At 47.2% G+C, this 70,253-nt stretch overlaps 3 protein-coding genes across 7 annotated transcripts; all 3 read right to left on the bottom strand.

Annotated features, from left to right (window-relative positions):
- Positions 1-8,928: 8,928 nt before the first annotated feature.
- Positions 8,929-16,608, bottom strand: MXRA8 (matrix remodeling associated 8). Its single transcript, XM_031963056.1, has 10 exons — positions 16,198-16,608; positions 14,914-14,937; positions 14,279-14,578; positions 13,984-14,085; positions 12,538-13,026; positions 10,493-10,654; positions 10,156-10,186; positions 9,945-10,021; positions 9,658-9,735; positions 8,929-9,087 (listed from the first exon to the last, which is right to left on the bottom strand). Exons 1-10 carry the CDS (start codon positions 16,247-16,249, stop codon positions 9,062-9,064), a joined length of 1,341 nt encoding a protein of 446 aa, XP_031818916.1. The 5' UTR covers positions 16,250-16,608; the 3' UTR covers positions 8,929-9,061.
- A 22,568-nt stretch (positions 16,609-39,176) lies between these two features.
- AURKAIP1 (aurora kinase A interacting protein 1) lies at positions 39,177-41,972 on the bottom strand. Of its 5 annotated transcripts, none has more exons than XM_031963051.1 (4): positions 41,728-41,972; positions 40,418-40,509; positions 39,563-40,026; positions 39,177-39,336 (listed from the first exon to the last, which is right to left on the bottom strand). In XM_031963051.1, the coding sequence occupies exons 2-4, from the start codon at positions 40,467-40,469 to the stop codon at positions 39,235-39,237; spliced, it is 618 nt and encodes a 205-aa protein (XP_031818911.1). In that variant the 5' UTR covers positions 40,470-40,509; positions 41,728-41,972; the 3' UTR covers positions 39,177-39,234. The 5 variants fall into 5 exon arrangements, with proteins under 5 accessions (XP_031818911.1, XP_031818910.1, XP_031818914.1 ...); XM_031963050.1 differs by having other exon boundaries at positions 41,665-41,850; XM_031963054.1 differs by lacking the exon at positions 41,728-41,972 and adding an exon at positions 41,380-41,540.
- A 1,309-nt stretch (positions 41,973-43,281) lies between these two features.
- Positions 43,282-60,967, bottom strand: LOC100933127 (C-factor). Its single transcript, XM_031963055.1, has 6 exons — positions 60,782-60,967; positions 50,820-50,871; positions 50,276-50,463; positions 47,838-47,993; positions 46,529-46,639; positions 43,282-43,475 (listed from the first exon to the last, which is right to left on the bottom strand). Exons 1-6 carry the CDS (start codon positions 60,920-60,922, stop codon positions 43,362-43,364), a joined length of 762 nt encoding a protein of 253 aa, XP_031818915.1. The 5' UTR covers positions 60,923-60,967; the 3' UTR covers positions 43,282-43,361.
- Positions 60,968-70,253: the final 9,286 nt, after the last annotated feature.

The following is a 70,253-nucleotide window of genomic DNA, read 5'->3' as shown; positions in this document are numbered from 1 at the left end:
GGTTGGGGTTCAGTAAGTATCACTGCTGGGGGACCCCATTTTACAAACTGAGTCTCAGTAAGTTGAAGGGACTGTAGTAAACGACAGGGCTGGGATTTTAACTCAGGTCTTCTGCTTCCATTTGTGGAACTCAGGAACACCCACCAGGAATACACCTGTACAGGAAGAACCCAGCTTCATCCTTGTTATGGTTCAGTCATGAATGGTTTTTTCTTGGCAGAGATAATGGAGTGGTTTGCCACTTCCTTCTCTAGCTCATTTGCAGATGAGGAAACTGAGGCAGACGGGGTGAAGTGACTCGCCCAGGCTCACACAGGCAGTAAGTGTCTGAGGCCAGATTTGAACTCAGGAAGATGAATCTTCCTGTTAACAGGCCCAGCACTCTATATATTATGGCCCTTAGCTGTGCAGTTTCAGGCTCTGTCTAGCAGGCTCCGATGGAGGTGTAGGCAAGCCCTTCACCAGTCCCCGTTCAGTTCATCCTTTTCCGCTCAAGTTTTCCCTATAAGATGTCATGATCTCTCAGCAGCCTGGGGACTCCTGAGGGCCAGGGGTGGGATGGGATGTGGGTGGTGACTGCAGGGTTTAGCTCTGTTTAAGGAGATCTCTATTCCCACTTGAAGGGCAGCTAAGTGGTAGGACCTAGAGTAAGGAAAATCTGTATTCAATCCAGCCTCAGGCATTTACCAACTATGGGACCCTAGGGAAATCACTTAGACTTTTTTCTGCCTCAGTTTTCTCATCTGTAAAATGGAGATTAAAAAAAAATCTGCCAAGGTTTTCATAAAAATAAAATGAAAATTATTTTAAAGTGCTTTATAATGCTTGAAGCTCTACATAATGTAAATGCTACTTGTTATTACTACAAACTTCCTATTATCCACAACCTCTGGTTGACAACAAGGCATCCGTATCTGACTGCTGTTAAAACTCTTGTGGTCCACAAATAAAATAGAATATCACTAAGCTAAGAAATAACGAATGGGAAGAATACAGAGAAACATGAGGAGATTTCTATTGCACGAATTGATGCAGATTTAAGAATGGAAAACCTGGAAAAGAAAAGAGGGGGAGGGTACCCTATAGACTCTTCCTGAGGATGGACCTGTGTCCTAGCCCTTCCAGGACACACGATGACTACAACAAGGTAGGTAGAACCAACCAAAAACAAAAGAAACTCCATTTAATCACAGAAACTAGACTCCAGCGAGTCTAAGTGAAAATGAGTAGAACCAAGAGATCACGGTACACAGCAACAAGAAGATTATACAATGATCAAGTCTGATGGACGTGGCTCTCTTCAACAATGAGAGGATTCAGACCAGTTCCAATTGTTCAGTGATGAAGAGAGCCATCTACACCCAGAGAGAAGACTGTGGGCACGGACTGTGGACCACAACATAGTATTCTTACTTTTTGTTGTTGTTTGTTTGCATTTTATTTTGCTTCACTCTTTTTTTTTTATTGGTTTGATTTGATTTTTCTTGTGCAGCACAATAATTGTATAAATTTGTACGCATATATTGGATTTTACATATATATCTACCATGTTTAACATATATTGGATTACTTGCCATCTAGGGTTGGGCGTGGGGGAAGGGGAGGGAAATTGGAACACAAGGTTTTGCAAGGGCTAATGTTCAAGAATTGGCCACGAATATGTTTTGAAAAATAAAAAGCTTTAATTTACAAAAAAAGAAAGAAAGAATAGACTCCACCAATCAATCAATAATCATTTATTAAGCACATACAGTATGCCAGACACTGAGACTGACTTAGGCTCTGAGAATCTAAGTACAAAGAATGAAACAATGAGACAATAAGGAAATATAGAAGTACATAAATACAAAATGAATAAATACAAATAAATATGAAAAAAAATATCTTCCTCTATTGAGGAAGTGGGGTCCTATGGTTGTGGAACAGTGAATATGGTCAGACTCAACTAGTAGATTGGTTAATTTCAAAGAGTTGCCTTTCCTTTTTTCTTTTCTTTTTTACTTGTTAGAAAGCATGGTCCCTAGACTAGGGAAAGGGGAAGTGGGGATATATTTGAAAATGAAGATGCCATAAAAAGAAAAGATATTAACGTTTTAAAAGTCGGAATCCCTTAGCCCAAGGCCTTGCTCCGAAGTCCCTTAGACTAAACCCGCAGAGACAGCCTGCTGGCTCTGGCCAGTGAGTGTCCCCCACTTTAAGCCCCAGCTCCAGAAAATGTAAAGCTCTGGCCACTAGGGGGAGATAGGAGAGTTGGAAATGGAGTTTCAGAGGAGGGCCAGGGGATGGTAGGGAAGGAAAAGGATCCTGTTCTCTTGGCTGGATCCAAGCTGCCCCGAGTGGCAGGCAAAAGAGCCTAGATGTGAGCCGGCAACCAGGATCTAGAGGGCCTCTGAGCTGGGCAAGGACCACCAGTCCTTAGGAAAGGTCAGGTCATAGATCAAAGAAGCCCAGAAAGTAGAGCAGAGAGATCCCTTCAATAGCCAAGAATAGCCCCGAGGGTGAAAGTGACAGCTATGATCACACAGGATCTGAACCCAGATCCTTTGACTCTAGATATATTGTCTATTCACTCAAAAAAACAATCAACAAGCACATAAGCAATTATTATGTGCCACGTCCCCTGTCTGGCACTAGAGGTACAGAGAAAAAAGGGAGAAAGTGAAACAAAAAGCTCCCAGCCTCCCTCTTGCTTGCCCTGCTTTTGCCCCACATGCTCCTCCCCGTACACACTCAGCACTCCTTGGTCCTGGGGTCCATCCAACCCTGGGAACTCTGCTGTCTGAAGGAAAAAACTACTGTAAACAGCAAAACCTCAGAAACTCCTGCTGCCCACGTCACCAGTCTGTGCTCCAAGGTTGACAGCCCAGAAATTCGGGAGGATGGAAATGAAGAGGCTTAGCAACCTCAAAACCTCAGGAGTCCAAAGGCCTGGAGAAGCAGAGACCCGGCACCCCGGGACCCAGACATCTGAGAGCCACAGACCTGATCTCCAACTCCAGAGGCCCAAAATCTCATTGGTAAGCCAGAGAGCCGGAATCAACATCATAACTTGGGATCCCTGAGGCCCCGGAGCTCAGAAACCCGGGAATCCAGAAACCCAGGATCTAGAGGCCTGAGGACCAGGGGTCCAGAAGCTAAAGGAAACTTGTTTGGTCTCATGCATGTGGGGGAGGCTGGGATTACAGCACCTTTGTCCCCAACTCTAGTTGTTGGATTTGGGAAAAACTGCTGCCAGGTCATGGACTAAGAACTTTCTGTCTCTCTCAAGGCCTAGTCCTGTGGCTTCTCCCACAAACTAGCCAGATACGTTTCTAAGCAGCTAGATCTAGGAGCTAATTTGGGGGTGAGGATGGGGGTTCAAGTTGCATTTGCTACCCCCAAAGGCCCATAGGATGGGAGTGGGGAAAGATCATATAATCCAATCCAAAAAGCAATTAGGAAGCGTAGCCCCTGGGAACACAAACAGAAACATGATTTCTGTCCCCAGTGGTCCATCAAAACTTACTGTCCTTACCAGTCCTCCAGCAATGACCCTTTCTCAGTTTTCCCTTCTGTTGCCAAGTCTTTCTCCTGTTGACTGTGGATCAGTATATCCAGCTTTGTCTGGAGGCGCAAAATACTTAACCTGGCATTTGAGAACTTCCTGGCTCCAACTTACGCTATATAAACCTTGGTCATTCCTGCAAATGCCGTCTCATCTTGCCCTCCTCCTCAACATTCTTCTCCATCCATGCAGCTCTTTCTCCTACAATTAATCTCCCTGCTATAAAAATTGCACTCCCCTTCAAAGAACAGTCCCACTAACTCCTTCCAGAAGGCCCCCTACTACCATAGAACTGATGGATGATCTCCCTCCCTTTCATCTTGTATCTGAGAGTACACATGGAAGGCAGACCAGAAAGAACTTCCCAAAAGGGAAGGGGGTTAAAATCTAGACGTGGACCTAGAAAGAAAAGGGAGCTTGGTCTTGTTCTGCCAAGACCTTTGAAATGCTAAGAAAATCGATAGGGATGATAATGGAATCCATTAAAAAGTCACTGACTTTCAACGGCAACTCTGAGGGAGAGGCCGATACCACAGATGCCCATGGTCTTGATTGTCTCCATTGTTGTGATATGGATGAAAAATATATAGGAGAATGTATTGAAAGGACAGGTAAATAATTATGGGGTCAATGGAGTCCATTTCAAGAAGTGTAAAATATTAATAGCAATATATCACAAGGATCATACACTATGACTGGGTAGAATGTGGGGCTGGTTCAATATAAGGAAAACGCTCAGCATAATGGACCATATCAATAATAAAACCAACAGAAATTAAGTGATTATCTCAATAGATGCAGAAAAAGCCTTTGACAAAATAAAGCACTAGAAAGACTAAGAAAAAATGAAGCTTACCTTAAGTTGATAAGTAATATTTATCTAAAACCATGAGCAAGCATTGTTCTATATTTATATCTTATACATGTAAGAGGGATAAGCTAGAAACTTTCCTAATGCAATCAGGGTTAAAGCAAGGATGCTCATCGTCACCTCTATTATTTAACACTGTACTTGAAATATTAGCTATAGCAATAAGATAAGAAATATAAATTAAAAGAATTAGAACGGGTAATTATAAAACAAAACTATCATTCTTTACAGATATAATGTTATATTTAGAAAAGCCTAGAGGATCAGCTAAAAAACTACCTGAAATTAGTAACAATTTTAACAAAGTTGCAGGATACAAAAGAAGTCTACATAAATCATCAAAATCTCTATATATCACTAAAAAAAATTCAGCAGCAAAAGATTAGAGAAATTCCATTTAAAATAATTGTAGACAATATAAAATACTTGGGAATATCACTGCCAAGACAAACCCAGAGACTATATAAACATAACTATAAAACTTTTCACATAAATAAAGTCAGATCTAAACAATGGGGAGAAAAATATTAATTACTCATGGGTAGCCTGAGCCAATATAATAAAAATGACAATTCTATTAATTAACCTATTTATTCAGTGCCATGCCAATCAAACTATCAAAAATATTTTCTAGAACTGGAACTAGAAAAAATAATGACAAAATTCATCCGAGAGAACAAAAGGTCAAGGATATTAAGGGAATCTATGGAAAAAATGAGAAAGAAGATGATCTAATCATAATAGATCTCAATCTGTATTATAAAGTGGTAATTATCAAAAACAATTTGGTACTGGCTAAGAAATAAAGTATTGCATCAGTTGAATAGATTAGGTACAAATTACTTTATAATAAATGATCATAGTAATCTAAGTATATTATATACCCAGAGAGCCAAGCTTTTGGAACAAAAACTTATTATTTGACAAAAATTGATGGGAAAACTGGAAAATAGTATGGCAGAAATTGGATAATACCTCATATACCTTATACCTTATACCAAGATTATAATACCAATACCTCATACCTTATACCAAGATTAGATCAAAATGGGTACGTGATTTACACCTAAAGCATGTTTAGAGAGTAAAGTAGAAAAACATGGAATAAATTATCTGTCAGATTTACAGATAAAGAAAGAATTTAGGATCAAAGAAGATATAGAGAGCATCATAAAAAGTAAAACAAATCATTTTGATTATATAAAATCCAAAAGCTTTTGCACAAACAAAACAAATGCAACCAAAATTATAAAGAAAGCAGAAAAACTGGGAGGGGGATATCTCTGATAAAGGCCTTATTTTTCAAATATATAGAGAACTGAGCCAAATTTATAAAAATATAAGTCATTCCCCAATTGATAAATGATCAAAGGATATGAATAGTTTTCAGCCAGAGAAATCAAAGTTATCTACAATCATATGAAAAAATGCTCTAAATCACTATTCATAGGAGGGATGCAAATTGAAACAACTTGGAGTTACCACCTCAAGCCTATCATATGGCAAAAATGGAAATTGTCAGGTGTTGGAAAAGATATGGGAAAACTGGGATGCTAATGCATTATTGGTGGAGTTGTGAATTGATCTAACCATTTTGGAGAATAATTTGAATTCCCAAAGGGCTATAAAAGTGTACATAGCCTTTGACTCAGCAATACCATTGCTAGGGCTATACTCCAAAAGACATCCAGAAATTTTGTACCAAAATATTTATAGCAGCTCTTTTTTGTGGTGACTAAGAACTGGAAATCAAAGAGATGCCTATCAATTTGGGGAATGGCTAAACAACCTGTGTATATGAGTATAAAGGAATATTGCGATACTATATATAAGTAATGACAAGCAGGATGATTTCAGGAAAACTTGGAAAGACTTACGTGAACTGATAGCATAGCGAAGCGAACATAACTAGAATACTGTGCACAATAATAGTGATATTGTTCAATGAAGAACCGTGAATGACTGACTTGGCCGTTCTCAGCAATACAATGATTCAAGACAATCCCAAAGAACTAATGATAAAACATACTATCCACCGCTAGAGAAAGAAAGAGCTAATATTGACTGAATACAGGCCAAAGCATGCATTTTTCACTTTCTTTCTTTTTTTATTCAAGTTTCTTGTACAAAATGACTAATATGGAAATGTTTTACATAATTGCACATGTATAACCTATATCTGACTGCTTACTGTCTAAAGAGGGTGGAATAGAATTTGCAACTCAAAACTTTAAATAAAAATGTTTTTAAAATTTTTGAAAAAAAATGTAAAGTGAGCTGATGGGCCAGGGGAAATCCATCCCTACATCAACTGCCCTGAGTGTGGTCAGGACTGGAAGTCAATTTCAACATCCCATCCCATTCCCCCATGCCATCTGGCAGGAATTCTGATTGGGAGCTAAAGATAGTGAATGGTGGGGGAGAGGGGAGAAGGGGGTGTAGACGACAGAGATGGGGGTAGCAAATTTCTGGTTTCTTTCAAGACTCAGCCTAAGCAGCCTGTTCTGCTGGAGGCCTTTCCCTGGTCCCAGTGGGCTGCTAGTACCTTCTTTCCAAGGTTACCATGTCTCTGATTTGTATATGTCCTATATTTACCTACATATGTTCACGTATCTTCCCTTAGAATGTAAGCTCCTTGAGAGCAGTCAATCAATAAGCATTTATTAAGCACCAATGTGTACCAGGTAGTGCAAAATTGACAGTTCCTGAGCTCAAGGAATTTGCAATCTAATGGAGAGGCTTTTGTACATTATCCCCAGACCTGAGCGTGGTATCTGGCATATAATAGGTATTATTATAATAGGTCATAAAAGGGGAGAGTCCAAATCATCTCCAATTCACTTTGGAATCCCAGGGACAATTCCACAGCTTTGCATGCCGGACAAGCAGAGCTAAAGATATTGGGGCCAATTTTGAGATCTTTTTCAGCTTCCCTTATCTCCCTTTTCCAGGCCTCCCCCCTACCCCCCAGAAAAGTATGCTCCCTCCTCTCCCAGCCATCAGTGAGCAGGACTTTGGAGAAAAAGAGAAGTCTATGACTAACCATCCCAAATAGAGAAAACTCCAAGACATCAGTTAATAACAGAAAAATCCAGATAACCCAGAGAGAATGTAGCTAGCCTGACCTCAGTGATCATATCTACCTCTGTGGAATAAATAACGGTGTACGTCTCCTGACAGGCACAGGCTGGCCCAACAGGGAAAGGGCTAGTCCTTAGCCCCCCGCTGACTGATACTGGGCTTGGGGAAAGAGATAGTCTGAGGTTCATTTTGTTACCAGTAGCCCACAAAATGTATATAGCACAGATAATTGAGAATTGTCTCTATTGGGTTGTTGAGGGATTTGGGGGCTAGGAAGAGGGTAATTAGGGAAGAGGATGCCCCGCTCCCCAGGATCTGTTGATAGCCTGACCATTTCATTCCCCTCTAGATCACAAGATATGGCATCTACAATGAGGGATGGGAGAGAAAGTTCCACTAGCCCATTACCCAAATTTGCCCAAAGCCCGACCGTCCCTCCCTGCCTTAAATTGTGAGGTCCCCATTCAGCCATTCCCCTCTCCTGTCATCCTCTCCCATCCATCCACCAGCGGCAAGTCCCCTAAGGGACACCTTCCCAACAAACAGTTTCTGAAACACAAATTTCCAAGCCAGGAAAATCAGAATTGTGAATTTCTCCCCGTATCACTTTCTTCCCTCCCTCCCTATGATATTCCGAGTCCGTTTAGCTTCTTCCTTCTTTCCTCTCCCCTAATTTCCTTGTTAAGTCAACTCCCTAGGAGTTTTGTCAATGAAAAGTTTTCCCAGAAGTTCCCCACGGAGCTCGGTTCCACTTGGCAGGGCAGCCATATCTTCATCTCTACCCCCATGGGGCCATCCCTGCAGGGCGGCCCCAGCTGAAGCCACAGAAAGGAGGGCTCGTGCACAGCCCTGGGACAGGGCCAGCTTGGGGGGCAGGCCGAGGGGGTTCTGGGGCGTGAGGAGGGGAACTGGAAGTAGAGAGATTCTGGGGCCAGAGAGCGAGCACCACGTCCTGTTCCAGTAACCGGTGCCAAGGCCAGAGGCAAAGGAGAGAGCTCAAAGAATACCGAGCTGGCACGATACAGCTGGGCATGGGCTCCTGGCAGGGGGAGAGGAAGTAGTTTAAAATGTTCAGGGAGTGGTTCAGCAGGCCGGCCCTCGCCTGGGCCCCGGAATTGAATTTTCAGCTTGTAGAGAGTGGAGGGACAGAAGGAGCCCCCCCAGCCCCTCCTGATTTATAAGGCACCCGCCAGGGCGTGTCCCGTGTGCCTTTGGTCCATGGTTGGAAGGCAAAGCCGAGTACAGGGACGGGGTACCCCAGAGGAGACACGGCCCTGAAAGATCCCAGGGAGCACAGAGGGAGGGTCCAGCCCTGGCCCTCTGGCCTAGAGGAAGGTGGGATGTGCATGGTCCAGCACACGTGGGGCTTCTCACCCCCAAACTCACCCCATCCTGGTGGCCAACATCCAGTCAAACCCCAAGGAGAGCGGGACCTGCCGCAGGGGCCGGCCAGACCAGGTGGAAGTCCTGGGTGAGGGGGAGGGGTTCACAATGGGGAAGAGGGCAACGGGGGGCAGAGCTGGGGAAGGGAGGGTCTCTGAGGAGGGGTCTGAGGCCGGGAGTCTTCATTTACAATATTCCTTCTGCAACTCTAAACGCCAAAGGGGAAAAAAATAAAGGCGACGGATTAGTTCCGGGCAGGACCTGGGGGCCAGAGGCAGGGGGGGTCTCTCTCTCTGTCTTCTCCAGACACAGGGCAATTATACATGTGGATGTCTGTATAGATGTATATGTGTATATGTGCATATACAGATGTAGATGTGTATATGTATTTATGTACATTGATGTAGATGTGTATGTGTATTCTTCCCAGACCTGGTACTCTAACCACTGCTCCCTCCCATCTGCTACTTTCTGCCTCTGTGACTGACTTAGTCACCGCTTTCTGGTCCTCGGTGTCCTCCCCTGTAAGCGAGGAGTCAGGACCATGTCCTGCCCCTTCCTCGGGCTCTGAGAGCCAGAGCCGGACCCTCCCTCCTTGCCCGGGTCCCCCGTGCTCGGGGCAGCGCCTCCCGGGGGGGTCCTTTGCCCCACACTGACGCCCTTTGCACCGGGGACCAGGCGCCCGAGATCTGCCCCAGCTGGCTCCTCGTGGGTCAGGACAGGGGGTCCCCTTCTCTGCTCTCCCTCCCCCTCACGCAGACACCCCAGGGTCTCTCACCTCTGTCTAAGTCGCTGTTTTTGCCTAGGACGCCCAGGGCCAGCTCCACTCTCTCCTTGAGGATGTTGTTTTTATAATCTAGGAGGGAAGAGGAAAAGAGCTGTAAGTGACAGCATCCCATCTCCCTTGCTGCAGAAACGATGGGGGACGGCCCCGTCCAGGCACAGTGATTGGCTGGAGCACTTAAGCTCCAGGCAGAGTTGTAGATGCTCCTCCCCAGGACCAAGCCAGGGTTTGTGCCTCAGTTTCCCTCTCCCTCCAGGGTAGCACGCTCCCCCTTCCCTTACCCAGCCTGATATCCTCGCTCCTAATCTGAGATAAATCAGCAGGATCCACTGCAAATTCCTTCAGATTAACATCTTTCCTGAAAAGGGGAGAAGCAAAAATGGGTTAGAAAGCGGGACAGCAGGGAAGGGAGGGGATGCAGGGAGGGAGAAAGAGGGCAAGAGGACCCAGAGTCACCAAGGGGAGGTGGAAGAGGAGGGCTGGGGCACTCACCCGCCTGACTTCTTCACATCATAAGCATAGCCTGGGGGTATAAAACATGGGGGAAGGATTAGATTATTCCCCGCTCCAGCCCTGAAATCCCACCCCAATGTTCCAGACCCAGGGCCCAGGGAAGGAGAATTCGAATTCTGGGATCTCTGTGCCCTGGGAAGCAAGCTCTTGACCTCCTCTGTCCAGGAAGGTCTTCCTCTTGTCTAACACGCCTCCCTCTGCTCCAGCTTGGGCCTGTGTCGGCCCGTGTCCTGCCCTTTCCTGACTTGGTCCAGGGGGACACTCTGAAGGGAGGATGAGGCAGGCAGGGGAACCTTGGAGACCCCGGGGGGCTCACCTTTCTGCCGCCGCCAACGGCGGGTGGCGAGAACCACGATGATGAGGAGGAGGATGAAGAGGAGCGGGGTGGCAAGGACATAGCCCAGCTGCTGGAAGAAGTGGGTGCGGCTTTCAGGGATGATGACGTTGATGACATTGTGGCCTTGGACCACTGGGGGATCTGCAAGGCAAGCCCGGGGATTCAGGGATCCCCGTCCAGAACTCAGAGAACAGAAGCCGGAAGCCTGAACTCATCTGTGAGGTCTGGAAGTCAGAGCTCAGACCTCAAAAGCCAGAACTTGCTTCCAGAACTCAGCTTAAACTTGAACCCAGAACTTGGAACTTAGAACTCAGAACCTAGAACCCAGCTTAAAATTGAATTCAGAACTTGGAACTCAAAACTTAGAATTCAGAACTCAGTACTTAGAACGCAGCATTCAGCCTAAAATTGAATACAGAATTGGGAACCCAGAACTCAGAATTTAGAGCTCAGAACTTAAGAGTCCAGAACTCCTAACTCAACCTAAAATTGACCCCAGAACTTGGAACCTCAAACTTGCAACTCAGAATTTACAATCTAGACACTGAAACCCAGAAGTCAGCCCAAAATTGAATCTAGAACTTGGAACTCAGAATTCACAATCTAGAACTTGGAACCCAGAACTCAGCCTAAAATTGAATCCAGAACTTAACTGAGGACTTAGAATTCACAATCTAGAACTTGGAGCCCAGAACTCAGAACTCAGCCTAAGACTGAGTCCCAAACTTGTAACCCAGAACTTGTAAGCTAGAACATAGAATCATATTATAGAATCACTTCTTTAGAGCCAACAGGGGCCTTAAAGGCGGGCCAGTTCAAGGCTCCTCAATTTGCAGAAGAGGAAACTGAGAGCGGGTCTCTCCGTGGCTCTGTGGCTCTCTCCTTCCCTCACCCTGGGCTCAATCTGGCTGCCTCAGAAAGTGTCGGGGCCACACCATAGCCCTCCCTGCCCCCCATCCCCACCACCCCCAGGCCTGGTTCTTGAAGGGACAATACCAGGCACTATACTCCTGCCCATAAAAGCTGCCATGGGCCACAGCCCCACCCCTCGGAGCAGGCCCTGGGGTGGGGGGAAGGGACTCTCCCCCTCGTTTCTCTACTTCTCTGTTTTGCTCTGATTTCAGAATGACCTTTATGTGAGAAGAAAATATGGGGTGAATGCCAAATGTCATTGGCTGGGGATGTGGGAAGGAGGCAGAGCGGGAGATGGGAGGAGGGAGGGGGGAGCAGCGGGGGAAGCAGGGGGAGGAGGGAGGAGCTGGCCTTGTTTTTTCTGGGCCGCACACCTGGAGCCAGCCAGGCCAGGTTCTTGCCAATGGAAAAACCGGGCTGCTCCCCAGACCTGCTGGGCCACTCCCCAGCACCCGCCTGCCAAGAGACGGGCTCCTTGCGCCAGCAAAGCTCGGGAGCCAGGATTCAGAGCGAGGAGGAAGCTGAGGGATGGCCTAGCCCAACCCCCTCCTTTTATAGGGGAAGGAACCAGCCTGGAAGAGGGCGCTGACTTGCCCAACCCCCCTAAAGAGCTGAGTGTCAGAGCCGGGATTCGAACCCTGATCTCCCGCCTCTAGATTTGGGGCTCTCTCTAGTGCCCTAAGTGTCAGAGCCGGGATTCGAACCCTGATCTCCCGCCTCTAGATTTGGGGCTCTCTCTAGAGCCCTAAGTGTCAGAGCCAGGATTCGAACCCTGATCTCCCGCCTCCAGATTCGGGGCTTTCTCCTGTGCTGTGCTGCCCCCTTTGGGCTCCGCCCTGCCTTGGGCACACGCCCTCCCAGGAGGCACCCGTTGGTGCTGGAGGCCGGGCCATAACAGAACAGGGCCTGTGTATGACACTTTAATGTTTATAAAGCCCTTTGTAGGCGCTGCCTCATTTAGAACTTGCACTCTCATTACCCCAATTTATAGGTGAGGAAACACATCTTGGAGACAGTGAGCGGCCTGGTCAGGCTGGGAGGGGAGGGCTGAGCCAGGTCAGAGAGCTGTGCCCTCTCTCAGGGCCAGGCCCTTCTCACTGGGCCACACGTACCGGCGGGGGAGGGGCTTCGGCTCTGGCTGGTCCGGTTGCCCAGGGTGTCCTCGGGCAGGGGGGGCGGGCCGCGGGGTCCGGGCGAGGGCTCCGACACGGCCAGGTGGAAGATGCGCCTCTCGTGGAGGCCGCAGTAGTGATGGTGCAGGTGGCAGGAATAGGTGCCCTCGTCGGCCAGCTCCAAGGGGTCGATGCTCAGGGAGAAGTCCCCGCGGGCAAAGGCGTCCGGGCTGACTTCCATTCGCCCGTGCAGAAAGGGAGGCCCGTAGGCCCGGCGCTCGCCCGAGGCGTACAGGTCCAGCAGGCGGTCGGCGCGGTCGTGGGGGACCCCGGGGGGCTGGCGGTCCCAGTGCACCACCTGCTGCTCCTCCTCCAGGTGCCGCTCGGTCCACACCTGGGCTCTGTTCACACAGGTCAGCAGGGCCGGGAAGCCCCTTTCTACCACCAGGACCTCCTTCTCCCCATCCCAGTGGGCACCAGCTTCCAGGGCTGGGGGTGCAGAAGAAAGCAAATGGATCAGTGCCTGAGGTTCTGGGGGCCCTGACCCTCTATTAACCACTAATTGTAGGCACTGATCCATTTGCTAGAGCATCATTTGGACCATGAGAATCATGAGGGTCACTGGGATCATGGAGGCCCTGGGGGTCACTGGGATCTTAGAGACTGTGGGGATCATTGAGATTACTGAGATCATGGAAGCCATGGGGTCTTGGGGATCATGAAGGTCATGGGGATCACTGGGATCATAGAGGCCATGGGGATCTTTGGAATCATGGAGACTGTGGGGATCATGAGATTACTGGGATCATGGAGGCCCTGGGAATCACTGGGATCATGGAGACCATGAGGATCACTGGGATCATGGAGAAGTGGGGATCATGACATTACTGGGATCATGGAGGCCATGGGGATTCAAGGATGCCATGGAGGCCAAGAAGAGGTCTTTGGGATTATGGAAGCCTTGGGGATCATGAGATCATGGAGGCCATGGGGATCATTGAGGACCTGGAATCATGGATATCATGAGGGTCTTGGGATCATAGAGGCCAGGAGCGTCATTAGGATCATAGGGATCATGGCTCTGGGAGTCATTGGGATCATGGAGGCCAGGGGTGATCATGGAGGTCATTGGAATCATGGAAGCCATGGGGATCATTGGGATCATGGAGACTATGGGGGCCATTGAGGTCACTGGGATCGTGGACACCCTGGGGATCACTGGGAGCATGGAGACCATGGGGTTATTGAGGTCACGAGATCATGGGGGCATTGAAGAGTGGGAATGAGGAAACCATGGGGGGATAAGGACCGGGGGTCACTCTGGCCTCTGAGTTAGGGAGGTCCCATGCACTTTCTGGCTATGGCCAAGAGCCCAGGGGTGGGAGCCACAGAGGGCAGGGGCTGGAAGAAAGGGGCAGGAGGTGAGGGCGGGGGAGGGGGACTCACGGTCATCGGTGACCCGCAGGAGAATGGCCAGGCTCTCGTACAGGTGGCAGTAGTGATGATGAAGGTTGCAGGTGTACAGGCCTTCATCCTGCTCCTCCACAGCTGCAGAGACCAGACACAAGAGAAGCCATGGAGGGAGAGCCGGGCAGAGGCGGATTGGAACGGGACCCGGCCCTCAGCAGCCTCAGCTCGCTGCCCCCACCCCCAGCCCTGCAGGGCCCTGGCCCTGCTGGAGGGGTTCCTTCCCACCCCCCCAGATCCCTTTCCTAGAGCCGCCCCCACCCAGCTCTCTTACAGCGGATGATCAGAGAGAAGTTGCCATCCTGGAAGGCTGCGGGAGCCAGGAGGAGGCGGCCCCGGTCCCTGGCCCCATAGACGCGCTGCTCCCCCGCGGAATACATGTCCAGGAGTCTGCGCGCGGGGCCGCCGGGGCCGCCACTGAGGTCCCAGTGGACCACCCGCTGCCGGTCGTGTAGCCGGTCCTGAGTCCACACCATCCGCGGGCTTTGACAGCGAAGCAGAGCTCGGGCCCCCGCAGGCTGGCTCAGGGTGGCTTCTGACACCACGGTGCTGGCCCCGGACCCTGGGGACCCCGCTGGGGGCAGAGGAGGAGAGAGTCAGGGTGAGGAGGAGGGAGCCTGAGTGGGGAATACTCTGGGAGACCCAGGGTTCATGAGAGGCTGTGAGGGGGGCGTTAGGGGAGCAGGGGTACCCCTGGAAGGGATCCTGGGGGCAGGAGGCTGGCAGGAAGTTAAGAGTCCCCCAGAAAGAAACTGACAGGGTATATGCAGGATACATCCTTGCAAGACTTGGGGACTGAGGAAGCTCTAGGGATATCAGGGTGCAGAAACCCAAGGGCTGAGGAAGCTCTAGGGGGGCATCAGGGTGCAGAAACCCATGCACCCATGGGAGGGGAGGTCACTCGCTCACCTGAGAACAAGTCAACGCTGCAGCCTAGAAGGAAAGAAGGGGAGAATGGTGGCCTGAGGGGGAGGGCCGGGGCAAGGCAGACACCCCCTCCCCTCAGCCTCGGCCTGCTTGCTGGGAGCCTCTGGGGTCACAGGGTCCCACATTCTCTCCCTTCAGTGGCCTCGGGCCCAGACCAGAGGAGGAGAAAAATGTGCCGTATCAGCAGGATAGGATGTAGCCGTTGGCCAGACTTCCTCTGCTCTTCTAGAGGCGAAGCGCTCCCCGATTGTCTTTTCCCCAAATTTGCCCCGGGATGGGATCCACCCTCCGACCCTTCTCCCCCCTCCAGAGCCATTTTCCCGAGCTGCCCTCTCTCCCAACCCCCCCTTTCTCAGCCCTTTCCCCAAACCAATCCCATCTCCCGACCCCCCCCCCCAAATTTGCCTCCTTCTTTCCAAAACCTTCCCTTTTCCCAAAACCCTGGAAACCTCCTCCTCAAAACCGAGCGCTTCTAGCCGCTCCTTCCCCCAGACCTGCTCCCCACTCTTCATCCTTCCTCCTCCCCTTCTAGCCATCCCCTAAAAGCGGCCCTTCCCTCCAAACCACCCCCTCTGCAGATTTCTCCCATTCCCTCAACTCTTCCTCTTTTCCATCCCCCAAATCCATCTTTTCTCCAAATCCACAGCGCCCCAACCTTGCCTCCTCCAAGACCTTTCCTCTTCCCAAACTTGCCCGTTCTCCCCAAAACCTCTCCTTCCCCCGGACTTCCCCGTGCCCCCCACACACGCCCACGATCTCCCAAACTCCCCCTTTCCCTGTTGCGCCCCCCTACTCCCGGTCTGGCTTTGGAGGTTTGACTCCCCCAAACACAGGCACGCAGGGGGAAGCGAGCAGTGGGAGCGTCAGGGTCTCCTCTTCATGTTTGAGGCACTCGGAGGGCTCATTCCTGATCCTTCCCAGCTCAAGAAGGGTGGGGGGGGGGGGGCTGCCCGGTCTCCTACCCGCCCACCCCTCCCCCAGCCCCTTCAGTGACCGAGAAACCGTCGCTAAATAAGCTTTTGTATCCTGACATGCCCTCTTCCGCGGGGTGCAGTCCTGTGCCCTGCAGCCCCCAGGCACTTGTGGGAGGGGAACAAACGGGAGCGGTCCCTGTCTGGGACTTGGGGGGGGGGGAATTCGCCCCCAGCCTTCGGGACCCTCTTCCCCCCCCCAGAGACCCTCTCAGCTCCCCCCCTCCCCATTCCCCAGTTCAGCACCAGCTCCCTCCCCCAGCACCAGGTCCCGGCTTCGCTGGCCAGCACTTACTCTGCAGAAGCAGGAGGCAGCAGAGCAGAGCCCTGCTGGGTAACTGCTCCATGTCGCTCAGCCCCCTGCCCGGCCTGGCTGGCTCGCTAACCTCCCAGCTGCCTCTGCCCGTCTCTGGCCCCGGTGCCCTCTCGGGGCTCTGCTAGTCCCCCCGTCTCCCGGAGTCTCTCCGTCCCCCTGTCTCTCGGAGTCTCTCCGTCTCTCCGTCTCCCGGAGTCTCTCCGTCTCTTTGTCTCTCTCCCCTTGAAAAACAACTTAAGACACAGTTGTTCTCTGCCCCCACCCCTGGCCCGGCTATGACATCATTGAGCCCGCCTGGAGCTGGGCCTGGGCCGGACAGACGGACCTGGCCCCGGGCTGCTCCTCCTCGAACTCCTGGCTGCCCCCGCCCCACGGGCCGCTGGGCTCCTCAGGCTCCCCCTCCCAATTCACAGGAGGGAGGAGGTGGGAGAGGGCGGGGGCTCGGAGATTTTTTTCCCCCAGCTCCTCCCCCCTCCCCTCAGCCCAGCTCCACCCCCGCCTCCTCCTTCAGCTGCAGCTGGAAGCCGGGGAACCCAGGCAGGATCCAGCAGGATTCTTACCCCACATCCAACCCAGCCTGGAGAACCTCCCCCTCTTCTCCCTCCCCCTCCTCCCCTTTGATGGAACCTGGAGACCCATCCAAGGGACCCCAACTCTGAGCTTGAAGCAGCAGTTCTTCCACCCGAGGGTCCCCCACTCTGATCTCTAAGCCCCTGAATCTAAACAGGCCTAACTGAATCCTGGGCAACAGGTTCCCCATCAGAGGGAACCCTAAACTCTGAGCTCTAAGCGCCTCCACCAGAACAGACCTGAGCCGTGAGCAACAGGTTCCCATCAGAGGGTCCCCAACTCTGGCCTCTAAACCCCTGCATCAGAACAGACCTAACTGAATCCTGGGAAACAAATTCCCCATCAGAGGAGACCCCCAACTCTGAGCTCTAAGCCCCTCCATCAGGACCAATCTAACTGAATCCTGGGAAACAGGTTCTCTATCAGAGGGTCCCCAACTCTGATCTCTAAGCCCCTCCACAGAATAGACCTAACTGAATCCTGGGCAGCGGCTCCCCATCAGAGGGGACCCACCTCTGACTGCAAACCAGTAGCTTCTCCATGCCCGGGAGTCCCAGCTCTGGTCCCTGAGAGCCAGCCAGCCTTCCAACCAAGGGCTCGGATCTCTCTAGTTAAAAAGCCCTTCACTCGCTCACACGCAAACTCTCTTCTGTGTCTTTAGGGACTGTAGCTCTCCCAGGCAGAGCCTGCCAAGGCGCTTCATAGGCCCACAACTGAGATCCCGAGCACAGGGACTTCCTCATCTCTCATGGATCCATGTCCATGTCTGGGTCCCTAAGGAGGGATCCATTAAAGGGCAAGTTTGGGAAGTGATCATGACCCCCCCCGGAGCCCCCCCAAATGGCCCACCTCTGGTCCAGGAGCAGGAATCAGCCTCAGCATTGAGCAGGTGTCCCCCCACCCCCACCAAACACCTGATCAGAGCAAACCCTTCCTATTGCTACCATTAACCCCAGCACTTGACAGCATTCAGGCTGGGGAAGGGGATCCTCACATCCACCCACAATCCCTCTTGCTGCCACAAGCTTCCCATAAGCTTTTCCTTCAGCGCCCGCTCCCAAGTGAAGTATCTGAGCTTCCTGAACCTCTCCGTGGACACCTCAAAACCCCTACCTACGAGAGCCTGGGGGTTACCGGAGGAAGTGCCAACCAGAGCGAAATGGGGAGGGGGCTGCTCAGCTGGGAGCTGTACATCCAGCCCAAAGGGATGGAAACTTCTTGCCCTTCGCCCCTGACACAGCCCAGATTTTTCTCTGACTTGGAACTTAAAGCGAAAGCCCCCGGAAAAGAGCCAGAAAATTCAAAGCCAGTTCTTCTCCCTCAAGACCTTGTCTCCCAACCCCAATTCTGGGGTGGAGGGCTATAGGGAGACAGGGAAAAGGCTAGTCCAGGAGTCCCAAATCTCACATAGCCTTGCTCTTATGGTCTCAGTCAGAGAGAAAAAGCTGTTCCCTCAAGGAATCCTCACATTAGGGAAGAGACAGCTCTCCAAGAGCACCAGCCTGAAGAATACAATCTTTTCCTCAGAGTACCCCCAAATTGGGAGGAAGACACAGTCTTATTGTTCTAAAATGAGACCGATCCTGATCCTATGGAGCCCCAAATTTAAGAGGACACAGTTCCTGACCCCAGGGAACCCTCAGTTTCAGGGGAGACAGTTCCTGAAATCAGGGAACCCCCAATTTAAGGGGAGGCAATCCTTGACCTCAGGGAGTTCAAGCCTGAGGGGAAGACCCTTTGGAAACCCCATTCTGAAAGGGAGACACCCCTGCCCTTAAGGACACCCCCAGTCTAAGAGGGAAAACATGGTCCCAGCCTTCTTGGAGCCCCAGGTTTGAGGGAAAGGCAAGACACACACATCTGAAGCTCTGGGAAACCTTACCGAGAGCTGTGTAAACAAATGGGAAATCACAGAGCCCAGCTGGTTCCCTTCTAGTTAAACTAAACCTCAAAAAAACCCCACCCCCTAAACAACCACAAAAAATCCTCCATGCATTTTTTAGGTTACCCATTTGGGTTGAATTAACTCTGCGACGCCCGTGGCGGTGGCTGGTCCTGGCCCGCTGGGGATGGGTGGTATCTCATGCCCTGGCTGGCCAGTCCTGGCCCACCCCTCCAAGCTCATCACCACAGCGAGCCTGGCCCAGAACTGGAAATGGGGGGAGGAGGGGAGCAACTGTTTGGGGTTTCCTCCGTAAGCTCTGGCTCCAGGTTTCCTTTGGCTACAGCAATAACAGGAGTGACTTGGGGCAGATTGGAGAAGGAACTTCCCAGCTGCTAAGGGCATGGAAGAAGCCCCACTTCTGGCGCCACAATATTTCTAGGGCATGGAAGAAGCCCCACTTCTGATGCCACGGTATTTCTTTCTGCCAAGCTTTCTCTGATGACTCCGCCTGACCCATGAAGGTCACAGGGGTTAGGATGAATCTTAGAGGGTATCTGGGACAACCCTTTACATTTTCCAGGTGGTGAAACAGGCCCAGAAACCAACTGAGGTAGATTTGTGATTCAAATCCAAGCCTTTTGGGTACAAATCCTGCTGCTTTCCAATGACTCAGGGGATTGATTGCCCATAGTGGGTAGATAGGGTAGGCTGGCAGGTCGGAGGAAGTCAGACACAGAGCCCCCTCACCCAAAATGGGCTGTGACTCAGTGACCCCATTCTCTCTCTCTCCCCTCACCCCCACCTCCTTCTTTCCCTTCCTCTTCCCCTTCTCCTCGGAAAAACAATCCAGAGTCTGGATTGCCACCTCCCCCCTTCCTGCATGGCTTCTTGTTTTTATAGCTGGTTACATTAACAGTAGTTTCTCTCTGTGTCTCCCCTTTTCTCCCTTAATGGGTACCAAGTGTGGAAGGGAGGACCCTCAGTCCATTTCAGTCTTTCCCTTTGTTGGTAATTTCCCCCCCTCTCTTTCTGATTGTCATTCTCTGTCCATAGCCTTGACTCACTTTGAATCTCCATCAATTTCTGTCTCTGTCTTTCCATTTTCTTCTATTTCCTTATCCCTTTCCCTGTCTCTCTCCCCTTCAATCCCTATGCTCAAAACCTCTGTCCATCTTTAGTGTTTGTGACTCCTTTCATCTGTCTGTTTTTCTTGGTGTCCCTATCTCTCCATGTCTCTATTTCTTGGCCTCTGTCTCTCTCTGTCTCTCTGTGTCTGTCTGTCTGTCTCTGTGTGTGTGTCTGTCTGTCTGTCTCTGTGTCTCTCTGTCTCTGTCTCTCCCTCTGGTTATTTCTCCAAGTCTCTGTGTATTTCTCTCCATGTCTCTATCTCTTGGCCTCTGTCTCTCTCCACCTTTCTATTTCCTTGTCCATGTCTCTGTGTAGCTTCAGATCTCTCTCTCTCTTGACCTCTGTCTCTCTCTCTGCACTTTTCCATTTCTCTCTCTTTCCTTTTCCATGTCTCTGTGTGTCTTTTTCCATATCTTTGTCTCTCTCTCTCCATTTCTCTGTCTCTCCCTCTCTTTTTTCCCCAATATCTCTCTCTACATCTTTGTGTGTCTCTTCCATGTCTCTTTAGGTCTTTTTCCATCTCTCTCTCTTTCCTTCTCTATTTCTCTGTTTCTCTCTATCTTTGTGTGTCTCTTCCATGTCTCTGTCTGTCTCTCTCCATCTCTCCCTCTATCTCCTCTATTTCTCTGTCTCTGTCTTTGTGTGTCTCTTCCAAGTCTCTGTGGGTCTCTCTCCATCTCTCCCTCTATCTCTCTATTTCTTTGTCTCTGTCTTTGTGTGTCTCTTCCATGTCTCTGTGGGTCTCTCTTCATCTCTCCCTCTCTTTCCCTCTTTTTCTCTCTGTCTTTTTGTGTCTCTTCCATGTCTCTGTCTGTCTCTCACCATCTCTTCCTCTCTTTCCTTCTCTTTGTCTTTGTCTCTCTCATGTCTTTGTGTGTCTCTTCCATGTCTCTGTGAGTCTCTCTCCAGCTCTCCCTCTCTCTCCTTCTCTATGTCTCTGTCTCTCTCTGTCTTTGTGTCTCTTCCATGTCTCTGTGGGTCTCTCTCCATCTCTCTCTCTTTCCTTCTCTATGTCTCTGTCTTTTTGTGTCTCTTCAATGTCTCTATGGGTCTCTCTCCATCTCTCCCTCTCTCTCCTTCTCTATGTCCCTGTGGCTTCCTCCCGCCTCCCTCCTTCTCTGGATGTTTTGAAGGGAAAGATGAATTCCAGATTTGGGCTGGGACATGGGCCAGAAGAGAGGAGGAGAGTGACCTGGGGCAGCTGGGGAGCCGATCTCAGGCCCAAGAAATGTCCTTAAACAGGGATTAGGGGCTGTTTCCTAGATCCTGGGTGCCAGACTGCCAGCAATAGTGGAGGAGGGAAAGCCAGCCTCCTCAGGTCCACCAGCAGGGCCCGTCTGTGTCCCCCGGTGGCCAGGATGAGGAAGGAGATCATCTGGGAGGGAGAAGGAGATCAAAGGGCTGGACAGAAGCCACTGAGGGGCCGGACCCGGGGCCTGGGGCTCTCTCCACGTCTCTGGCTATCTCTTGGCTTCTGTCTCAGGGGAACTGGGTTGGGAAGAAGCTGGCCCCCAGGCTCCCGCATCCTGAGTTGTAAGGAACCCCTTGGCTCTATTCCTAGCTAATATCGCTCAACGTTTCCTGAAGTCTCGCTTGAAATCCCTACTGTTGCAAAGCCAACTGGGATTTTTCCCTCCCACTGCCTGATGGGGATGGCAGCTAATGGTCAGTTCCCTGCCCGGTTGCCCTTCGGGGACGGGGACCAGATCTCAGAGGAGGGCATGCTTCCAGGCCCACAGAGGGACGTGGCTGGGGGGCTCACCCCCCGCATGCCCCCTCTGGCCTCTGCCTCCCTTCCTCCTCCTTCCCTCCCTCCCTCTTAGGCTGTGGCCAGGCTGTGCTCCCTCCAGCAGGAAATAGCCGGCAGATGACAACAGCGGCCACAGGGGCGGGAAGAAGAGAGGAATGGAGAAAGGGAGGGAAGGAGGGATGGAAAGAGGGCAGCCAGATGATGGGCAAATGAGGTGGTTGGCTGGCCAGCTTGCTCTTTTTGCTTCCAGGTTATGCTCCTACCACAACTCCTCCAAGATGCCCCTTCAGCTTCATTCTGCTCTCTATGAAGGGGGGGCCTTTACTGTGACCGGGGCTCCCCAAGACTGGAACTGTGGGTTCTGCTGAGATCAGAGGCTCTGGGCTGGCAGAGTAACCTCTCCCCTCAATATGAGGGCTCTGAGAGGGGGGAAGCTGCCTCCCATCTGAAGCTGGGGCTCTCTGAGCCCCTGTGTCTCCCCTTCAGATTATGGGTACCCTTGGGCCAATGAATCTCTAAAAGCAGCCCCCCAGAATAGATACTCTGATTCCTCATATCCCAGAGGGCCCAAAGGGGAGGCAAGACCCTCAGAGCAGCCTCAGCCCCTCTCCTCAGAGTCCAAGAAATTCTGACCCTTGTTTCTAGAGTCTCAGACAGTCCAGGATGAACAGAGGAGGAGCAGTGAGGGGTGGAGGTGGGGTAAGGGATGGGGCTGGTCATCCACAGAAAATATATTCACAAAAACAACCAGACTATGGACACATGGACCCCTGGTCACACTCATAGACACATACACGACGAGACAGATTCACATATAATCACTTGGACTCATACACAGATACAGGAACCTTGGAGTCTTTCCTTGTACCAATGAGAGAGGGGGCAGATGGTGACCCCTGTGCCCCCCAGCCTGGTGTGTGTGTGTATGTGTGTGTGTGTTTGTGTGTGCAGGAGATAGACAAACTTCTTATCTGCAGCAAGAGGGACTTCAGGGACCTCTTGGAAGAACTTCAGGATCCAGGAGCTGAAGCCCCATTGCAGAGTTCTCAGAAAAAACTTCCTCATCCAGCAGACATTTACCAAAGTTTGTCCCACTAGTTTTGAGGATGACACAAAGAGCCGTGAGTGCACACGCTTGGACACACATGCATGTTCTCATGTAAGCGCTCCCACAAAGGAACACCCGTTCATGTGTCCCTGTGACTGTATAAAGGGGAAAGTGTGTCTGTGAATGAGCGTGTCTCTGGGAGAATCAGGACAGTCAAGGTGTATTTGGAACTAATTGAAAGACTAGAACCAAAGGGAATCCATTAATGAGTCCACATGGCCTTGGAAGGAGGCTTCTGCTGGAGACATATTCATTGTTGGTAGAATTGCAGATTTATTACATTTATGGAACCTTTATGAACAGTCTGCCAGTGATATCAGCGTGGTACAGTGGAGAGAGAGCTGGTCGTTCAAATATTCTCTCTGTCATGGATACCGGTTATACAACTGAGGCCAAGTCACTAAACATCTCAAAGCTTGAGGCAATTCTCTAAGGCCCTCAGATGCAAAGAAGGTGCCGCCTTGGTCTGGCAGAGAGAGCCTCCTCATCTGAGAGCTCCCTCTACCCAAAGCCCCAGGCCCAGTGCCTACCCTATTGCCAAAAGTTACAAGAATCATATCCTTTGATCCAATGATTCCATTGTTGGGAATATCCCCAGGAGGCATCAGAAAGCAAAGCCACCTGATCAGAATCTGGGAAAAATTCATGCCCTCAAACCCAAAGACCCCAGTTTTGGGGATAAGAACGCATTATTTGACAAAAATTGCTGGGAAAATTGGAAATTAGTATGGCAGAAACTAGGCATTGACCCACACTTAACACCGTACTCCAAGATAAGGTCAAAATGGGTTCATGACCTAGGCATAAAGAATGAGATTATAAATAAATTGGAAGAGCATAGGATAGTTTATCTCTCAGACCTGTGGAAGACCAAAAAAGAACTAGAGATCATTATTGACTACAAAATAGAAAATTTTGATTTTACCAAAAATTCATGCCCAATTATTGGAGAGATAGAGCAAATTATTATACGTAAATATATACACATAATTAAGCATTTCTGCACATAAAGAATGGTGAATGTGAAAAATTCAGAGGAACATGGGAAGAGTATATGAATAAAAGAAGGTATTAAAGATCAGTCAATTTCTTTGGACTTCTATTTCCTTTTCCATAAAAAGAGGGAGTTGGACTAAATGTTTAACAAGCAGCTCTTGCAGGAAGGGGAGGAAATACCCCCAACACATTTTTAAGTTTTTTATATTTATTTCATTTGGATTTCTTCCAATTATATGTAAAACAACTTTTAACATCAAAAAAAATTATTTTGAGCTCTAAATTCTCCCTTTCCTCCCCTTATTTGTTCCTAAGATGGCAAGAAATTTGATATAGGCAATAGGTGTGCAATCATGTAAAACATATTTCCACATTGATCATGTTGATACACTTTAAAAATAATTTTATTGATTTTTTCTTTTCTTTTTAATTAAAGCTTTTTATTTACAAAACATATGCATGGGTAATGGTGTTTTGTTTCTTCCAACACCATAGTATCCCATATATTTCTTCTCCTCCCTCCTCAGAACCATTTCATATGATAAATAGTATTTTTTAGAAAGGAAAAAAATTCAATGCAACCGATTGATATATTGAAAAAAATCCAAAAATATGCAATGGTAACACCCATGAGCTTTCCCACAAAGGGTAGACAAAATGTACTTTTAAACTTAATTTGCATTGATAATATTTCCTCTGTCACTTTTTAAAGGCTAGATAATCAACAAACAATAAATCGAGTCTTGATTTGTAGCATTTGTTGACTTTGAGGCAGAAGTGTGAACACTAAAAATTTAACAGTTGGATCCTGTGAGCCAGTTCAAGTTGGATGCAGCACAACCTTATTTTGGCTTCCAAGCTCTAAATCTAGGAGACTTTATGATTATTGATGTGACATTGACAACAATATAAATAGATCAACATGGGGAGGAGTCAAAACTCCAGTCAATTTGGCCCAGCACTTACTGACCCAGTTATGGAAGTTCTTACTTTCTAGGAACTACCAAGGAACCTGGGACTGTCCTTAATAAAGGGATTCTGTGAGGTGTTTATTTGGGAAGTGTCCATTGTGCTGAAACAAAATGTATGGATGGATTTTTTTTTTTAAATCATGATTCAAAGATTTTGGAAGCATCTCCATTTTCAGCAGGAAGGGGATAAAAAAATCATGGTCCATGAAAGAAATGAGATACTATGAACCACTACATAGAATTCCCAAGCCCTCTATTTTTGTCCACCTGCATTTTTGATTTCTTTCATAGGTTAATTGTTACTATTTCAAAGTCCGATTCTTTTTGTACAGCAAATAACTGTTTGGACATGTATACATATAGTGTATTTAATTTATACTTTAACATATTTAACATGTATTGGTCAACCTGCCATCTGGGGGAGGGGGTGGGGGGAAGGAGGGGAAAAATTGGAATAGAAGGTTTTGCAATTGTCAACGCTAAAAAAATTAGCCATGCACATAACTTGTAAACAAAAGGTTATAATTAAAAAAAAAGAAATGGGATACTATAATGCAATTAGGACTGATCAGTATAAGTTCTACAGAGAAATCTCTGAAATAGGGCAGAGTAGAAAAGAGCAAAATCCAAGCATATGTATCAAGTTCAATTATATAAGAAAAGTAATAGGGGAAACAAGAGGTTAAAATTTGATGGGGATATACTTAGTTGGTTGTTTGTTGTCCTTCATTCTTTTTTTTTTTAATAATAGCTTTTTATTTTCAATTGTCTCTTCATATCCTTTGACCATTTATCAGTTGGGGAATAGTTGTCTTTCATTCTTGAAGAGAACCAAAATAACATCAAGGAGTCAAGGTAGAGTATGTCTGACTGTGGTTGATCAGACCCATAGGACTTGGAAGGTTTTCCCAGAGGCCACATGAATATTTGGAGTAGAGATGTCTCTAAATTTGTGCATCTCACATTTCTTTTGAAAAACGGGTGGTAGACGAAGAGAAACTGATTTAGGATGATGCCAGAAGAATCTTCCTAATAAACCTCTCTAAGGAATTCTCAGGTGGTAGTGAGCTCCCTATCATGGGAGGTCTTCAAACAGAGACTGGAGGACCATTTGTTGGGTTGTTGAAGAAAGGATACTGCTTTCAGATGGCCCCTGATTTTGGGGGGGCTCTGAGATTTTTGAATTCTATGTAGCCTCTTCTGGAAGTGTTCTAGATCTCGGGATGGGGAGGAAGGATGGGAAAAAGAAGTGCTTCATGGGATCCTCTGCCCTCCCTCCAAGCCCATGACTTTGAACTTCACTAGCCCCTCCTACCGTGGCCCATTTCCCAGATGGTAGAGTTTGGTCCAGCTCCATTCAGGCTCACGGCAGGCTCAGAATAGTCAGTGGCCTTCACGTTGATCTAGACTCGAGGACAGTAAAAGTGGTCTGACTTCACTCCTCCCTCGCCATCCAGAGTTTCCTCAGGAGTTCTTCTCTGTCCTCTCATGAACAAGTCTCTAACAGGCTTCTGTCCAGCCATGACACACACCCAAAGCCCAGCTTGGAAGGCCCTACTGACCTCTGACCTCCAACCCTTCCTAGCAGAAGAAGGGGACTTGAAGATGGAATGGGAAACTAGGGGGTGCAGTAGATAAGAGTGCTGGGCCTGGCAGCAGGAAGATCTGAGCTTAAACCTGGTCTCAGACACTTACTAGTTATGGGAACCTGGGAAAGTGACTTCATCCTGCTTGCCTCAGTTTCCACACCTGTAAAATGAGCTAGCCAAAAAATGGCAAACCCCTCCAGTATCCATGCCCCAAAAATCCCAAATGGGATCATGGAGAGGCAAACATGAGACTGAACCACCATGATCCATCGAACTTCACTGGTGACAATTTTTAAAGGAGGTTGCCTCCAACCAGTGAGACAGAGGGATGGAGGGAATGAGAGAGAAAGAGAGAACGAGACAGAGAGAGAGAGAGAAGGAGAGAGAGAGACAGAGAGAGAAAGAGAGAGACAGAGAGAGAGAGAGAGAGAGAGAGAGAGAGAGAGAGAGAGAGGGAAAGGAGAAGGAGAGGGGAGAGAGGAGGAGGAGAGGTCAAAGGCAAAGAGAAAACAGAGAGGGGGAAAGGGATCAGAGGCAGAGAGACACTAAGATAAGAGGCAGGTAGAGAGAAATTGAGATCAGAGATGAAAGGGAGGAGATAATTTACTCTAGTGGCTGGAGTGGGGCCCCATAGAGATAAAAATAGGGTGAGCAATTCTTTCCCAATGTCCCGGTTGCTTTCAAGAATTCCAAACCCATCATTCTCAGCTTCAAACAGCCCCTAGCCCTGCTTCTTGCCTCGCCACTTCTGCCCCCTATAATCTTAGACAAATTTAGCGGCTCAGGGCTGCACCAGGATTGGGAGGGGGCTCTGTGGAAGGATGGTTCCATGGGTGGTCTGTAACTGGGTGGGGTGAGGGGAAGAAGCAAGGAATTAATGTCCCCCATCATGGCCCTTCTCAATAGGCAAAACCAGAAGCTAAGGTACCTCCGCCCTCACACTGGGGGCTTCTCTCACAGGGGGGCTTCTGATGGCCAACACCAAAGCCCTCTCTTCAAACTGGGGGCTCCTTCCAACCCTGAGCCTTTCCCTCATCCTAGGGGATCTTGGGGGCCAACGCCAGTTTTTTCCCTCAGACTGGCAGGGAGTTTCCCCAAGGATGGGGCAGTTATTTGTCTCTCAGGCTGGGGGCTCCTTTGGGAGCAGAACCTTGGTTCCCCTTCAAAGCAAGAGCTTCCCAAGGGCAGAAGCCATTTGTTCCCCCGCCCAGATCTGGGGGTCCTGAGAGCAGAAGGACCTCCTAGGTGAGGGAGACGTAGCCACTGCAGACCTGTAGGTATACAGGCAAGTCCCTCGGGCCCTCTAGACTCTAACTAGACCAGGAAGGCTCCCCATGGTGCCAGGAAGGTGGAGGTGGGGATGTGGAAGGATTCAGTTCAATTCCCATCTACAAGGTGCCTTACTGCATGCCGGGCACTGTGCTGAGCGCTGAGAATCCGGAGACCAAGACAGAACAGAAGAGCAATTAGAGAGAAAAACATCGGAAATCTGAAGCCAAACAAAGACTTAGTCACTGGGGGCTGGGAGCCCTGGCAGTGGGGAAGGGGCGGAATGCGGGGGATGATGGGGAAACAGGCTCCCTACCTCCTGACCAAGCAGCGACAGCCTCGAGCTGCAGTGACTCACTGTTCTGGGACATGATCAATACAGGAATGTGTTGTGTTTGACCACACATATTTGTTAAAAAGGATTTTGTTTTCCTTCTTTTCATTAGGGGAAGGGTGGGTGGAAAGGAAGGGAAAAGTATCTTTGTTCGTTGAAACAGTAAAGTCAAATCGCCTCTGGAAGGTCCTTGTTCATCCAAGGAGGGAGAGGAGCTCTGGGGGGCTCTGGGCCAGGAGGCGTGAGGGGGGTTGGGAAGGAGAAGGCGCTCCCCTGCTTGGCCAGGTCCAGCTTTTGTGACTCACCTGGCGAGAGAGGGGGCAGGAAGGGCCTGGGACCTGGGGCCCTAAGCATTGTCTCTCTGTGTCTCCCCCCTCAGCCGCCAGGGTCCGAGTCTGGGATAGGGGAGAGGGGTGAGGGCAGCAGCTGGAGAGCTGGGAAGCCCAGGGCTCTGTCTCTGTGCAAGTTTTTCCATCTGAGCCTGTTTGTGTCCCCAACATTTTGGGTGCCTAGTCCCCCCACCAGCGTCAAGCTGCGTGTTTGTGTCTGGGCGCACATTGCATCTGGCTGAGTTGGCCTTGTTTCCTTGAGCTTCTTCTCAGCCAAGTCCCAAACAGAGCCATCCCTCAGCCTGTCCCGCTGCCAGACATCTCCAGGCTGGGGGAAGACACCGAGCATCAATTGCTTCATCTCCCAAGGGGTTGAGCTAGCTCCCTGACCCACACCTGGGACAAGGAACCATCAGGGGGGGTGGCCCGGCAGGAAAAGGGAAAACGGGAGCTGGGCCCTTTCCACACAGAGGCCTCGGCCCAACGCCCGTTTCTCAGGCTTTAGGAGACACTAAAAGGAAGCTCCCTTCCCAGTCCCTTGGGCCACCCTGAGCCCGCAGTGGCCCCTCTTTCTGCCCCACTTCAGCAAACTTAAGAGACGTGTAGACCCCAGAACTGCCCCACCCTTCAACTACAAAGCAGGGGACATGTTGCCGCCCCACAGCCACCGTGCAATTAGTGGCCAGTCCCCATAGGACTCTGCTCGGTCAGCCTGGGGGCTCCTTGGCCACTGGTGGTGTGGGGCCCTGACCACAGGGAGGGGCTGGCCTGGGGCCACTCGCCTCCCTGGGGATTCGGGCCAGAGCCGCATTCTCTGCTTCGTGGGTTAGGGCCGGCAGTCCAGCTACCCCCTCCCAAACCCCCAGCACGGCCCAGTGGGTAGCAAAGTTGGGGAGACTGTCCACTTTTAGAGCAGCCTGTACCACCCGACCGAAGTCGAAGAAGGCAAGCCCAGGGCAGGAGGGAAGTTAGACTGCATCCATTTGCTGGCTGGCACTCATCCCAGCTGCTTGGCACTCATTCTAGCCAGCTGGCACCAGTCCTATCTGTAGCTTCCCAGAGACAGTGGAGTTGTTCCGCCATTTTTTCAGTTGCGGCTGGCTCTTTGTGCCCCCATTTGGAATTTCACAAAATTCCACAGGACAGGACACTGGCTGAAGCCTTTGGGGCTGCTCTTGGAGAAGTAGATTTGTTTATGGGTTTCCCCTTCCAGGGCCACAAGGCTGAAAGTTCGTCCGTCTGGTCTCCCTGAGTCCCTTCGGTTCCTTCCCGGAGGCTGATTTTCTGGCCCGTTCTTTACAGGGATATTCAGAGGTCATACATTCCAGCTCCTTGCTTCTCGGGACAAGCGGGGAGGGAGGGACAAGGCCAGGCCCCCAAAGTCTATTTCAGGCCATAATCACAGACTCCATAGCCGGGAGTCCTATTTGCCAGCCCCTTCCAGAGCCCTCTTCTTCCCAGATGGTCAAGGTCTGCTCGTCCGCCTGGGGACAAGCCCTTGACCTCCCTCCCATCCCCATCTCTTGCCTCCTGACGAGGTTCCCAGACACACCTTCTTCTACTCCTGCTTCCCAGACCCCGGGTTTCTGAAGATCTGCCACAGCCTGGAAGGTCCTTCTCTCCCCCTACCTCATTCACTGATAACCTGCTTGGATTCCAGCCCCTCTTACTGTCGACATTTCATTAATATTGTTGTTTTGAACTTGTATGACTCTTTATGACCTATTTCTTGGCAGATACAAGGGTGGTTTGCTGTTTCCTTCTCCAGCTCATTTTATAGATGAGGAAACTGAGGCAGATAGAGCTAAGTTACTTGCCCCGGGTCATACAGCTAGGGAATGTCTGAGGCCACATTTGAACTGAAGTTCAAAACCTCCACGATTCTCATTGGTTCACAAAATTCCACAGGAGAGGACACTGGCTGGAGAAATTTGGGGATTTACTCTGGAGAAGTAAATCTCTTTATGGGTTTCCCCTTCCAGGACCACAACACTGAACGCATAGTTCCTCCTGCAGCCTTTCAGTTCCTTGATTTTCACACATTCATTTGAACCAAGGTCTTCCTGACTCCCTGCCCTAGCCACTGAGCCACCTTGTTGCCCTTTCCATTAACCCTGAGCCCCGGATCACTGACCCACACGCCCAGCAGTCCTCATTCCCACCTCCTCCCTAAGCCAAATCTGCTGGCCCCTTCTCCTGTGCCTTCTAGAACACTTACTCCATAACTAACCAGTTCCTTCTCACCTCACGTCCCTCTTGCTCCTTCCTCCTCCTGGCACTCCCTGAGCCTTGGCTAGGCCCAGATTCTTGCCAGCACTGCTTACACTTTCTCTCATATTCTTGACTTAGCGATACAGGTGACAGAGAGACTACAGTGGCTCATTGTCACTCCCAGACTCTCCCTCCACTGCTGTCGCTTAGCAGCCTCTCTTCCCAGGAGGTTCACACTGTTCAAAGTAATCAGTCCAGATCTTGGTGGCCGGTATCTCCCACTACCGTGTGCTTCCTTCCTTGGCAACTTTGGTGACTTCCCACAGTCCTCCTTACCCCTAACTTTTACCCTCATGCCAAATGAGTTCAACACAGGTGGGTGTTCCCTCAAGTGTCCCAACTTCCCAGTTCTATTAACTTCACTATTTTTTTTAAAGGGTCAAATGAATTTCTTTTTCTCCCCTTCTTTTCTTTCTTTTTTTTTTTTTTTTTTTTTGGTTTGTTTTTGTTGGTTTAAGGAGGATTTTTTGCTGAGGTAATTGGGGGTAAGTGACTTGCCCAGAGTCACACAACTAGGAAATTTTAAGTGTCTAAGGCCAGATTTGAACTCAGGTCCTCCTGACTTCAGGGCTGGTGCTCTATCCACTGCACCACTTAGCTGCTCATTCTCCCCTTCTTTTCTTCTCACCTTCCTCCAGTTTCATCCCTGACTCATTCTTCCTTCCCTCCAATATCTGGTGTGCCCTTCTTGCCAAGGCCGAGCCCTCAACATGTGCTCTTGATGCAATCCTTCCTGTCTTCTTCCTCAGACTGCTCCTACTATCACTCCCACTTTCTCTAATCCAATAGCTCCCTGCCTCCTGTTTTCTCCAAACATATGTAAGTCTTTCCTGTCCTTAAAAAACCCTGCTCGGTCTCCTCCCACTATTGTCTGATATTTCTCCCTTCTCATATATTTGTGCAACTGTCTGCATCTTCACACCCTTTCTTTTCAAATCTGCAGTCAGCTTCAGACTTCACTGCTCCCGTCAATGTTACCAACAGTATCTCAATTGCTAAATCCAATGGCATTTCCCCAATCCTCCTCTTTCTTGATTTCTCTGCAGCTGTGGGCTCTGTGAGTCACCTTCTTCTTTTTTTTTTTAAAGCTCTTTATTTTCAAAACATATGCACGGATAATTTGACATTGACCCTTGCATTGCCTTGTTTCAGATTTTCTCCTCCTTCCCCCCAGCCCCTCTCCTAGATGGCAAACAATCCAATATATCTCATACATGTTAAAATATATGTTAAATCCAAATATATGTAAACATATTTATACAATTCTTTTGTTGCACAAGAGAAATCAGATCAAAAAGGAAAGAAAACGAGTAAGAAAACAAAATGCAAATGAACGACAACAAAAAGAGTGAAAATGTTATGTTGTGTTCCATCCTCAGTTTCCCCAGTTCTCTCTGGATGTTAGATAGCTCTTTTCATCACAAGATCATTGGAACTGGTCTGAATCATCTCAGTGTTGAAGAGAGCTACGTCCTTCAGAGTTGATCATCGTATAGTCTTGCTATTCCCATGTACAATGATCTCCTGCTTCTGCTCACTTCACTTAGCATCAGTTCATGTAAGTCTCTCCAAGCTTCTCTGTATTCATTCTGCTGGTCCTTTCTTACAGAACAATAATATTCCATAACATTCATATACCACAATTTATTCAGCCTTTCTCCAATTGATGGGCATCCACTCAATTTCCAGTTTCTAGCTACTACAAAGGGGGCTGATACAAACATTTTTGCACATACAGGCCCCTTTTCCTTTCTTTAAGGTCTCTCTGGGATACAAGCCCAGTAGAAACATTGCTGGATCAAAGGGTATGCACAGTTTGATAACTTTTCGAGCATAGTTCCAAATTGCTCTCCAGAATGGCTGGATGTATTCACAATTCTACCAGCAATGTATCCGTGTGTGGGTCACCTTCTTTAGCTAGTGCTCTTCTTTTCAGGTTGCTCTCCCAGTTCTCCTTCTAACTGTCTGATGGCTCTTTCTGTGTGTCCTTTGACAGATTTTCATCTATGTCTAGCCTGCTAAGCATGGGTATCTCCCAAGGCTCTGTTCTGGATCCTCTTTTCTTCTATCTCCACATCCTTCCTTGAAATGAACTTATCCCCAAGTTCAACAATCTCTAAGACGGTGGTTTCCAGATCTATATCTAGCCTTGGTCTCTCTCCGGAGTGCCAGTTCTTCACCAACAACTACCTTTAGGCCTTTTGACCAGGATGGTCCATAGACACCTTAAATTCAACATTTCCACAATAAGACTCATTGTCTTTCCCTCGAAATTCTTTCCTCTTCAGAACTTTTCTATTTCTGACAAATTTTATTATTATTTTCTCTTTTCTTCTTTTTCCTCTTTCTTTCAGTCTCCATGTCCTTCCTTGCAGTGATCTTATCACTAGTTTAGCAATCTCTAAGATGCAGGTCTCCAGATCTATATGTAGCCTCAGTCTCTCTCCTGAGCACTAATTCTTCATCAACAACTACCTTTTGGACATTTTGACCATGATAGTCCATAGACACCTTAAATTCAGCATTTCCAAAATAGAACTCATTATTTTCCCCTTGAAACTCTTCAGAACTTTTCTATTTCTGACAGATATTATTATTTTCTCTTTCCTTCTGTCTCAATCCTTCCTTGTAGTGACCTTATCACTGTGTTCAACAATCTCTAAGATGATGGTCTCCAACTCTATATCTAGCCTTAGTCTCTCTCCTGAGCGCCAATTCTTCATCAACTACCTTTTGGACATTTTGACCAGGATGGTCCATAGATACCTTAAATTCAAGATTTCTAAAATAGAGCTCATCATCTTTCCCTCGAAATTCTCTCCTCTTCAGAACTTTTCTGTTTCTGACAAATCTTATTATTAATTTCTACCTGCACAACATTCTCTTACATGTACTCCCTCGTCCTACTCAAACAGTCCCTCATCCAATCCGTTTTCATCATCATTTAAAAATTTTTTTAAATTAAATTTTACCTTATTTTTAGGTTTGCACTCTCTCCTTCCTACCCCTCACTGGGAGAAAAACCCCAACCCCGAGACACCTCTGTTACAAACATGTATAGTTAAGTAAAACAAATTCCCAAACTGGCTATTTCAAATATATATATATATGCATATGTATGCATATACACACACATGTATATACAGCCATGCATATATACTTACCTACATACATACACCTCCAGGTCAAGCAATTGTAGAGAGAAGAAACAGAGACATTAAGATGTTCCTCCAAAAACAAAAGAAAGGGGAACCACGGGTAACCCTAGAGAACTTCTAAATTTAGTTCTCTATACCATTAATTTTTAAATTTTTGATAAAGATGCACTGGCTTCAGCAGACAGGTTTTATAACCCACCAGAAGGGTTTCAAAAAATATGATGGTTCTCTGGGAGCAGGTTTCTTAGGGAGGTTTTCTGGAGACAGCCTTAGTTTCCGTTCAGAGTAATAATCACCGCAAACGCAGCCAGGAGTTAAAGTCCAGTCCTTTATTGTTTCCTTCAAAATAGCCCGGTAAGCTTTCCTTGGTTCCGACAGTTCTTGCTGTTAGTCCTTTGCCTCTGCTTCTGCCAACTTCAGCTTCTCCTCTTCCGAATCCCCAGTTCTGCCCCACTGCAGTCTCTAGCTTCTCAATCTCCTCAACTGACTGACTCCTCCACTCTCTCAGCTTCTTTTATGCTCATTTAGAGGTGTAAACTCAAAGATTGACTCCTCCTCTGAGAGTGGGATTATGGGAGGTGTAACTTTGTGAATCTCCCAGACTTGTGAACTCTAATGTGTGAGCTAATGTGAGGACTCTCAAAGATGTAAACTTAAGCATTGTTTCTATCAATTCCAGTGAGTTAACACCTTGTTTCAAGTTCTGGCTCATAACACATACATCCATACATATTACATAAATAACTTCTCAAGCTGTACTCTGAACACATCACTTCCTTGTCAGAATGTGGACAAATTCTCTGAATTGTAGTTGTCATTGTATTGATCAGTTGCTAAGTCTTTCAGATGTGCTTGCCCTTACAATCTTGTTATTTTGGAAATTGTTCTCCTTCATTACCTCATGAATGTGCTATTTCTATAGCCAAATGGGGAGTCCTCCTGCCTCGGTTCTCTCCTCGCTTCAGTCCATCTTCCTAAAGCACAGATTTGCCCAGGTTACATACATCCTTACTCAATAAGTTCCTGTGACTCTCTATGGCCTCCAGGATCAACAATAAAATCTTTGGTTTGACACTTAGTTCTTCCCAACCCAGCTCTTTCTTTTTTCAGACTTTTTACATTATTCTCTCCATCACCACCCCGCTAACCCTCCCAATTATATCTACAAACTGAGTTCATCACACAGGTTACTGTATTTCCCATCACTAGATTTTTGCACTGGCTGTTCCCAATATACTACTTCCTGTCAATTGTGAAAAAAAGTTGGCAGGTATACTGGTACTGGACTTGGACTTAAGAAGTCCTGAGTTCAAAGGCTAACTCAGATATTTACTATCTAACTAGTCTCTAATATGGGCTTGAGGTTCATCTATAAATTAGAAGGTTGGACATGACGGACTCCAAGCTCTTAATCTAGGAATCTAATAACGTTTCTGAATCCTTCTCTTTCTTCAAGGCCTCGTTCACTTGCTAACTCTTCCAAAATGCCTTTCTGACACTTTCTCTCAATATTTTCCCATCTTCTAATATTTCCCTATTTATTCTTTGTCCCTTTTGTTATTCTTCATATTTATGTGTTGTTTCCATATACCTCCTCCCAAGCAGAGTGCAAGGTTCTTGACAGCCAGGTTTTTATCCCTTTTTCTGTTTCCTCAACCTTTGGCAGAGTGGCTAGTAAGCATTTAACATTCTTATTAAACTAAAATGAATCTTCCGCTTTCAAATCCAAGGCTGGATTTTAAAATATGGATAAAAAATATTTTAAAATATTAAAATTTAATGATTTAAAAATAAAATAGAAAACATTTATAAAGTCCTTGTGCTATGTACTGTGCTGAGTACTTGATAAATATTATCTTATTTGCTCTTATAAGTCTGAAAGATAGATGTTATTATTATCCCTGCTTTATAGTTAAGGAAAATGAAGCAGAGATTAAATGATTTGCCAGAATTACAGTTAGAACTTTCAGAAACATAATTTAAATTCAGATCTTTCTAACTCCAGGCCCTGCACTCTATCCACTGTACCCCGTAGCTGCTTCCTAAGACCACTGCTTCTGGTATTGGAGGACTCGGGTTTGAGGACACTTATCTATGTAAACTTTATATTTTTTCACCTCCCTAGCCCTCAGGTCCTTCAAATATAAAATGAGAAGGGGTCCTATCAATAAATATACTTCCAGTTAAGAGATAGGAACACTTATTTTTACTTTTAACGATGGCAGTAGTTGTTTTTCTCCTGGTCTGTCCTTGATTTCATTGGTCAGAAAATCCAAATGGGGAAGTCCCCTCTGCCTACTCCTTGTCTTAGAGGTCACTGCAGGATTGCCCAGGGTCAACACAACCAAGGTGTGACTGAGATGGAACTTGAACTCAGACCTCCCTGATATTGGCAGCCCCTCAAAGACCGACTAGTATGTGAGCTTCTGGAGGGCCTGGCCTATTTTTATGCCTCGGCTATGCCAAGCGTAGTCAGTGCTTAAAGGTTTTCCTATTCCTTCGTTCACTTATGCATTCATTTATTCAGCAAAAGATCTGAAGTTACTCTTAAAAAGGAACTGCACTAAGTCACATCGGAGAAACGACTGCCCTGTTCACCAAGAACAAGGGCCAGTCATGAGGGTTGTGCTGCCTGCAGTCTGGGGGGGGGGGGGGGGGGGGTGAAACCCTTAGGCAGTCGTGCCTGCTGATGAAGGATTCCACATGGAGCCCCTCTAGAGGAGCAGCAAGTGTCCGGAGGACCATCAGCGGGACACTGGGTAACTCTCGCTCTCTTGCTGAAACTTGATGTGTCCAAAGTCCTTCCCACTCCGTTGATCTCAGCTGTGGGAGCTCGGAGCCATGGCCAAACTCTCACTAAAAGGGAATCTCTTCTGAACATCCACAATTGGAGTCCGGGCTCCAGTCTCTGAGCCCCACTGAGACAGCTCATTCCTCCCTAGGAGAGCTCACATACTAGGAAGCTTAAGTTTGCCCCTTTGCCACCCCCTCCATTGATCCTGGTTCTGCTTGTGGGGGCCAAGCAGTTCCTTTTCTGCACAAAGTACCCAAGGATGGCTGATGTGCCCCACGAGGCCACAGGGGGTTCACCTCTTAAGTTAACGTCTCTCCCCACACTGATACTGTGGGACCCAGAGAACCTGATATTTCTTCATCTGGGAGAAGTGTGATTGGGGACCCTGCTCTAATGACCTTGGAAGATTAGGATGGGCTCCAGATGGATGAAGGATGCAGATCTACTGCCATCTTGTGACATCCCCATGGAAACAGCCCACAAAGTCAAGAACCTAACTTTCCACGGTCCCTTGGTTGCAAACCTGCAGCCTTCCCATCAGCCCCATGGGCAGCCAGCCTGGACGTGGGGAGTATAAGAATCCAGCCCCTCACCCACAGCTCACTGAATGTGGCCCCATTGGGCAGGAAGACCCTCCTTGCTCAGACTGAGATCAGCAGAGATCTGGGCCTCAGGAGACCTGCGTCCCAATCAGATTTCTCTCACCTGAGAGTATCTAGAGCTTGAGCTGCTGCCCAGAATGTCAGAGGTGGGAGAGATGTTAACTTACGGGTGAACCCAGACTTGCCTCTGATGTGCTGACGATGGAGGCCACTCCTTTTGGTCTCGAGAGCCGGGGACAGAAGATACATTCCCAATGCCCACATTTGATTTAGGAAGGCAATAGAGGCTCCATCTCGCCCCGTGGCTACTCCTCAGCGCTTCAGCATGAGACAGCCTTTGCTGGGGCTCCGTATCGAACAAAAGTCACCATCTCAACAGGGAAGTCTCCATGAGCCCCGGAGAAGGAAAATCCACTCTCTCTCCATCGTGTCCTGTCTTAGACAGGTGACTTAAATCCCCAGTGTCCCAATGTTGCTAGTGAAGGCAGATTTTGCCCTGTCCTGGGGTTTAAATTCTGGGCTGGTCAGGGGTCACCCATTAGACTGAGGCTCTTGAGATAAAGGACTCTGGGCTTGGAAGATGCTGATTGATGGTTAATTGATCAGGGTTGAAGGCACAGACTAGGGGCTTATTTTAGTGTATTGGAGATGGTCAGCCACTTTCACCAGAACAGCTGACAGTAACCAGTGACCAGCAGGAGGCATGTGTGCACCTACTCCCGCTGATTTATTACTGGCTTAGTCCTGTCTGATGCCTTGTGACCCATTTGGGGTCTTCCTGGCAGAGATACCGTGAAATAGCCTTTTCCTGTCCATCTTACACATGAGGAAACTGAGGAAAACAAGGTAAAGTGACCTGCTCAGGGTCACATGGCTAGGCACCAAAGGCAGGCTTTGAACTCAGGAATCATCTAAATGACCCATGGCTGTATGTGCACGAATGTTTGTGGCAGCCCTCTTTGTAGTGGCTAGAAACTGGAAACTGAGTGGATGCCCATCAGTTGGAGAATGGCTGAATAAATTGTGGTATCTGAATATTATGGAATATTATTGTTTTGTAAGAAATGACCAACAGGATGATTTCAGAAAGGCCTGGAGAGACTTACATAACTGATGCTGGAGGAAATGACAGGACCAGGAGATCATTATATACTCAACAACACATAGATGACCAGTTCTGATGGACCTGGCCATCCTCAGCAATGAGATCAACCAAATCATCTCCAATGGAGCAGTAATGAACTGAACTAGCTACCCCAGAGAAAGAACTCTGGGAGATGACTAAAAACCATTACATTGAATTCTAATCCCTATATTTATGCCCACCTGCATTTTTGATTTCCTTCACAAGCTAATTGTACAATATTTCAGAGTCTGATTCTTTTTGTACAGCAAAATAACGGTTTGGTCATATATACTTATCGTGTATCTAATTTATATTTTAATATATTTAACATTTACTGGTCATCCTGCCATCTGGGGGAGGCGGTGGGGGGGTAAGAGGTGAAAAATTGGAACAAGAGCTTTGGCAATTGTTAATGCTGTAAAGTTACCCATGCATATAACCTGTAAATAAAAGGCTATTAAATAAAAAATAAAATAAAATAAAATAAAATGACCCATGGGCCCATAACCTTCCAGAGCTGGGGCTGAGTCAGATTCAAATTAACTGGGAGATATTTAACAGTAAACAGAAATACAGTAAAACACAGATCATGTCGGATTTGGAAATTAAGCTTCTCTGCAGCCCTCAGAGAAGCTTAGGGATGGGCAGTGGCCCTCGTTCCTACTCGAGTTTGACACTGCTACAGTGCACAACTTCCAAGGGCTCCAGACAGTGCCCCAAGCAGCTGTCCGGGATTACAGCTGTTCCTGGCTCCCAATTCTGGGTATCTGATGGGGATCATAATGCTCGTCTTATGGCAGTTACCAGTGAGAGGCAATCTGCACTCTAAAGGGAACTTCCACGCCTGAAGTTCCCCAGGCTGATGAGCCCACAGGGCTGAATGTTGTCACCCTTCTGCTGCAGCCACTCCCCACCTTCTCCATAAAACCCCCGCCCATTCTCAGTGAGGGACACCCAGCTGGGCTGCCCGTAATCCCAGGGTCTCCTCCCAATTCCTGGCCCACCTACTCCTGGAAGCCCTCCTCGCCTCGTCGCAGGAAAGGAGGACACGGGCCTGGGGGGCAGTACAGACATGGGAGGGTGCCATTTCTATAACATTTATTAAAACGCTGCAGCAGACAGCACTCAGGAGGGGCTCAGGTGCTCTTCACATAGATCTTGGGGGACTGCCAGCCCTCAGGGGCCTGCTTCAAGCCTGCTCTCTTCCACAAACGCTTCAGGTCCTTCTCGAACCTGATCTGTGATGGGCAGAGAGAAGGGTGAGTGAGGGCCCAGCCACAGCACATGCCCCCACGCCCACCCCGAGCCCCCAGAGAAGAAGCATCATCCCTGGCGGTGGTCGGGCCGGGGCACTGGGCTAGGCATGGCAAGGCCCGACCTCAGGGCAATTGAGGCAGAAAGGGACCCTGGCGGGGGCACCCCCTTCACTCTGGGCACCTCTCACACCTGCCCAGGAGGGCTCACCTGTTTCCGCTTCCTTCTCCCTTCTCGGATCTTCCGCCGCAAGAACCGGGTCCTCTTCACCAGCTTGCGGTACTTGTGGTGGTTCATCTTGCGGCGGCGGATCTTCAGCACGTTCTTGCAGTGCACCCTGGGCGCCCTCCAGGGGCCTCCTTCGCCCAGCTCCTCGCCACCCCCGGCCTCGCTCGGGGGGCAGTCGTAGAGCAAGGTCAGATTCACCGTCCTGGGGCGGGGGCCAGGGCTGCTGACCTCAGGCTTGGGGAGCAAGTACCGAGCCGTGAGCCAACTCTCCAGGGGGCTGATGGACATCTTCCTGGGAACCAGCATCTCCTCCAGCTCTGGATCCCGCCGTCTCTGGGGCTGGGGGGCGGGCCCGTTCCTGCCCGTGGGCCAGGTGCTGTAAAAGCAACACCTGGCCCCAAAGACTCGAGGGGGCCCCGCGGGGCCCAACCTTGACAAACATGAGCCTGTGGGGAGGAGAGCCCGATGACCATCGAAGGCAAGGCCGGGCCCCGAGCAGCAACCAAGGGATGGAGCCCTACTTTCAGCGTCTACCCGCGGGGACGGGCTGTGTTTGGCAGTGACCCTCTGGGGCAGCCGACACTGTAGCCCAAGGGGCGGATCTGTCCCAAGCTTCAGGCCCGGGCTGAGAGGCAGGACTGGCAGACTACCTGCCCTCCCACAAGCCCATCTTCCCTGCCCGCACAACGCAGGGTCCCAGGGCCAGGCCACAGCCACGCGGACAGCAAACAGCAGCCTTGTCCTGCCTCCCCCCACCCAAAGGTGGGCTCTCCCCACGATGCCATTCTCCTGGGGACCCCGGAGCCAGCCCAAGGGCGGCCTGAGCCCACCCCTTACCTGCCCAGGGCACTGCCCTAGTGAGCTGAGAGGTCACTCGAGCCACAAACATGGTGTTTGGGTGTGTGCTTCTAGGACGAGGCTCAGGAGGGCTGCAAAACAAGACCAACCCCTGGGGTCACGACTGGGACCCTGGGCTCAAACAGCGCTAGGATCCCAGAGCTTTACAGAGAGTGGGGGTGGGGGCTCTGGGGAGGCAAGAATCACGGAGGGGGCAGATGGGCCCGAGGGTCTGGGTTCAGATCCCGCCCAAACCTTACTCCCTCCGTGACCGTGGGGCCAGGCCTGCTGGTGGGGAGGGGGATGCCCCCAGAGGTCCCGTCCAGCTCTGAGCTCCTGCAAACCCAGATTCAGAGCTGGACTCGTCAGGCCCACGGCGGTCAGCGGGGCCCGGCTGGGCTGCGGGCCCTTGACGCGACCTCCCAGGAGGTGGGCTTTTCTGGATAATTCAGGTTCCAGAAGTCCGCCCCTCCCAAAGGGCATCCTCTGGCGAGGGACTCATTCCCGGGGGTCCCTGCTTCTCACGCACCGCCCGCCCGCGGCTCCGGCCTCTGCCCTCTGCCCTGTGGGGATCACCAGGTCAAGGCCAAGTTTCCCCGCTCTGGCAAACGCTTTTAGTCCCTCCAGCCGCTCTCAGGGAGCCACAGGGGCAGCCTCTTTAGCCCCGAGTTCGAATCCGGCCTCAGGCGCTTCCTGGCTGGGTGACCTTGGGCAAACCTCGGTTTCCTCATCTGAGAAATGGGGACAGTCCCGGCGCCCTCCTCCGGGGCCGCCGTGAGGCCCAAATGAGCCGACTCTAGGGAAGGGGCTGGGGCCCAGTGTTGTCCTTACTCTCCGGGCCAGGACTCCTGAGGCCTCAGCCCGAGGCTCCCCACGGGGGAATTATAACCCAGATAACGACGATCCGCCCTCCCCCGAGCCCTTTAGTCCGGGGCACCCCGTTCCTCCCGCCCCTCCCCCACCACAGCAGGAGGCCGGGCCAAACTTCGGGCCGTGACCCGGATCTTCAGCGTCTTTCCAGCGCAGTCCCCAATGGGGGCAGGGGTACGGGGCCCCCTCCCCCAGGCAGGACGCCCGGATGTGGGCCGGGGGCCCTTTCTGTGCCGCGCCCCTCCCCCCAATCCCGGCCGGCCGAGACAAGAGGGGGGAGGGGAAGGGAGGGGAAGGGAGGGGACTCCGCCGCCGCCCCTCCCCCCCTCCCCGGCCGCGGGGCGCCCGCCGCTCTTCCTGAGACCCGCCCCTCCCACCTCCAGCCCCGCTCCTCAACCGTCACGCCGGACTCAAACCGCTGGACGCTCTCCCAAACTGACCATCTTGCCGCCTCTTCCAAAGGAACTTCCGGGTTGCTCGGAGAAAAGGGTCCGCCCGAAACTGCGGCCCAAAAGTTCCGCAGCGCGAAGGTTCCGGCGAGCCGCCCCGATGGCACAGCGCCCTCTGCTGGCCGGGCCTGGGAAAACACCACGCGGAGCCCTTAGAGGCGGGCGGAGAGACGGCACAGCGCCCCCGGCGGCCGGGCCCGGACGTGCACCATGCGGAGCCCGGGGAGGGGGGGAGGGGGCGAGAGCTCGCGCACGTGGGCCAGTCTTCCCTCTCTGGCCCCAGGCCTTCAGCACCGAGCGTAGGGATGAGCTAAGTCAGCCCGAGGTCAGAGGCCAGGCTTGCCGGGTTAATGGCCGAGGTCGGGGTCAGAGGGGGACGCTGAGGGCAGCTCTCAGACTCTGGCCACCTGGGCTTCCGGGGCTTCCGGGGCTTCCGGTTACGGCCGAGCCCGGAGCTTGGTTAAAGGCTCCCTTGGGGGCTGAGGTCGGGGTTGGTCTGGGGGGGAGAGTGGGGGTCGGAGGTCAGAGCACAGGGTCGGAGGTCAGGGCGCAGGGTCGGAGGTCAGAGCACAGGGTCGGAGGTCAGGGCGCAGGGTCGGAGGTCAGGGCGCAGGGTCGGCCTGGAGCCAGGGTGGAAGGTCAAGTTCAGATGGCATCCCGGCTTTTCCTCTGGGGTCGCAGTCCCGTTCGGGCCATGATCAGGGCGTGGTGTCCATCCCCCGTGGCGGCTCAGTCTGGGGCAAGGACCAAGGGGTCACGCCAGTAGTGCCGGTCCCGGGGGAGAGCCGGAGCCCACCCCCGGGGGGTGGGGTGGGGATTAATAAGCCCCTAACTGCTCTCTAGAGGCAAGGCCCAAAGCCCGGGCACCCATGGAAGGAGCCCCCCCACTCCCCCCTCCCGCTGCCGAGGAGAAAGCCGAGGTCTGGAAGCTTCCGGTGTGCGCCTCAGTCTCCGCCTCTGTGTTATGGGGACCACCCCGTGCTCCCTCCTGGGGCTCCTTGGAACGTGGGGGGAGGGGCGCGATCATGATCACTGTTATTGGTTGCTTTTGACTGAGGTCACAGGCTCGGCCAGCCCGGTCTGGGAGGCGAGCCCGCAGCGCGGGTCTGGGAGGCGAGCCCGCAGCGCGGGTCTGGACTCAACAGCCTCAGTGCCGAGCCGACCCCGACCCTTCCAGGGATTATTTGGGCCGCACCGCAGCTGTTTCACCGCAGCTCCTTATCCCCATTTCGCAGATGAGGAGACTGAGGGAGCGAGAGCGGAAGACACTTAATAAACAGTGAAGCACCTAAGGCAGGGCGCGCTGGGCCCCCAGCCCGGCCCCCCGCCCGCGGTGCGTGTAAGACCGAAGCGCCGCCTGGCCAGGCACTAACTGCCGCCACCCACGGACCTTTTGCCCTCAGCTTTGCGCCGGAAAAAGCAACCACACTTTTCCTTTTCTCCCTTTAATCAGGATCTCTCAGTGTCCTGAAGCCAGAGGCTGGTGGGATGCAGGCAGGGCGGGAGGGGGCTCCGGACAGAGTCGGGCCGGGGCTCTGCAGGGGCGGATGCTCCGCGGCTTTGCGGCATGGGGGGGGAGGGGAGGGGGGGTGGTTGGGGCTGGGGGAGTAGCAGGGCCGCCGGCCCTACCAGGGCAGCGCCTCTCCTTTCCAGTCCAGGAAGGCCCCGTGGTCCTTTTCCCTGAGATTGGCCAAGACGTTGAGGATCCCGGGGATGGTCTCCTTTAGCTGAAGCGGGGCCTGGAGAGAGAGAGAGAGAGAGAGACATGAAAACGCCGTTATTGCATCACACGCCTCTCCCCGCCCCGCTGAGGGTTTCCACGCTCCTGGAGTGGTGCGTCATCCCCCCCCAGCTCATTTGACAGATGAGGAAACCAAGGCAGACAGAGTGAGCGACTGGCTCAGGATCACGCAGTCTCAGTGTCCCAGGCCGGACCTGGACTCACAAAGCTGCACCTTTTGTGTAGCCCGGAGCGGCATTCTGATGCTTCAAAGGGAATCTCTGGGTAGGGGCAGCAAGTACCAACTTCTGATGCAGTCAAGGAAGATCCAGTCAGACTCGCGTCATCAAAGGGAAAAGGACTAGGAGAAGCCACTAAGATGGGGCCTGGTCCATTTAAAACCACAGGGGAGGTTCTGGGAAATCACACAAATCGGGTGTAGTTAGGCAAACCCAGGGTCTGTGGGCAAGCGCTCATCGGAGCATAATTATTGCAGGGTCATCAAGGCCCGTAAAGGCTTTACCACCAAAGGTCTCCAAGAAGGCAAAAACTCTGCTTCTCAGTCAGTCTGTCCTTCCTTGGGCCCCTCCTTCTTCCTCTTTTTAAAGTCTCCAGGACGCCAGGATCGCCCTTGGGAATTCCATATTGCATCCCCTCATTTCCCCGGGGGGCCCTACCGCTCTGGACGCAAATTATGGGTGGTCATAGTCCACCACTTACTTGTACTCATTAATAATAATTAAAAAGGATAAATAATAACATAAGTTTACAAGGCACTTTACATGGTCTTTCATTTGACCCTCACAATAATCCCGGGAGGATGGTGCTGCGATTAGCCTCAGTTTACAGATTGTGTATCTGTGAAGTAAACATCCTCTATGAAAAGATGTCCATGTAAAATGGAAATGGGGGGGCTGACAATATGGCGGGGAGAGGTCGAACCTAGCCACTGGGGCTTGAGATGATGAGACAAACCCAAAGGCCCGTCAGGTGATTTCTTCCCTGCTCCCCTCGTTGGTCTTTGCAGTAGTCTTTTACATGGCACGGATGTATGTACCTGTTTGGAACTGTACAAACATGCTGTGAGGGTCTGGGTTTTGTTTTGGGGGTTTTTTTGTGTGGAGGCAAAATTAAGTGCTTGCCCAGGATCACACAGCTAATAAGTGTCTGAGGCCAGAGGAAATGGCAAACTCTTCCAGTGTCCGCCAAGAAAACCCCAAATGGGGTCACGGAAAGTCAGACGTGATTGAACAATAAAAGTTCATCTTCTTGTTGGTTGTTGAACAAAGACATTATGTGTAGACACCCCCGGCAGTTGAAGACTTATAGATGAATCTCTCTGTCCCCTTGGTTTCAAGATTGTGCCTACAGAGGAGGGAAATCACACAGGACCAAGGGACTTTTTTGCATTTTCCTTAGGCCCGTGAGTTGCTATGGTCACAGAATCCAACACCCAGTGACCAGTCTATACGTGTGATGATGAGCTTCTCCCCATATAGCCAGGCTGGTGCTCAGGCAGCAGCCACAACCTGTCACAGGGACTGCACTCAAAGACTTCCAGCCAAGTGGGACCCGTGGGAGCTTCTGATGCACTGGTGGAAAATTGGAGACCCTGGGGTCAACTCCATGGCAATATGACGCCCAATGAGAAATCAGAGGGAGCCATTCATGGAGCAAGGTTGTCAGTGGTCTCGCTAAAATATGGTCCCCAATATTGGCCACCAAATTTTAGATGTGGTTTGAGCAGGACAGAGGATAGAGGAACTCTCATCCCCTGCCTCATACTACTTCTCCTAAAATCCCATCAGTTTCCTTGGGCGCCATTTTGAGCTGTGACTTATATTGAATCTGTGAGTATGTGCCCAGACCTGGGACTTCCTCAGAGTCAGGAGCTCCACGGGGAAGACCTAGAGTCCATGAATATTAAAAAAAAAATCCTCAAAAACATGAATTTAGTATAATTGGCTTCTGTTGTAGTCTTCTATGTTTAATTCAATGCATTTTCTGGGAAGGGATCTCACCCTTTACTCAGAGGTCCATGACATGAAAAAGTTAACTTTTGATTTAGCAATTCAGTTCAATAACTGTTCAGCAGTTCACAATCCTAAGAGTTTTCTGGGGCACTGTCCAGGGTCTCTCCCTTCCTCCCCCATTCTTTTTCACACGAACTATTGTCTGGTCTCTTTATCTTGTATTAGCAGATTTTTTTTCTAACTTAAGTACAAGACTACTTTTCATCTCTACAAAATAGGACCTTGTTAGACTTGACCCATTCTTCTAGCTTATTAAGTTATTTTGGGAACCAGACTCCTTCCTCAATACCTGAACTAAAACTCTCAGATTCATCATTTTGGGAAGATCACTTCCCTTTTATAACCTCACTTTCCCCATCGGTAAAAATGTAGAGTTTGACTCAAGATGGTCTTTGTGGGACTTTCCAACTCCCCACTTAGGAGTCTATGATCTTACGTCACAACCTGTAAGTGTGACAGGGATAGGATTCGTGCCTTTTTTCAAAGCATTTAACAATGGCAGGACTAAGGTCAAATGTCTGGTCTTCTCACCTTCCATTTTTCCTGCTCCTTCCACCCTCAGCTTCCTGCTCCCTAACTCTCCATCCTCATCCCCCTAGCCAGTCAATAATAGATAATTGACCCAAGTTATCTTCATAGGGTGGAATAATAGCTCTTTAAGTTTCTATACTTCTTGCCTCCTCCATCTCTTTCCATCTCACACTCAGCACCCAGCAGCGGCAAACGCATTAGGTAGAGACAAGAGACCGGACCAGGGCAGGCCATGTGCAGAAAGTAGAGGTTCTCACAGTGGAGGCCAGGAGGTGAGAGCTGCCGGGAGCAGGACCACTGGGCCTGCTACATTCTCCATGGGGTTTCCAGACCTCTCTGCTGAGCCTAACAAAGCAAACCACAAAGGCACAGATCTTTTGACCAGGCAATTAGTAACAAACAGTGACACTGGCGGTCAGAAACCCTGGGTCTCTGAGGGGGAGAAATGGTAAGACTAAGCTCTTCCTGTCGGTTTACCAGATGCACGTGAGATATGGTGGCCGCTCACCTTGCTTCCCCCCATGTCCGTCTTGACCCAGCCCGGCTCCAGGGAGATGCAGAGGATCCCATCTGACATCAGGTCAGCTGCTAGGCAGCAGGTGATCATATTGAGGGCCGTCTGGGAGAGAGAGAGTTATAGACATTCAGCAGCAAGATCTGAGTTCAAGTCTAGCCTCAGACACATCCTAGGATGTATCAGATCTACTGCAACTTTGAGCAAACTGCTTCTGCCTCAGTTTCCTCAACTATAAAATGAGCTTAATAACAGCACCTACCTCCTAAGACTGTTGTGAGAATCAAGTGATAATATTTGTAAATTACTTAGCACAGTCCCTGGCACATAGTAGGTACTTTATAAATGCGTGCTTCTTTCCTTCTAGCTCTACATCCAGGACTCTCTTAATTGACATGGTGATTTAAGGTTTGAAAAGCACTGATCTCATGTGAACCCCACAACAACCTCGGGAGCTAGATGAACGGAGATTTATTTGTCTTATTTGCAGAGAGGTAGACTGAGGCTCAAAAGGTGGTCAGTCAACTGTATAAATATGAATACACATATTGTCTTTAACATATACTTTAACATATTTAACATATATGGGACTGCCTGACATCTAGGGGAAGGGGTAGGGAGGAGGGGAAAAGTTGAAATAGAAATTTTTGCCAGGGTCGATGTTGAAAAATTACCCATGCACATGTTTTGTCAATAAATTATAATTTATATATATAATAAAATAAATATATTATACCCAATAATTTTATTATTTATTTATTGTATTATTTATAATAAAATATAATAAAAATAAATTATAATATAATGTCAATAAATTATAATAATAATTTTTAAGGTGGTCAGTGAGATTGTGAGTTACAGAGATTTGAACCCAGGGCCTTTGACACAGTAAATGGAGGAAGTGAGGATTTGAATTCAGGGTTTCCTAACTCTAGATCTAATTCAATTCACTTGCTATAAGCTAGTCACCAGGAGTCCCTGTCCTCCAGCATTTACACTCTCCAGGAGAGATACAACAAGTGGACAAGTAAGTAAATACAAAGTGGGTACAAAGTCGTCTTAAGAGGGAACACTTCCTGGGGAGTGAGAAAGTGCGCATCAAAGGGAGCTGGGGACTCTAAGAGGAAGAGATGAGGAGGAAGAGCACCCCGGCTGTGAGGGGCAGCTGGCAGCAAGGCTTCGGGTCAGCCCCTGAGAAAGTTCCTCTATGATGGGTGGGAGGCACCCCAGCCTGACTTTAGAGTCCGAGCCCTTGGTTCCTGGACCCCCGTGTCCCTGCCACCCCTAGCCCCAGCCCCCTTACCTTGGCTATCCGGTAGGGATACACTTCCTCGGACTTCTTGTTCTGAAAGAAGAGCTGCATCGAGGCACTTCGGGATGACACGTTGATGATCGCTGCCCGGTGAATGCCCATGATGGCATCCTGGCAGGCAGCTTTCCTCAAGAGGGGGAGAAATGCCTTGGGGAGCAAAAAGGGAGACGCGAGAGGAGAGGGGAGAGAAGGGGACATTCAAGACCTGGTCGAACACCTGCTGTTGCTGTTCAGTCATTTCTGACTCTTCATGTCCCCATTGGGGGTTTTCTTGGCAAAGATGTGACTACCATTTCCTTCTCCATCTCATTTCACAGATGAGGAAACTGAGGCAGACAGGGTAAAGGGACTTACCCAGGCTCACACAGCTAGTGATTGGTCATCATTTTCTTTTCCAGCTCATTTTACAGATGAGGAAACTGAGGCAGACAGGGTGAAGGGACTTGCCCAGGCTCACATAACTAATGATTAGTCATTTCCTTTTCCAGTTCATTTTACAGGTGAGGAAACTGAGGCAGTTTGCCCAGACTTACCCAGCTAGGAAGTGTCTGAGGCCACATTTGAACTCAAGTCTTCCTGAGGGGACCTGGGTTTAAAATCTGCTTCTTATTCCATTGTGGTCATGTACCCTTGAGCTTTAAACTAAAGCCCAGAGAACTAGATTCAACAATCTCTCAAGGTCGCTTGAGCTCTCCCATGAATCCATGCTCAGACACGGCTCCTTCCTCAGACAGAAGTCCAGACTGATCGCCCGGCTCAGGGGAAAGTGCCACATGATCACGGATTCAGTTAATAAGAGCAGGGAGCACACTAATGGTTCTTGGAGGTTTATAATTCACTTTATTAATATGATCTCACAACAATCCTGGGAGACTCTGAGTTCAAATCCTGGTCATTGATGGTTTGTGACCTCAGGTGGATCCCTGACCCCACTTTCCATTTCGTCATCTGCAAAATGGAGGAGCTGGGATGGGGTTCGGACTTAGCCATTTGGGGTGCCCTGGGCCCTTCGGGCAGTCAGTGTGCAATGTTTCTCAGAAACAGATTTTTAAGTACATTAAAAAATAAATTCAGAGTTTATGAAAATAAGGTGGTAATTTCTCCCCATCTAGTTCATGAATTGTCTGAAATTTACCCACGGGCCTGGAGTTAAGAACCTTCATTCTACATGATCCATGATCTAATGATGGATTAACCCAGGGCCATGCAAATAAGTGTCTGAGGAAGGATTTGAACCATGGTCTTGGAAGTCACTCCAAGAGCACTGAGTCTGGAGTCAGGAGAACCAGAGTTCCAATCCAATCTAAGACATTTACTTGCAGTGTGACCCTGGGCAAGTCACTTAATCCTGTTTGCCACAATCTTCTCATCTGTAAAATGGGCTAGAGATGGAATTGGCCAACCATTCCAGTATCTCTGCCAAGAAAACCTCAAATAGGGTCATAAAGAGCCAGGCATGACTGAAAAATGTCTGAACAATAGCCAAATGACAAAAGTCATTTGTTAGAGATCATACAAATAGAGATTTTGAACTAGAAGTCCCTAGAGGTCATTGAGTCCAACTCCTCTTCCATTATTCAGATGAGGAAACTGAGGCTTAGAGAAATTTCTTCCTAAAAAAGAACTTAATCTAAAATTTAGAGTAACTTATTCTAAAGACTATTCGAAGGTCAGCGGCTTTAGCTAGTATACCACGCTGACCCCTAAAAGCTATAGGAAGGAAGGGAGCAAGCGCTTATTAAGCACTCACTGTAAGTACTTTACAAATATTACCTCACTTGATCCTCATAATCATCCTGGAATAAAGGGGCTATTATTATCCCCATTTTGCAGTTGAGGAAACAGGCACACAGATGAAGCAAACTGCTCTCCCTTGAGCTCTCCCCACTTCCTAAGTGCCTCTCGGATGGAGTGAGAACTCCTGATCAGTATTGAAAGCTGTCCAGAACATGAACCTGGCCAATTTTCCTGGATTTATTGAACCTTACTTTTTCCCAGGTACTCTGTGCTCCTCACAAGTGTTCCATTTCCCACCTCTGAGCCTTTGTACGGCTGATGCCATGCCTAGAATGCCATCCCTCTTCCACCTATGTTTCTTACTTTGACGTTCAACTCAAGGACCATCCCATCAATGAGGCCTTTCTCGATTGCCCCAATTACTTGTACCTACCTCCCCGGACCCCATTTGTGTATATTTTGTATTTATTTATCTAAGTGATCTGTTGCCCTCCTTCCCACCACACCCCCCAAGAAGGGAAGCTTTTTGAAGGCCAGGCGTGGGTCCCCTTTAGTTTTATAACCCCCATGTCGGGCCTATTTGCTTAACAAATGCTAATTGAGTGAGTAAATGAAGGGCCTGTGCCTGTTTAGCCTCTGCCAAGTTTGGGTGGGGGGTATCAGAAGGGCTCTGCTCTGCCGGCCTCCCTCACCTTGCTGACCATGAGCTGGGCCACCGTGTTGGTCTCATAGATGGTCAGCATGTCCTGGGCCGTGACGCTGTCCAGGGTAGCGATCCTATTGATGCCCGCATTGTTGATGAGGCAGTTGAGACCCTTCTCCCCTACCAGGGCCTCCGTTTCCCGGACCACCTTCTTGATGCTGTCTTCACACACGATGTCTAGGGTGGAGAGGGGGGTCAGAGGAAGAAGGATGGAGGAACGGCTCAGGGAAGGAGTTGTTTATTGAACAACAGAGCAGTTGACCAAAAGAAATGGTTGGGGAGCAGGGGAAGATCCAAGCAGTAGAGATTAAAAGGGCCAGGATATGAGACGGGAAGCCAGGCAGGGGACCTCAGAGAATCCGTGTGGCGGACAGCGGGGGAGGCATACGCGAGCAGCAAATTGTAGGGAAGCAGACAGGATCCATAAAGAAAGGCGGACACCAGGCTCTGGGCTGGGAGGGACTGGGGTCATTTGTTGGGACTGGAGTTGAAGAGCTCAGTCATAGGGGGCTATTCCCAATCCAGGCACTCACCCAACTGCAGGACGCGGAGACTCTGATGCTGCTCTTTCAGCTGCTGGAGTTCCTGTGGAGGAGGAAAGAAGCATCTATTAAGCACCCAGACCTATGGTGAACATTTTACTACCATTGTCTCATTTGCTCCTTACAACAATCCTGAGAGGTAGGAGCTGTTATTATCCACATTTTACAATTTAGGAAACCATGACAAGCCCGGGTTAAATTATTTGCCCAAGGAGGCTGCTAAGTGGTGCAGTGGATAGAGCACCAGTCCAGAGGCCAGGAGGACCTGAGTTCAAATTTGGCCTTGGACACTTAACACTGTCTAGCTGGATGACCCTGAGCAAGTCACTTAACCCCAGTTGCCTCAGCAAAATAAATAAATGAATTCTTTGCCCAAGCTTACACAGTTAAGGCCATATTTGAACTCTGGTTTTCCTGGCCCTAAGATGATTAAGGACTGAGAGTCAGGTGCTGGGGGAGGTTGGGATACAGAGATGTAGAAGCAGCCTCCTCTCTTCTTGGGCTATAAAAATGAGCTGTGGAAACATTTCTTCTTCTTTTGGACATTTCTTCTTTGTTGCAGCTTTCTCTGTCTTGGTCCATTAGCAGAAGAGTTAGATGGGAATATACCTACAGAAGAGGCACCTAAACCATGGACTGTGAATGGAAAATAACTTCTCCCCAGAAACAAATAACCTTCAAGGCCAGAGAAACAGAGCTATAGAGACCCTCAGGATGGCAAGAACTGGATGAGCTTAATGAGTTCTGTTTTGAAGGAGGCCTCTGCTTCCTTAGAAATTTCTTGCCTAAATAAGCTATTCTGATCAGATGAACCACAGAGAAAATATTATCCCACCTTAAGATCTCTGGGTTGAGGAATTCTCCAACAATTTGGTGGTAATGGTAAAATGCCCTGGACTCTTAGGAGGGCAAAGGAGACTTTGAGGTTCTAAGACTACTGATGTGGGTCAAGAAGGTAGGACTCCTGGAACCCAATGCCTGCCGGTCTCCTAATAAACTAATCAAGGCTAATATGTTCCTATTTCCATTCTGCTACTGGAAACCCTTAATAGGCTTTGCAAAATTATCTATAAATCTATCTACATGTATATATAGATATAGATAAAGATAAAGTTCTATGTTGAGGTTCTTTTTTAGTCACATTTGACTCTCTGGGACCCCATTTGAAGGACCCTAGAGGTCATTGAGTCCAACTCCTCTTCCATTTTTCAGATGAGGAAACTGAGGCTTAGAGAAATTTCTTCCTAAAAAAAGAACCTGAAGGATTGGCTATCGCCTTCTCCAGTTCATTTTACAGAGGAGAACTGAGGAAAACAGGATTCAGTGATTTGCCCACAGTTACATGGTTAATAAATGTCTGAGACCAGATTTGAATTCATCAAGATGTGTGTATGTGTATTTGTATCCCTTTAGTGCAGCTCTGATGCTGTCTATCTGGCTATAGCCCACAACAAAATGATAATTAGTTGGGTTTTTTTAATCATCCAACCTTGCCTTCTGATTTACTGCCTCCAGTCAAAAGGCCAGAAGTGGGAGGAATCACCTCCCAGGAATAAGATCTCTGGATTGAGGAATTCCCCAATAATTTGGTGGTAATGGTAAAATGACTTGAACTCTTAGAGGGACAGATGAGACTTCCAGGGTAGGTCAATGAGGGGTAGCAAGGTAGGTCAACAAGGTATGATTTCTTACCCACACCAGCCTCCTGGAATCCAACTCCTGACTGTCTCTGATGTTCTCCAGCATGGTAAAACTAATCTCCCTTGTTTACTATACAAACGTTTGTGCTTGCCTCTCTCTCTCTTTCTGTCTCTGTCTCTGCTTTTATCTCTTTGTCTCTGTCTTTGTCTGACTCTATTTACTTCCCTCTCTATTTCTCTGTCTGTCTGTCTGTCTCTTTTTCTCTCTCCATCTCTCTCTCCTTTTTTCTCTTCCTCTCTCTCTCTCTCTCTCTCTCTCTCATCAAGAGACAGGACTCACTTTCCCAGTCAGGTCACCAATGCTCCTTTTAAGAGTCTTCCTCCAACCCATAAACTACAGCATTTATATCACTTACAGGGCTTGGAAAAGGTAGAAAAAAGTGTTATGTGAATATTGAAACTTTCAGATGAGCTGCAAGTTACCTAATCCTACAGGCCTGATGTTTAGTTGTTAAATTATAAGGTTTGCACTGGCTTTTACCAACATGAACTAGTTACTGGAAGAGCGGTATAATTTAATTTTGTCAGCCCTGACTAAATTATACCATCTTATCACTAGCAGGTTTGAGGATTATTAGCTAGGGAACCTCCACAAGTAGTAACACATGACTACGGACTGCCCTAGAAACAAGGCCGGAAGGGGAATTCCATTTCAATGTATGCAGTTAAGTGGACAATTTATGGACAACAGTCTGGGGCAGATTCCTTTTTATACAGAATATCCAAGGGAAAATGTTTCCCGAAGCAGACAACTTCACGAAGTAGACAGTTAAATCCAGGATGTTGAAACAAGATGCCTTTTGTCTGAATGGGACATTAAGACACCTTCCTCTTTTCTTTGTGTATCTTAATAATATTATTATGCTTATTGTTCATTGTTTTTTCAAGTGTCCTAACTCTTTTGAAAAGTTAAGAGCTAGGAACCAGACAAGATAAAAACTACAAGTTTGAACCCAGGTCCTACACATTCCAGTTCCTTGTAATATTATGGTAATCATGTAGCACATAACGTTGCTGTTCTTGAGGTCTATGCCCTCCCCTTAGGTGTAGATAATTTTGCTAAATAGTTACTACTGTTCAAAACAATGGTCCCAAAGAACCGAGTTTAGGAAATTATTATAATCTTCCGTTCTTGCTAAGACGTTTTGTTGAAGCACCTCTTAAAATTCCTTCTTAGTTTATTGTTTATTAGTTTATTCTTAGTTTTTTGCTCTTTAGTCTTCAAGAGAATGTTCTGTAATATAATAAAAATGACAATTCTACCTAAATCAGTCTACTTATTCAGTGCCATACCAAACTGCCAAAAATGTATAGAGCTAGAAAAAACAATAACAAAATTCATTTGAAAGAACAAAAGGTCAAGAATATCAAATGAATTAATGAAAAAAAATGCAAAAGAAGAGGGAATAACGATACCAGAGCTATAACTGTATTATAAGCAGTCATCAAAAACTTTTGGTACTGGCTAAGAAAGAGTGGTGGATCAGGGGAATAGGTTAGGAAACCAAGACACAATAATAAGTCTATAGTGAACTACCATTTGAGAGACCCAAGGACTCCAGCTTCTGGGATAAGAAATCACTATTTGACAAAAATTGCTAGGAAAACTGAAAAAAAGTATGGCAGAAGCTAGGCATAGACATACCATGATAAGGTCGAAATGCGTTCATGATTTAGATGGAAAGGATGATATTATAAGCAAATTAGAACAGCAGGAGAGAGTCTTCCTGCCAGATCTTTGGAGAAGGGAGGAATTTATGACCAAACAAGAAAAAGAGAACATTATAAAATTCAAAACAGGTCATTTCGATTACATAAAATTAATTGGTTTTTGCACAAACAAAATCAATGCAGCCAAGATTAGATGGGAAGCAGAAAGCTGAGGGGGGATTTTATAGTCAGGCCTCATTTCTAAAATATATAGAGAACTGAGTCAAATTTTTAAGAATATAAGTCATGCCCAAATTGATAATTGGTTAAAGGATAGAAACAGATAATTTTCAAATGAAGAAATTAAAGTCATTTATAGTTATATGAAAAAATGCTCTAAATCATTATTGATTAGAAATACAAAAGCAACTCTGAGATTAAACCACTCTACACCTCTCAGATTGGCTAGGATGAAAGGAAAAGATAATGATAAATGTTGGAGGGGGCGCGGGGAAAACTGGGACACCAGTGCATTGTTGGTGGAATTGTGATCTGATTCAGACATTCTGGAGAGCAATTTGGAACTATGGACAAAGGGTTATAAAACTACATACCTTTTGATTCAGCAATGTTACTACTGGGTCTGCATTTCAAAGAGATGATATAAAAGAAAAAAGGATCCATGTGTGCAAAAAAATGCTTGTGGCAATTCTTTTTGTTGTGGAAAGGAATTAGAAATTGAGTGGATGCCCATCAATTGGGGAGTGGCTGATTAAGTTTTGATAGGTGAATATAATGAATATTATTGTTCTATAAGAAATGATGAGCAGGCCGATTTCAGAAAATCCTGCAAAGAGTTACATAAACTGATGCTGAGTGAAGTGTGCAGAACCAGGAAAATGTACACAGTAACAGCAAGATTGTATGATGATCGACTATGATAGACTTAGTTCTTCTCAGCAATACAGGGATCCAAGCCAGTACCAATAGGTTTGGGATGGAAAATGCCATCTGCATCCAGAGAAAGAACTATGGAAACAGAATGTAGGTTAAAGCATATTATTTTAGCTTTTTTCTCTTTCTTGTAGTTTTCCCTCTTGTTCCGATTTGTTTTTTCATAACGTGACTAATGTGGAAATATGTTTAAAATGATTGTACATGTAAAACCTGTATCAGATTGCTGGCTGTCTTGAAGAGGAGAGAGGGAAAGGAGGGAGGGAGGGAGAAAAATTTGGAACTCAAAATCTTACAAAAATGAACGTTAAAAACTATCATTATATGTAATTGGAAAAATAATATACTATTATGTGAGTGGGAAGAGAATGTTCTGGATTGTGTATGATTGGTTCTTCATGTATTTTGTTTGTTTCATCACTTCCATAAGTCTCTTCAGACCAGGCCTCCAATTTTGGTGTGCAAACAACTGCCTTGCTTTATTCTGAACCTATATATCAAGTACACTGGATCTGATGAGACTTTTGAGGAAGTATCAAATAGGGAGATTGTGAAAAAGGTGGATAAACCTGTGTACTGTGAGTCTGGGAGAAACATCTCCCTAATAAAAGAAATTACAGAGGCCAAAGAAAACGGTATTGTGTAACTCAAATCCCTCATGATGTGAATTCTGAAACCTTAATCTCTCTCTTGTCAGGAAATGCTAAAACACCCATCCTGGGAACTTAGGTTTCCCAAGACTGTCTAGTTAAAACAATAACCTTTTGGGAATTTCCCGGATTGTCTTGTTAAGCATAGAATGATGAGAAGCTGGAGCTCATCTGGCTTTTTATTGTGAGTACTCCAACCTTTGATGGGAACCAAGGTTTCCCAGACTATCTTTTAAGTCAGTCTCAACATCTCAATCTACATCCTTGTTCCCATCTTTATTTTTCCTCATCCCCTGAAACTTTCCAAGTTATAGTGCGAAATGGCTGAGATTATATTTCCTTTATAAAAGATATACTCATGATGAAGATATTCACTAACTCCTTTTCAGGAATAATCCATCATGAGATACACTCTCCCATCTCATGAATATTGAAACTTTCAGATGAGCTGCAGGTTACTTAGTCCTATGGGCCCGATGGTTTTGTTGTTAAATTACAAGGTTTGCACTGGCTTTTACCAAGATAAACTAGTTACTGGAAGAGCGATATAACTGAATTTTGTCTGCCCCTATTAAATTATACCATCTTATCACTAGCAGATTTGAGGATTATTAGCCAAGGAACTTCCCTGCTTCTTCCCCCAGTCAATTGTGTGCTGTTTGCATAATAAATAGCAAAGCTTTGTAATCTGTGATGGACGTCTATGACACAATTTCTTCATGTTATGAACTGAATCTCTATTATACTATTTTTATGTAATATCTTTTATAATCTATTGATCTCCCTAATCTATTCCTATTTCCCACTTCTAGTGCCTATTTTACCTCTTCATTCATTAAGAACAGGATGAATCTAACAGATTCAATCCTGAAGGAGACTTCACTACCTTAGAGATTTCTTGCCTAAATATTATATTCTGATAAGATTTTTGTGGTTGTTGTTGAGTCATTTCAGTTGTGCTCAATTCTCCGTGAGTCCATTGAGAGTTTTCTTGGCAAAGATCCTGGAATGGTTTGTCTTATTTTATAAATGAGGAAACTGAAGCAAATGAGGTTAAGTGAGGAACAGGGTCACCCAACTAGGAAATATCTGAGGTCAAATTTGAACTCAGATCCTCCTGACTCCAGGACCCAGACTCTATCCACTTCAGGACCCAGCTGCTCTTCTGATAACATTAAAATATCCCATAAGAACAAATCTTATCTTTGGCAACTCCATAGATCCCAAAGTTAGGGCATTCTCCTTATTTCCATTTTGCCATGGAATTTTGCAGCTAATTGGTTGTATAAAACCCTAATATGGATGGATCTTTGTTTGGGGCCATTGCTATTCACATGGCAGCAGCCCACCAGCTGGTGGTGATTAACACTTTTTTTTTTTAATCTACCAGCCCTGCCTCCTGATTTATTAAACTCCTAAGGTGAGGGGAATCTTGGGATCTCTGGGTTGAAGAATTCCCCAATGCACCCCCCCTCCCCCAATGGCAAGGGTGACTTGCCAAAACACATTACAATTGCAGGATTTGGGCTTATCTAGGTGAACCTGAGACTGTGGTTCCTATATCGTCCAAATCCTGGTTGCCTTCTGCCTCTCTGCTGCTTTTTCTGGACACTGATCAGCAACTATTATGGATGCAACTTGGACCAGAGCCCAGGTTTTCCAAGTTTCCAGTCCTGTGATCTTTTCATTACAACAAACACTTTCCCTCCCCCAGGGCAAGACCTAGGGTTAGATTATTGTTGAATAAGAGACAGCCTGGAGGTGGCTAATGCTTAAGTTAAGAAAAATTAAAAATAATTAATATGTATATAGCACTAAAAGACTTACAAAATGATTTATACCTATTATCTCATTTGATCTATACAACTCTAGGAGGGAGATGATATTATTTCTACTTTATAGATGAGGAAATTGAGGCTATTGATTTATTAGGATTTATAAGGATCACACAGTTAATGAATGTTGGAGGTAGAGTTGGAATCCTTGTAGTCCAGCACTCTACTCATTCTGTCCCCTGGCTGTTTTGCATGCTTCCTTCTTCATTTAATCCCTAACTCTATTTGTCCTCCTATGGATCTTGCTGGTGACTGTCTCCCTTATCTCTTCCTCTTCTCCCCCAACTCTCTCTCCTCTTCTCAAGTCTTCCCTACTACTACTTCTCCCCTCTCCCTCCCTAGTTATTTTTTCTCCTCTTTATCCTTCTCCCTTTTCCTTACTCCTTCATTTTCCCTTTGTCTCTCTCCCTCCCAGATCCCTGTATTAGAATAAAGCCTATTAATAGTTAAAAGAATCCTTTAAGTGAGTATAGATGCTGATCCCCTCTCCCCACTGCCTCAGGCCTCTGCTGCTCATAGATAGAGAATTGGAAGGGACCTTAGAGCTCATCTACTCCAATTCCCTCATTTTACAGATGAAGAAACTGAAGTTAAGTGACTTGCCCAAGATCACGCAGATAATTAACAGCAACATTTAAAAATACTCAACCTGGTCTTTGTCTCCCTCTGCAGGATGAAGGAGGACACAGCAGCATCTAAAGGTTGGGGGGGGGGGGGGGAAGGGTAAGGGAGAGGGCAGCAGAGGAGGGGTAGCTCTCCCAAGAACAAGGGTGCAGGGGCCTGAGTAGCCAGACAGTGATACACAGATCCAAAGGATGACTTGAATTGCCCACACTTAAGATACGTTGGCTTTAACAAGAGAGAAGGATCACCACTCAAACTGCCGATTTTTGTGTTTACATGATATTCTATTATAATATGATATGATACAATATAATGTTATATGATATGATATTCTGTTATATATTATATTTATATGATATATTATATTCTGTTATATTATTATATATTATGCTTATATGATATATTACATTCTGTTATATCATTATATAATGTTTATATATGATAATCTGTTATATATTATGTTTATATGATATATTATATTCTGTTATATTATTATATAATGTTTATATATGATGTTTATATGATATATTATATTCTGTTATATTATCATATAATGTTTATATTATATGATATTCTGTTATATAATATGCTTATATGATATATTATATGCTGTTATATTATTATATAATGGTTATATAATATGATATTCTGTTATATAATATTATGCTTATATGATATATTATATTCTGTTATATTACTATATAATGTTTATATGATATCATATCATATCATATCCCAAGCTTTTGCTCGATTCCTAACAGCCCACACAGCTACCAACCACGAGGTTCTCTGATCTAAGGATGTGACCCCTGCTGTCTGAAAGGCATTAATGGCTAAAAGAATCCTTTCAGTGAGGTCAGACGCTGATCAGAACTCCCCTCCCTGCCTCCCCTGTACCCCCTTTTTCTCCCCCCTCCCCGCCACTGCCTCAGACCTCTGCTGCTCATAAGTTCATAGATAGAGAGCTGAAAGGGACCTTACATCTACTCTAATCCTCTCATTTTACAGATGAAGAAACTGAGGCAACAAAGCGGTTAAGTTAAGATCACAGAGATATTAACATGCTTCTATTACGCAAAGACTGTGTACTACAAAAGTCTTGGTGCTCCTTTGAACTTTTAATAATTTTAACAGAATAGGAGCTCAATGGCCCTAAGACTTTTGGGACACCCTGCCTGTTTCTCTTTCCGGATTTCCTCCGCTGATCTGGAAAGGAGGGAGGTGTGAGGTGGAGGCGGGGATATGTGTACCCCCACACACACACACACACACACACGCTAAACAATTATCCGTCAAATACATTTTATCAGTGTGAAATCAAGCAGATGCTGAGGGAAACGTTGACTTGACATGAAACTAGATGCTTCGGAAGTCACTGAAGAGGGACCCCCCCCACACAGAAAACTGGACACCTGGAGTTATTTTTGTGCGCTTTTCCTGCTCCTTGTCCCCTTTTCCCACCCACCCCCATCCCCCTGCCCACCCCAGCTGTTCAAATTCTGTTACTCCCTCCCACGTCCTACCCTAGACCCTTAAATGTCTTAAGAATTTGGGGAGGGGCAGCTAGGTGGAACAGTGGATAGAGCCCTGAAGTCAGGAGGACCCTGAGTTCAAATCTAGCCTCAGATACATAACACTTCCTAGCTGTGTGACCCTGGACAAGTCACTTAACCCCAATTGCCTCAGAAAAGAAAAAAATTAATTTGGGGAGATTTTATCTGCCATCTAGGAGAGGGGGTGGGGGAGGGGGGGGGAGATTTGGAACAGAAAGTTTTGCAAGAGTCAATGTTGAAAAATTACCCGTGCAAATTTTGTAATTCAAAAGCTTTAATTTTAAAAAAAAAGAATTGGGGGGGGTCGTCAGCCAGTCCAGGGCCACGGGGTGCAGGGCAGGACTCTCCTGGGAGTTAGTTGTGTGTTCTAAAAAGGGCTCAGGGGACACCGCCAGTAGCCGGGGCAGCCAAAACAGTGAATGACAGTCCTGCGAGATGGAGCGGTAACTCCTATCCTCACAGCCCGGGGATGGGGGAGAGGTTGCTGGGGGACAGGTGAGGAAGGGCTGTGGAGGTGGGGCTGGGAGGGAAGGAGATCGGATTTAGGAAAGAGGAGAGGAAGAGAAAGGGGAGCTAAGAGGACCCCCCCATCCCACATTTCTGCCCAGAAGGCCTCCGTGGCCGGTGGTCCCCACATCAGGCGCCGGGTGCCGGACCCAGCTAGGCTGCTCGCCGCTATCTGCTTTTGCCTTTGTATGCCCGACGCCCAAAGCGCTGCGCGCCCAAGAGGTGCTCGGGGAAAACTGGCGAAGCCGAGCCGAGCTGGCGCACGGATGAAAGGGAGCTCCGGGAGGCTCTCCCAGGGACCTGTCCCGGGACAGGGATGGAAGGAGCCATCCCGAGGAGGGGAAGTCCATCCTGAGTCTGCCCTGCATCCTTCTTGCTGCAGCTTCTCTGGCAGCGGCCCCAGCGCGCAGCCTCTGCCTCTCCACCCCTTCGGAGCGAGCCCCGCACCCGGGAAGGGCCCCCGGGGTCCCGGCCTCCTACCTGCGCTTGGTCCGGGTTGCGGCAGGTGGCGATGACCAGGTCCGGAGCGGGGCTCCGAGCCAGCAGCCCCCGCACCAGGCCCAGGCCGATGCCGCGACTGCAGCCGGTGATGAGAACCGCGCGACATATCCCGAGCGCCATGGCCCGGGCGTTCGAGGCTCCGAGCGCGCCAAGGTGCAAACGCGAGCTTGGAGCTGTCCGGGGCTGGAGCCGCAGGGATAAAGGGGGCTGAGCCCCGCCCCAGGCCCCGCCTCGCCCCAAGCCCCTCCCCGAGCGGGAGAACCCGACCCTCCTCCAGCGCACCTACCTCCCCCCACCACCACCCCAGGAATGGCCCGGCCCCCTCTTGCAAATCCCTCTCTGCTGCAACCCCTCCGGAAGGCCAGGAGGCCCTCGACAACCGAAGGGAGATGGACCGGCAGGATTCCCAGCTGCTTGGATCTAGGGTGTCAGGGGGGGAAACTGAGGCCCGGGGGAGAAGGAAGCACCAGGACCCGCTTCTCCTTCCCATGCATGGCTGTAGCTCGAATAGAGGCATTTCCAAAGCTGGAGAAAGAATTTCCCCACAGTCCTTCATCTCCCTGCTGAGGGCAAGGCAAGATCTTAACTTTGCCCTTACTTGCCTCCCCCTCCACTCCAGGCAGATCCCAAGCCCCGTCTCTGTCCCATCAGGCCAAGGAGAATTGATGCAGCCAGTCCTGTGAGAGGGTACCCGGGTATCAGGTACCAGGAAGGGACTGAGCTGGTACAGACCTGGATTCTCTGGTTTATGGACCCAGAAAAAAAATCTAGGCTCCCAGCTAGGCTAGGAAGGCTGCTCCCCTCCTTCCACAAGACATTGCTCCCCGTTTGGGGAATGTACTCCTTCCTGCCTTGTGCCTCTCAGCATCCCAAACTTCTTCCAACTTCCTGCCACCTCTAACCGGCTTTCTCTGATTTTCCGAGTGGTTAAGGCTCTTTCCTTGAAATTAGGTGGCTAGAATTTGTTTTTACTTGTTATATCGTTCCCCTTCCCCCACCCCAGTAAACTGCAAACCCTGGGGGTGGGGGATGGGGGCAGATACAATTTTATTTTCATTTTTGTGTCTCTGGCACCTAGCCCAGTGCCTGGCACCTAGTAGTTCCTTCATAAATGTTTGTTAAATTGGATTGGGGCTGAATCGAGGGCTGCAGGGAGATTTTAGAGGGAAAGGTGTCAGCTACCTTTGCTGTTTGAGCTCTGCATTGGGCAGGAGTTGGGAAAGGAAAAGAGTAGGGGGGTTGCCTTTAAAGGGCTTTTCTAATGGGATCTTGGGGTAAGCCTTTTTCACTCTCTGGGTCTCAATTTCCTCTCCTAAAAGATGAGGTTGTTGGACTTCCGGATCCCTAAGGTGCCTTGCAGTTCTAAACCCTAGAATATATATATTTTTTTGAATTTATTTAGTGTTTTATTTTTCCTCAGTTCCATGTAAAAACAGTTGTTAACATTCGTTTTTAAAACTCTGAGTTCTAAACTCTCTCCCTTCCTCCCTCCCTACCCCCCAGTGAGAAGGCAAGCAATTCCATATAGGTTATACATTAAACCCTTTATTTTAAAAGGGAGATTATGTCCTTTCTGAGAACTGGAATAGAACTCTATTCCTAGAAGTCCCCTCCTGTCTTCATGTGGTTAGCCTCCAGCTGACTAAATCAATCAACCAGCCTGGCCCCATCCCCTCAATCAGATTGTCTAAACAGAAAGCACCAACTCTCCCCTCTTTAGTCTTCAAAAGCCGGGGCAGGGACTTCTGGTCAAGATGGTGGAACGATGGGTCACAGGGAACTCTGGGTTGTTGTCCTTCCTTCTCAAGAGGACCAAATGAGGTCACTCCATTAGAGTCAAGTTACAGTGTGTCCAGCTGCAGCTGATCAGACCAATATGAGCTCAAATCCTTTACCACAAGTTGGGTACAAACATGAACATTTGGGGTGGGTTCCCTAACGTTGTACATCTCGTGTTTCTTTTGAGTTACCTCGGTTCTGCTTTGCCCAGAGAACAGCACATCACTGATGAGGGCACGATATTCTGGGCAGCCCTGTGCCAGTGGCTCCCCTGTCGTGCAATTAGTTCTAAAGTTCTTAAGAGAGACCTTTTGAGTATCTTTGTCTTGCTTTTTTCTGACCACCACACGAGTATTTGCCCTCCGTGAGTCCTCCATAAAATGGTCTTTTTGGCAAATGTCTATTTGGCATTTGAAGAATGGGGCCAGCCCAACAGAGTTGAGCTCTCTGCAAGGGAGTTTGAATGTTTGGCAGTTTGGTGGGAGAAATGACAACAGTGTCTGGTATATCATGGAGAGCAATTTGGAACTCTGGCCGAAAAGCTACAAAGTTGTGCATACCTTTTTATTTTTTTAATTTATTTTTATTGAAGCTTTTTATTTTCAAAAAATTTGCAGCTTTTTTTTCTTTCCAAAAAAATTTTTATTTTTCCAATTACATGGGAAGAGAGTTTTCAACATTCTTTTTTTGTTGTTGCTGAGGCAATTGGGTTAAATGACTTGCCCAGAGTCACACAGCCAGGAAGTGTTAAATATTTGAACTCAGGTCCTCCTGACTGCAGGGCTAGTGCTCTATCCACTGCACCACCTTGTTGTCCTTTCAACATTCATTTTTGAAAGATTTTGAGTTCCCATTTTTTTCTTCCTTTCTCTTTTACTTCTCTCCCCAAAACAGCAAGGAACCTGATATAGGATATACATATATACATACAGATAGATAGATAGATAGATGGATGGATAGATAAGGTAGGTAGGTAGATAGATAGATAGATAAGGTAGGTGATAGATAGATAAGGTAGGTGATAGATAGATAGATAGATATATAAGGTAGGTAATAGATAGATAGATAAGGTAGGTAGTAGATAGATAGGTAGATAAGGTAGGTAGTAGATAGATAGATAGATACATAGATAAGGTAGATAATAGATAGATAAGGTAGGTAATAGATAGATAAGGTAGGTAGTATATAGATAGATAGATAAGGTAGATAATAGATAGATAGATAGATAGATAGATAGGGTAGGTAGTAGATAGATAGATAAATAAGGTAGGTAATAGATAGATAAGGTAGGTAGTAGATAGATAGATAGATAGATAGATAGGTATATAGATATAGATATAGTTATATAATCATTTAAAGCATATTTCCATATTTGTTATGTTGAGAAAGAAAAATCAGAACATAAGGGAAAAAACTATGAAAAAGCAAACACATACACACAAAGGTGAAAATAGTGTGCTTTAACTGGCATTCAGTCTCCATCCTTCCTCCTCTGCCATTTTCCATCCTAAATTATTAGAATTGTCTTGGATCACTGTATTGCTAAGAAAAGCTAAGTCTACTATAGTTGATCATTACTTCTACTGTGTACAATGTTCTTCTGGTTTTGCTCACTTCATCTTCATGTAAGTCTCAGTTCATGTAAGTCTCTCCAGGCCTCTCTGAAATCAGCCTGCTCAGCATTTCTTATATTGGAACAGCATTGACAATTCCCAAACCTTTTGTTCCAATTTTTCCCCTCCTTTCCCCCATCCCCTCCCCACCATGGCAGGTTGACCAATACATGTTAAATATGTTAAAGTATAAATCAAATACAATATATGTATACATGTCCATACAGTTATTTTGCTGTACAAAAAGCATCGGACTTTGAAATAGTGTCCTTTTAGCCTTCCAACAGTTATTATTATCTTTTTCTTTCATCTTAACCGATCTGAGAGGTGTGCAGTGGTACTTCCGAGCTGCTTTAATTTGCATTTCTCTAATCAATAATAATTTAGAGCATTTTCTCATAAGACTATAAATGGCTTTAGTTTCTTCATCCGAAAATGATCTGTTCATATCCTTTGGCCATTTAGCAATACAGGAATGACTTATAAATTTGGCTCAGTTCTTTATATGTCTTAGAGATGAGGCTTTTATCAGAAGTACTTCCTACCAAATACTTGGTCTTTAGAGTCTTCCTAAGACAATTCAAATGGAAGTGATTCAGTTTCCTGGCATGGTGTTGATAAACTGTCCGTGCTTGACAAGTATACAATGAAGTCAGCCTGATTAATGGCTTTGTAGACTTTCAGTTTAGTCCTCAGTCTACTACCTCTCCTCTCCCACATTTTCCTTCCGGGACCTCAGAACGCTGAACTAGCTCTGGCAATGCATGTGTCAATTTCATCATCTGGGGGACATCCCCCTGAAAAATAAATTGCCAAGGGAATGAACTTATCCACAGCATTCAAAACTTCTCCATTTGCTGTAACCGATGGTTCCACAAAGGGATAGTGTGGTGCTGGTTGATGGAGAACCTTTCTTGATGTTAATTGTTAGACCCAAATCAACACAAGCAGCAGTTCTCCTTCCTATATTCCAGTAGAGATCTACAAAGGACACCAGATGAAATGATAACCCAGAAATTTAAACTCTGAGCTCCTTCATTCAGCCTAGGATCCCACACAAAGAGGGTCAGATGTCTTTGAGGAGAGAAGGCAGCCCAAGTGCAAATCATCAAGCCAGAAGCTTACCAACTCTCAAACCAGAGATATTCCTGAAGCCCATAGCTTCCTTTTCTGAGAAGCAGGATCCCTAAAAGGCTCAGAGAAATTTGGAGCCATTGAAAACTTATAGCACTCTGATTTGAGGTGTTCCCCAAAATCCCTTAGACCATAGCAGTCTGACCCTGGACATTATTATCATTATAACATTTATTAAGTGGTTTAGGTTTACAAAGCACTTGATAAATATTTGATCTCCCAACAACCCTCAGAGCTGTTATTCATGTATTTTTCAGTTGTGTCCAATTCTTCCCGAGTCCTTTTGGGATTTTCTTGGCAAATATATTGGAGTGGTTTGCCATTTCCTTCTCTAATTTACTTTACAGATGAAGAAACTGAGGCAAATAGGGTTAGGTATCTTACCCAGGATGACAGTTTGTCATTAAGTAAATATGAGAGCAGATTTGATCTCAGGGAGATGGGAGTTTTTCTGACTCCAGGTCTGGCACCCTGTGCACTATGGTGCCCCCTAGCTGCCCCTAGAGTCGCTGCCGTTTTTCCTATCTCCAAGAAGACTGACATCAGGGTGTGATGCCATTGGATTGGAGTGAGACAGGGTTGTACAAAATCACCAGTTTCATTTTCTCCATCAGTCATCTGGGTCCAGTCTCCAGCTTTAGCTCAAAACAACTGGAGATAGTCCCGGATTCAGTGTCATTAGAGAGGATTAAATAAAAGAGAAACTGGGGGTGATTTTGGTCTGTTAGTGATCTTGAGAGGAAATAAAAGGGGAGAAGGGAACAGAATGAGGAAAAAGAGAGGGCAATTTACTATTTCTCGTGATAGGGGTACATCTGAAGAACAATATGCAAACATGATGAAAGAAGTAGGGGGAGAAGACATCACATGAAAATCATTGATACCTGAACTAAACAAAGGAAGGTTGCACACACAATTTGATGTAGGAATACATTTAACAGATAAATAGATGGAAATGAATGGATTAGTGAAAAAATATTTATTAAACCTCCCCCCATTCCTTGGTGTGATGATGATCTGGAAGAAACACTTTAATCTAGAAGTTTACAAGAATTAGTTGATTTTATTGTGATTCATCACTCCAGAATAGGACAGAGAAAAGAGGGCAGGGGAAGAGGAAAAGGTACACACATAGCACAGAAGGAATCTGCTAAAGGATTGTAGCAGAAGTGTCCAGGGGAGGAGGGGAGTGTGAAGTAAAGCATGGTTAGTGCTTTCCAAAAATAGGGAGGCAGTTGGTAAGGAGGTTATGAGGGAGTTCCCTAGAGAGGACAGGAATGAAGGAGAAAAAATAAGGAGAGAGAGGGGCTTATGGAGGGAATAACCACAAAGAAAATAAATTTTAACTTCAGAGAATGGATCATAAAAGAGTTATAAAAGGAGAAAGAAAGCTATCAGGTCTAAGCTAGAGAAAGAGAGGAAAGGGCTATCAAGTGGAAGCAAATCTATTGCTATAATCCCATATCTAGACAAAATACTATAATAATTAATTTTTTTAAATTAAGTATAGAAATCCAGTTGTGTGACCCTAGGCAAGCCACTTAACCCCAATTGCCTTGCAAAACAAAATAAAAATGAGAACAACAAAAAAGGAGCATAGAAATAAATGAATCTTCCCTTACTATGACAAAGTAGTATCTATTTCAAACCTGGGATCAATATTATATGTAATGAAAATTGGAAAAGTAGATGCCCATCAATTATGGAATGGTTGAATAAGTTATGGTATGTGAAAATAATGGAATATTATTCTATAAAAATGGTGAATAGGCTGATTTTAGAAAAACCTGAAAAGAGTTGCATGAACTGATGCTGAATGAAGCAAGTAGAACCAGGAAAACATTGTATACAGTAACAAGATTGTATTATCATCCAATCATAATCAATTATGATAGACGTGGTTCTCAGCAAACTTTGGATGGAAAATGCCATCTGCATACAGAAAGAGACTATGGAAATTGAATGTGGATCAATACACACTGTTTTCACCTTTTTTTTCCTTCTTTTTTCCTCATAGTTTTCCCCATTTGTTTTAATTTTTCTCTCCCAACCTGACTCATATGGAAATATGTAAAAAATGAATTAACACATATAACCTAAAAAAATAAAAGAAAAAAGAAAAAACTTCTATATAACAGTGAGAGATACATATGGTCTTTCGTAGTAATGTTTAGAAGACGTTATATCTTTTTAACTCTAATTTTCCCAGAAATTTGTTCAATATTATATTTTCCCTTTTGTTTATCTTCCCATTAGACTTATCCAAAACTGAGAAACATTAAAATCTCTCATCACTATTATATTATTGTCTATAGATTTTTGTAGCTTTTAATTTATGTTTCCTTTATGGATTTGGATGCTAAGACATCTGGAGCATATACATATAATTGATTTGTTGTCTTTGGTTTCTTTCAGCATAACATAGTTTCCTTATTTATCCCTTTTTTATCCTTTGATATTTGTTTTTGCTTTGTCTAATAGCACAACTGTAACTTCTGCTTTTTGGATGCACCCAATGAATAGGAAATATTTTCTGAGCTCCTCATTTTTATTCTGCATGTATTTTTATTTTTGAAATATATTTCTTAAAATGCTGTAAATCACTATTGATGAGAGGAATGCAAATTAAGAACTCTGAGTTACCATTTCACACCTCTCAGGTTGGCTAAGATGACAGGAAAAGATAATGATGAACATTGGAAGGAATGTGGAAAAATTGGAACACTAATGCATTGTTGGTGGAGTTGTGAACGGATCCAATCATTCTGGAGAGCAATTTGGAACTAGGCCCTTTGATCCAGCAGTGTCTCTACTGGGGCTGTATCCCAAAGAGATCATAAAAATGTTTTTAACAACCCTTTTTATAGTGGCAAGGAATTGGAAACTGAGTGGATGCCCATCAGTTGGGGAATGGCTGAGTAAGTTATGTTATATGAATGTTATGGAATATTATTGTTCTATAAGAAATGAGGAGCAGACTTGATTTCAGAAAAGCTTAAGAAGACTTATATGAACTGATGCTGAGTGAAATGAGCAGAACCAGAACATTGTACACAGTGGAAGCAAGATTATGTGATGATCAACTATGATGGACTTGGCTCTTTTCAACAATGAGGTGATTCAGGCTAATTCCAATAGACTTGTAATGGAGAGAGAGTGATGCATCCAGAGAGAGAACTATTGAGACTGAATGTGGATCAAATCATAGTATTTTTGTTGTTGTTGTTGTTTGTTTGTTTCCTTGGGGCTTTTTTTTCCTTGTGGGTTTTTTTTTTTAACCTTTTGATCTGATTTTTGTTATGCAGCACGATGAATATGGAAATGTTTACAAGAATTGCATATGTTTAACCTATATTGGATTGTTCCTGTCAATGAGAGAAAATGGAGAGGAGGAAGGGGGAAAAAAATTGAAACACAAGGTTTTGCAAATGTGAATGTTGAAAACTGTCTTTGCATATATTTGGAAAAATAAAAAGCTATTTAAAAATAAAATAAAACGGGGACTTGTTTTCTTATCTGGTCTGTCACTTTTTAATTTTATCAGATTATTTATCTAGTTATATTTAAAATTATGAGTTAACTTTATTTTTTCCTCCATTTCAGTCAATCAGACAATAAACACTTAATAAATCCCTACTATGTGCTGGGCTCCACTGTCCACCTTCCACACACAAGTTAATTCTGCCTCACAGTCCCTGGATCCTAAATGAGGGATTTCCATTACTTAAGTCCCTTGTTGTAACTGGTTCCCTGCCTTTCTCTCCTCAAACACCTAGATTCAGAGAAGTTACTAGGACTCTGGTCTGAGACTCAAGATCTAGATTACCCACTAGGGAGAGTAGAAAGGTCCACCTTGGTCAGAGGAAGGTAAGGTTCTCAAAAGTAGCTGTCCAAGGTCTCTAGTAGGAATAAGAGTAGCTAAGATTAGAGAATTGTAGCCTACCCCAGACTTTTCCCCCAAGCCAACTTCACCCAGGAGCAGCAGAATGGATGGGGCAGGACTGGTTGATTATCAACAGCAACTTCTGTGGCATTTCCTTATACACATGAACCTAGACTCTCAGGGAGGCTTTTGTGAGGTCTTCCTGGGCTCCTCAGAGAGCTAAAACACTACAGCCTCCGGCCTCCAGCTCAATGCAACATAAGCTTATTCTGGAAAATAGAGTTTCTGGGGGCAGATGGAGCTTTGGCTGCATTGTGAAGGAGGTGGAGGATGGGATCACATCATGGACAAACAGAAAGTATTGCAAACTTTTCGGGAATAACTCAAGGTTGGAAAAACTCAGGATGCTCCATCCCCCTAGTGCAGGACATTGCAGGGAAGAAGGGAGGAGGTAATAGGAGGAGATTCTTAAAAGAGTTTTGGAGCTGCAATTCCTGGAATATGGTAGGAGCTTAATAAATGCTTGTCAATGTTTGATTGATTAGTTGTTGTCCATGGGGAACCTTTGGGTTGTAGAGTAAAGGAGGGGGCTTCTTTTCCCCTGGACCGTGAGGTTGTTCAGCTTTGCTGGTATGTCCAAGAGTGCCAGGGGCTGGGCTCACAGGAAGCCTCAATAAAGTGATGATGAAGATGATATAAGTTCCTCTCTGACCCCAGGCTTTCCCACCCCTTCTTCCGTTACCTCACCTCAGTCCCCAAGAGGCTATGTATGTTGGGAGAACAAGCCGTCCACACACACCTCCATCCTCATATATACAGCTCTTGTAAATGCACATGCACACACACACACACACACACACACACACACACACACCAGCTGCTGTTCTGAGTAAACCGCCACTCTCTGGGGGGGTTTTCCCTGGAACTGGGGCTCTGGAGAGTCTCATATTAATGAGCTCGTAACTTCTCAGCTGAAATCAGTCCAAAATCAAGACCTTGTAAGTCACAGCTGGAGGTTCAGAGGAACAGAGGGAAAGACACA

This window comes from Sarcophilus harrisii, chromosome 3 (genome assembly GCF_902635505.1).
Source record: "Sarcophilus harrisii chromosome 3, mSarHar1.11, whole genome shotgun sequence".
In the NCBI taxonomy this organism is placed as follows: Eukaryota; Metazoa; Chordata; class Mammalia; order Dasyuromorphia; family Dasyuridae; genus Sarcophilus; species Sarcophilus harrisii.
The sequence above is the reverse complement of the archived record's forward strand: the minus strand, read 5'-3'. Positions and strand labels throughout refer to the sequence as shown.

Bases quoted from the DNA above. Each gene is read 5' to 3' on its own strand.
- AURKAIP1 (XM_031963051.1), bottom strand. From the start codon at position 40,469: ATGTTTGTGGCTCGAGTGACCTCTCAGCTCACTAGGGCAGTGCCCTGG. The intron at 40,027-40,417 runs GTAAGGGGTGGG...TCCTCCCCACAG, and splicing joins TAGGGCAGTGCCCTGGGCAG to GCTCATGTTTGTCAAGGTTG. The intron at 39,337-39,562 runs GTGAGCCCTCCT...TGCCCATCACAG, and splicing joins GGAGAAGGAAGCGGAAACAG to ATCAGGTTCGAGAAGGACCT.
- MXRA8 (XM_031963056.1), bottom strand. From the start codon at position 16,249: ATGGAGCAGTTACCCAGCAGGGCTCTGCTCTGCTGCCTCCTGCTTCTG. The intron at 14,579-14,913 runs GTGAGCGAGTGA...CTCTGCCCCCAG, and splicing joins CAGCGTTGACTTGTTCTCAG to CGGGGTCCCCAGGGTCCGGG. The intron at 9,736-9,944 runs GTAAGGGAAGGG...CTTCCCTCCTAG, and splicing joins GAGCGAGGATATCAGGCTGG to ATTATAAAAACAACATCCTC.
- LOC100933127 (XM_031963055.1), bottom strand. From the start codon at position 60,922: ATGGCGCTCGGGATATGTCGCGCGGTTCTCATCACCGGCTGCAGTCGC. The intron at 50,464-50,819 runs GTGAGTGCCTGG...TCTCCACCCTAG, and splicing joins TCTCCGCGTCCTGCAGTTGG to ACATCGTGTGTGAAGACAGC. The intron at 46,640-47,837 runs GTAAGGGGGCTG...TCTCTCTCCCAG, and splicing joins ATCCCTACCGGATAGCCAAG to ACGGCCCTCAATATGATCAC.